Below are 58,535 nucleotides of genomic sequence, written 5' to 3'. Positions count from 1 at the left end.
TTCACTGAGCACTTACTGTGTGCAGAGAACTTTACTAAGTACTTGGAAGAGTTCAAGGTAACAGAGTTGGTAGACCTGTTCCCTAACTACAGTCTAGAGATACACATTACTATAAATAGATAAATTATGGATATGTTCATAAGTGCTGTGGGTCTGAGGGAAGGGTGAATAAAGGGTACAAATCCAAGTGTAAGGGTGATGCAGTAGGGAGTGAGAAAAAAGGAATGGAGGGCCTAGTCGGGGAAAACCCCTTGGAGGAGATGTGCCTTCAATATGGCTTTGAAGGTGGGGAGAGTTATCGGCTGTCAGATATAAAAAGGGAGACTTCTAGACTGTAAGCCCACTGTTGGGTAGGGACTTTATATGTTGCCAACTTGTACTTCCCAAGCACTTAGTACAGTGTTCTGCACACAGTAAGCGCTCAATAAACATGATTGATTGATTGATTGAGAGCATTCCAGGCCCGAGGCAGGACATGGGTGAGAGGTCGGTGTTGAGATAGATTATATCGAGGTACATTGAGTAGGTTGACATAAGAGGAGTGAAGTGTGCAGGTTGGGGTCGTGTGAATAAGATAGATGACTCTATATCTCTCTCACTGCTTCTGAAGAACGAACAGTTGAAGGTGGCAGTCTGGGAGGGAGGGAAGGGAGTGCTTTGTTCAGGTGAGATGGGATGCGGTCAGAGGCATAGGTGAAGGGGGTGGATTTTGAGAGAAGCCAGATCTACTCTTGCGATACTGCTGGGAAAGTTGGGAAAGTTGAAGAAAGGGCAGGAGGGAGGGATCGGAGAAGAGCAAGGGAGATTGTTAGGGAGATCATGTTAGTGATTCCATTTTTCTCGGTGAAGTATGTGGCCAGCTCATTAGGGGCAAGAGTTGGGGGTGGCAGAGAGGCTGGGTGTTTGAGGATGGAGTTTACCAACTGAAACAACTGGCAAGAGCAATGGGCACAGGACTCAATACAAATGGAGAAATAGTGTTGCTGGGCAGAGGAGACAGCAGAGTTAAAGCATGCAAAGTTGAACTGGAAGTAGATGAGGTCAGCTTGATATCTGGATTTCCACCAGCAGCACTCTGTGGCTCATTCATAGGCGTGAAGGAAGCAGATTGTGATTTTGGTTTGTTGTCTGTCTCCCCCTTTTAGACTGTGAGCTCGTTGCTGGATAGGAACCGTCTCTATATGTTGCTGATTTGTACTTCCCAAGTGCTCAGCACAGTGCTTTGCACACAGTAAGAGCTCAATAAATACAATAGAATGAATGAATGAGTGAATCCAGGACTGTGGCTTACTGGTACATGATTCATGAGGGAATAAGGGATTGAGTGAGTTGAGTTCAGTGGAGAGGTTGGTGTTGAGGGTGTCAATTTGATACTTACCAAGTGCTTAGTACAGTGCTCTGCATACAGTGTGTGCTCAATAAATACAATTGAATGAATGAATGAATAAATCAAAGAAAGGCAGTTTGCGTATGGAGGCTAAATGGTTCACGCTAACTTGAGAAAATTGGATAGGGTCAAAAGATCAGAGGCCTCTGTTGGGGAACAGGACAGATTTGTTGAGTGGGAGTGTGTGGGAGAGAAGGTAGGAGAGGACGTTGTGGTCAGATAGAGGCATTTCAGAGTTGGTGCGGGAAGAGATTGTACAGTGACTAGAGATTTTGAGGACTAGGGTGTGTTCACGTTGGTGAATGGGCAAGGTGGGATGGAGCAGGAGGTCAGTGGAGTTGAGAAGTAATAGCAAGTTTGTAGCAGAAGGGTCATCAGGAACATCTATTTGGATAGTGAAGTCCCCAAGGATCAGTGTAGAGATGGAGATAGAAGGAACATGAGAAAGGGATCAAAATGGTTCAAATGTCTGGAGGTTGGTCCTGGTGGGTGGTAGATGATTGTGTCTAGTATCTGAAGTGGGTTGTAAAGGCAGATGATATGGGCTTCAAAGACAGGGAACGAGAGGGATGGGGGAAGTGGAACTGTGTGAAAACGGCATTGGGAAGTGAGAAGAAAGCTGATTCCTCCCCTTCAGAGGAGGGAGGTAATTTGGAAGGAGGGTCACAGTGGACTGAACTAAACCAGAGCTGCAGAGTTGGCTGGTCAACAGTAATGTGGCTTTACACAGAATCCACCCCTGCCCCCATGATTTCTGATTATAATTGGAAAGGAGCTATGATTTATAGTACCAAATTCAAGATTAAATTATTTATTTTTGCATTTGAAGTTGTACTAAAAGTTGCTTTTTTTTCTATTTTTTCCAGATAATCCAGGAAGGGAATCACATAACCATCTCCAGCCAGAATAAACTCTGATCTGTATCTTTCAAACAGTAGACATATCTCACCCACCAATTGGCTGGCAAGAGACCGCAACATCTTTTATTGCCTCTTACCTTCTTTCTTTACAGGTTTGGCTTGCCACTCACCCCAATATCTGGGAAAACCTGAATTTCCCCAGCAGTGTGTCATTTTGGGGGCATGGAAATTTGATTTAACATCTTCCAGATACACAAGAAAATCAGAAAGATAGAGAGGCATGTGAGCAATTATTGTTCCAAAAATCAGAATGGGGCCCCTGATAGAGGGGAAGTAGAAGTGTTGGGTAATAGAAGGATAGTAACTTCAGGCACTTCCTGCCAGATGCCTGTGCATCCCAAAAGGATGTTTATGTCCACCAGCACCACCAATGGCTCCATCCTCCAGGTAACTGAGTTCATCCTAATGGGTTTCCCAGGCATTCACAGCTGGCAGCACTGGCTCTCCCTGCCCCTGGCCCTGCTCTACCTCTCGGCCCTCTTGGCCAATGCAATGATCTTGCTCACCATCTGGCAAGAAACGGCTCTGTGCCAGCCAATGTTCTATTTCCTGGCTGTCCTGGCCGTAATGGACATGGATCTGAGCACCACCACCATGCCCAGGATCCTGGCCATGCTTTGGTTCAATGCCCGCACCATCAGCCTCTCAGAATGCTTCTTTCAGATTAATGCTATTCACGTCTTCGTGGGGCTGGAGTCCACCATCTTCCTTTGCATGGCGATGGTAGGTAGGATATGGACCAGGGGTTGACGGTGGGACAGGAGAGAACGAGGCATAGTGAGGAGGTTAGCGGCAGAGGAGAGGCATGTGTGGGCTGGGCTGGAGAAGGAGAGAAGGGAGGTGAGGTAGGAGGGGGCAAGGTGATGGAGAGCTTTGAAGGCAGTAGTCTGGAGCCTTTCCTTCATAAGACGTTGATAGGCTTTTGAGGAGGGGGGGGGTGACATGCCCAGAGCATTTCTGTAGAGAGATAATCCAGGCAGCAGAGTGAAGTATAGACTAAAGTGGGAAGAGACAGGAGGTTGGAAGATCAGAAAGGATGTTGATGTAGTAATCCAGTCAGGATATGATGAGTGATTGTACTAACTTGGTAGGGGTTTGGATGGAGAGGAAAGAGTGGATATTGGTGATGCTGTGAGGGTGAGACCAGCAGGTTTTGGTGATGAATTGGATGTGTGGGGTGAATGAAAGAGCACCCACCTCCATCTGCAATCATTCTGGTACTATAACCATAGAGTTTCTTGGTAAAAATTTGGAAGTGGTTTACCATTGCCTTCCTCCATGCAGTAAACTTGAGCCTCTGCCCTCAACTCTCTCCCATGCTGCTGCTGCCCAGCACAGGTGAGTTTTGACTTGTAGCAGATTGCCTTCCATTCACTAGCACAGCCCAAGCTAGGAATGGAATGAGTATGCCTCTACTTGATTCTCCCTCCCATAGTCGAGGCTGGTAGAGTACTGGAAACTCTCCAGATGCGACCCTGTGAGGGGGATATCATGTATATCACCTGTGATATCACAATGACCATCTGAAATACCACAACGTTCACCTATCAAATACCACTTATGTGTTACCCAGAAATCATCCACAATATTCATTCAATCGTTTTTATTGAGCGCTTACTGTGTGCAGAGCATTGTACTAAGCGCTTGCAATATGGCACACATCCCCTGGGATATACAGTGGTCACCTGCAATCTTAAATACAACCCCTGTGTTATTACATTCATAATCTGCAGTATCACACATGCCCCTGTGATATCACAATAATGATCTGCAATATCACCTAAAACACCTGTGCAATTACATCCATCACCTGAGATAGATATCACATATGTACCCTGCAATATCATATCTTTCAGCCACCTATTTGGATTCAATGTCAACACAGAAACATGATGCCCAGTCTCAGGGAGCTCATTGTCACATGGTCTAGACAGAGTTCGAAGTTCAGAGAGTCTGTTCCTTCTCCATTCCATTACCTTCCTTCTCATCCACCCCCAATTCAGTCCCCCTGCCCACCTCATAGACACCTGTGGGGTTCTTTGTAATGATCATTTGCCCAGCAGCCTACCCAGTGATCTCTAGAAAGGAGCCTGTATTCAGACATTTAACAAGGAACATTGAACAAGGATCTGACAGTGCCCAACTGAGCAGCACCTCACTACCTAGCTGGCTCCTTCAGGGAAACAACAGCTCCCATCGACCAGATCACTGGTCGAAAGCCAGTTGATAGCCCCACTGTGTGGCTCAGGGTCCGGGTGGTTGAGTGAGGCAGCTTAAGGGGGACAGTATCTGATGATTCTGCAAAGGGCCAATACACAGAAAAAGTTGCCACCAGGCTGCCAATTCTGCTCCATTACCAGTCAGGACAACTGCAGCAGGAGGGATTTCAGCGGGAGGGGGCTGCTTGACTGGGACCATGTTAGCGAGGGATGTTGTGGAGTCTCCTTGTGGAATCTTCTACAGGAAACTCCCATCTGGTTTGGCTTGTTGTGCTGCTAGTTGTTGAAGGGAGGAGATGGATGAGGCAACCATAGGAAACACCAGCCTGGCCCAGAGATCAGTGATGAGGGTGGTGAAATTCCCCAGGGGACGTACACCTGTTATTCATTGGCCCCGTCTCCACTGCCCCTTGTCTACGCCTCCCCAGGGCTAAGCACTTCTCTCTGAGTGCCCTGTGGGATGAGAGACCTGGCCAGAGCCCTGGAAGCGTTGGTCTCAAAGGAGCTGCCTACATTATAAAGATCCTTCGCACCAGCTATTTAGTGAGCATTTACTATGTACAGAGCACATAGTGCAGAGTGCTTTGGAGAATACAAGACAATAGAGTGAGTAGACACAATCTCTGTCCTCAAGAAATGGCATAGTATAAGGTTATGTGCATATGAGTTGTAGGGCTGGTGGTGAGTAAAAAAGTGTTTAAGGAGCACAGACCAAAGTGTATAAATGATCCATGTTGAGGAGGACAAATAGGGTAGGGAGATGAGAGGTCAGTCAGAGAAAGATTCTGAGAGGAGATGTGATTTTAGTAGCACTTTAAAGATGGGGAGGGGAATGATCTGGTGAGTATGAAGAGGGAAGGTGTTCCAGCCAGAATGGAAGGTGTGAACCTCGGGAAAGTGGTGAGACAGAGGAGATCCAGGTACAGTGCACAGTGTGGTAACTGGTAAAGTGAAGGGTGTGTGCTAGGTTGCATTGAGATCTGGGGGAAGCTAAGGAGAAAGGGGAGAGCTTATTGAATGCTTCAAGTCCAACGGTGTGGAATTTGTGTTTTGAGGCAGAGTTGCATAATTAACCATTGGAGGTTTAGAGTAGTGGAATGATATGTGCAGAATTATTTTTTATAAAAATGATACTGACAGTAAACTGAAAGATAGCATGGAGTGGGAAGAGACTAGAGGCAGAGGAGTTAGCTAGGAGGCTGATGTAGTGGTCAAGGAGTAGTGCTTAGATTAGCATAGTAGCAGGTTGGATGGAGAGCCAGAGGTGGATTTTAGAGATACAGTGAAGGCAGAAGCAATTTGGTCATATACTGAATATTTGTGTTGAATGAGAGAGATGAGTTGAGGATGATGCCAAGGTTATGGCTTTGTGAGAGAGGGAGGATTGTGGTCTTGGCTACACTGATGGGAAACCCTGGCAAGGGGATGGTTGGGGCTGGAAGATGAAGAGTTTTGTTTTGGACATGTCAAGGTTTAGGCATCTGTGGGACAACAAATACTATCATCATAACCATAAAAGTAGAGATGTTCCGAAGCCAGTAGGAAATGTGAGAATGTATAGAAGGAGAGAAGTTTGGGCTGGACAGATAGATTGGGGAATCATCTCCATAAAGATGATAGTTGAAGCCATGAGAGTGAATTAGTTCTCCAAGGGGGTGGGTGAAAATGGAGAATAGAAGGGGACCCAGCACTGAGCTTAGAGGGATACCTATGGTAAGGGAGCCAGAGGCAGAGCGTGAACCGGTAAAAGAGAATGAGGGAGGGATCAGGGAGATAGAGAGATCCGAGATAGTACACTCTCAGCGAGGCCAAGATTAGATAGTGTTTCCGGTTGAAGAGGGTGGGCCATAATGTTGAAAGCAGCTGAGAGATCTAAGAGGATTAGGATGGGGTAGGGACCAATGGATGTGACAAGAAGGAGGTCACTGGTGACTTTAGAGAAGGCTGTTTCTGTGGAGTGGAGGATACAGAAGTCACATTACAGGGTATCATTTAGAGCATTGAAGGAGGGAAAGTGGAGGCAGCAGGTCTGAGAAACTTGCTAGAGGAGTTTGGAAAGGAATACTAGGAGGGAGATGGGGTGACAACTGCAGGGTGCCATAGGGACAAGGGAGGGATTATTTCGGATAGGGGATGCATGAGCATTTTAAAGGGGAAGGCACCGTTGGAGAATAAGCGAGGAGTTGGAGATTGCAGTCCTGGACAGAATAAGGGAGGTGGCAAGTGTTTTAAAAAGGTGTGAGAGGATGGGATAATAACAAAGAAATAATAATGGCATTTATTAAGCACTTAGTATGTGCTAAACACTGTTTTAAACAGTGAACAATAATGATGGAATTTGTTAAGTGCTTACTATGTGCCAAGCGCTGTTCTAAGTGCTGGGGGGGATACAAGGTAATCAGGTTGTCTCACATGAAGCTCACAGTCTTAACCCCCATTTCACAGATGAGGTAACTGAGGCACAGAGAAGTGAAGTGACTTGCCCAAAGCCACACAACTGACAAGTGGCAGAGCAGGGATTAGAACCCATGACCTCTGACTCCCAAGCCCAGGCTCTTTCCACTGAGCCACACTGCTTCTCTGCTTCTCTATGTGGTCTGCTCTGTCCAGTCATCTCTGTGAACCTTAGGACTGGATTTGAGGGCCAAGAGCCTGCACGAGGGAAGGGATTAAAGGGAATAATTTACAGAATCAGCAAATTGATCAGAATGCCAGAGGAGCAAGTGAGAGTGCAGAACATTGGAAACAGGTGTCAAGTATTTTTGAGTTTTCCAGTAACTGTCTGGAACCATTCCCAGGGTATCAGAAGAAGCCTGGTAGTCTTGACTATTTATCCCATCAGTCACTATCTTTCCAATAGCAGGGAAATCTAAGAGTCTATCCCTGGAGTTGCCAAGGAAAACTGTGTTTCATCTGTCCTTTATCAACTCTGACTGCGTATGACTTGTTAAGCAGCAAATGTTAGGTGGGCAGGGAACATGTCTACCAACTCTGTTATATTATATTCTCCCAAGCTCTGAGTGCAGGACTCTGCACCCATTATGCCATTAATAAATGTGATTGGTTGATTGACTGATGTAGGGCTAAACAGTATTTAAAATGGTCCATATCTCTCCCCAGTCCTCAAGGCTACTGACAGACCACCCAACAGCCCTAACATTTCCCCTATGTATTTCAAACTTTCCCTCTAAAAACCTATCCATGGATCACTCACCCAAGACTTTAACCATTTTTTCTGCAAATGGCTGGAATTTTCAACCTGCTCAACTTCATATGGGCATGAATTTCACTCTCTTAGTGAAGTGTGTGCCTTTGGTTGTTGTTAGATGGTGCTCCCTAACAGGGCTGGGGTGAATCTGCTAGCCACTGCCCAGAGGCAGCAGTACAGTGACTGTAGCCATAAGAGCCTTTTGCTGTGAATATAGTTTGGATGTACCGGAACAGAGATGGGAAAGCTGATTTTCTCTGGAAATCCCACTGACCCCATTCTGTTATATTATTCCAGCCCCTGGCTAAAGACCTGTGGGCAGGGAATATGTCTACCAACTCTGTTATATTCTTCCAAGCTCTTACTGCAGGACTCTGCACCCATTATGCAATTAATAAATGTGATTGGTTGATTGACTGATGTAGGGCTAAACAGTATTTAAAATGGTCCAGATCTATCTCCTAATGGCTAATGCCTTTACCTTTTCTTCTGTTGCCTTACACAGGGTAGGATCCAGTTGTATGTTCTGAAGCTGAGGTCAAGGAGACAGTACATGGCCAACAACATCACAGGACAGCCCCTTTCCTCCTTTTTCCTCATTGGCATTCCTGGGCTGGAAAAGTTTCACCCCTGGCTCAGCATCCCTGTCTTCCTCTTGTACAGCCTGTCGTTGCTGGGGAACTGCCTCATCATCCTCATCATCAGGATGGAGTCAAGCCTCCACCAGCCTATGTACTTCTTCCTCTGTATGCTGGCTCTCAATGACTTGGCTCTCTCCTCTTCCCCAGCTCCCAAGATGCTCAGCATCTTCTGGCTGGATGACCATGACACTGGCTTTGACACCTGCCTGGTCCAGCTGTACTTCATTCACACCTTCTCCATCATTGAGTCGGCCCTCCTAGTGGCCATGGCCTTTGACCGTTATGTGGCCATCTGCCAACCACTGCGCTACACCACCATTTTGACTAACAAGGTGGTGGTACTGATGGGGTTGGTGTCGTCTTTCCGGGCAGCCATCATGGTGTTCCCATGTATTGTCCTTATCAAGCGTCTGACCTTCTGCAACAAGAACATTATTCACCACACATACTGTGAGAACATGGCTGTGGTGAAGCTGGCCTGCTCCAATGCAATCATCAACCGGATCTATGGCATCTGTGTAGCTTTTTCGGTAGTGATGCTAGACGTGGGTCTCATCACCGTGTCCTATGTCAAGATCCTCCAGGCCGTGTTCCGACTCTCCTCCAACAAAGCCCGGACCAAGGCATTGGGAACTTGTGCCGCCCATGTCTGTGCCATCCTAATATCTTATGTGCCTGCCCTCTTCAGCTTCCTGACCCACCGCATTGGCAAAAAGGTGTCCCCATCCATCCACATCATCTTTGCCAGCATCTACCTCCTGGTGCCCCCTGCTGTGAACCCTCTGGTTTACGGGGCCAAGACAAAGCTGATCCGGGACCAGGTGATTTTCATCTTTTTTTCTAACAAGCAGACAGTCTCCAAACAGTAGATCTCAGGCTTTATTTTTCCAGGGCTCCCGGAATTCCTTGATTCGAAACACTATAATTAAACATGCGTGCATATATTTACATGGATAGATATTGGCAAGGTCTTCATGTGCATATTGAGCCTCACCTGTGCATTGCTGCTTGTGAACTGTTTCAATGTTCCATTCAGGTTTTACTGATATCTTCGTGAAGGTTGTATTTTCAGGGCTGCTGCCTCCCTGGTTTTGCTCAGGCTGAATCTAATGAAGAAGGGGCAAATTCAGGTTGCAGAGTGTGGGGAAAGGAAAGCCACAAGCTCCATGGCAACCAGGGACTGAAAGAGCTCGGTTTGCAATAGCAGGTGAGGATATTTCCCTGATGAATTTGCACAAGTGAAAGGACAACTTTCCATCACTCTGGGAGGAAGTGATTTTGACCAGGCTGATGTGGAACCTTTCTGCTAGACCCTGGGACCAGCCATTAAAAACAAAGTAGATGTCCAAATGGCAGAGGGAAGGCCATTTGCACCTACTCACAGCCTCCAGACCAATCAATCAATCACCCACTCTGGGGAGCACTTATGTGCATCAATCAATTAATTAATCAGTGGTATTTATTGAGTACTTAATGTGTGCAGGACTGTACGTAGCATTTTGGTAACTACAAGTATACAAGAAACTGAGAGTCTAAAGGGCTGTAAGTGATCGTCACTTGTCTCCAAAGGGAATGAAACCAAAGAAGAGGAAGGATTCCTGATGATGTCACTAGGGATAAATGAACCCCAGTTTAAGAGTTCATACAGTAGGCACAGGGCAGGTGAAGGTGTAGAAAATCTCAGGAAGGGAAGCATGCCATTAGGGTCATGGTCACCTGCCAAGGATGTTGGAAGAACTGTGGGAAGGTATGTGGAAGGAGAAATATGCAGATGAAAACATGAAGACCCAGCAGAAGCCCAGAAATGGACATAATTGGAAGGTTTATGAAGCAGTCTCTTGCTCATGTAGCCTTTTAGAATGAGAAAGACACTTCCATTTTGATGCTAGATTTAGTTTTCTGCTCTTTTGTACTGATTCAACCTGGTTATCCGATGCAGGTTTTTTGATAGTAATTTAGTTTAGACGTTATTGCTTGAATTACTTTCCTTTAGCTTATGAAAATATGTTTCCTTTCTTTTAAATTACGAGTTCTGGGCACTGTGGCATTTTCAGTCAGTTTTTGAGGTCAAATGACCAGTTTCTAATACCAATTTAGGGGTAATTTACAGCCAGGGTAGGGCCTCTCTTGGGGCCCCACACTAGTGCACTTCGAGATTGCCCCTGAAGTTTGCTGCTTCCATTCTGTGACTACTGGACTTGGAATGCCCTAAAGCCTCAGGAAGCATCTGGTCTTCAGGCAGTCCAGTCCTGTTCCCTAAGGGCTGACTGTAACCTTTCCCTGGGATAACGAGCATCTGAATTTGCAGGTTGTACCCACACAGCTCACTCCAGCACACCCTTCAGTTTTGAACAGATAACCACTATCCTCTTGAACGTTTCAACAGCAGTAGCTAATGGTATTGACACATGTCTACTTGTTTTCTTTTGTTGTCTGTCTCCCTCTTCTAGACTTTGAGCCCATTGTTGGGTAGGGACCATCTCTATATGCTGCCAATTTGTACTTCCCAAGTACTTAGTAGAGTGCTTTGCACACAGTAGGCACTCAATAAATACAACTGAATAAATGAATGAATGAATTGCACTTGTGCCATCCACGGCACTGTGAAGCACCAGTGGAGAGCAGAATAGTTAGTTGGTAAAAACAGCATCGTAGAGTAGATCTAGGAGTAACATCTACTACTTGTTCCTATGTGTCTTAGTGGATAGATCAAGGGTCTGGGAGTCAGAAGGACCTGGCATCTAATCCTGGCTTAACCACATGTCAGCTGTGTGACCTTGGGCAAGTCACATAACTTCTCTGGGCATCAGAGGGATTAAGACTATGAGTCTCAGGTGGGACAGGGACTGTATGTAACCTGATTAACTTGTATCTCCCCCAGGACTTAGAACAGTACTTGGCACATAGTAAGAGCTTAACAAGTACAATAATAATAATAATAATTAAAGCAAGGGTTGTTGGCTCCCCATCTCCTACTAAAATTTCCTCAGGGGCACCTCTATGGACACACTATCATCAGGTCACTCAATCAATCGTACTTATTGAACACTTATTTGTGCAGAGCACTGTACTAAGCACTCGGGAGAGTACAATATAACAGAGTTGGTAGACATGTTCCCAGCCCACAATGAGCTTCTTTGTTGTCCTTCCCTGGAAGGTCACCTATTGATCTTCAGGCTTCCTCACTAACTTCCATTTCCTAGTGGTATTCTCCTCCAGAGCCTGGAAGGAATTCACTCTCCTCCTGGCTCCAGGGTTTCTTACCTTTTTTCCAGGCCTTTATTTCTTGTCTAGCCTCTGTGATTGGCTAAGCTCCAGCTCATATCACCAGGCAAGAGATTGACATCCCTTGAGAAAGAGCTTTCCTTCTGACAGGAATTTTTTTTCATGGTATTTTAATGGCATGTTAAGTGCCAGGCACTGTACTAATCACTGTACTGTGTGCCAGGCACTGTACTAAGCATGAGGGTAGATGTGAGATCGGGACACAATCCGTATCCTAAGTGGGACTCACAGACAATTCCAGTTTTACAGCTGAGGTAACTGAGGCACAGATAAGTTCTGGGACTTGTCCAGGATCACAGAGCCGACAAGAGGCAGAGCTGGGATTAGAAGCCATGTCCTTTTGGATCCCAGGCCTGTGTGCTTTCCACTAGGCCTCCCTATGGAGTGAGCTGTTTCTCTATTCTAGAAGCTTCTGGTACTTTCCTCCTGATTTCTATGGATTCAGCCTGCTGGGCTGCCACAGCCACCTTCCCATATTAGAATTACCCATCTGTGGGGCTGATTAGGATTCAAAAAACTGATTTACTGCCCGCTGCAAAGAGTTTGTTAGCAGAACCCAACCTTATTCCAGAAAGAGGCTGGAAGTTAACTCATGAGATGATGGTAGTAATTTACCTGAGTAATCTTGGGAAACATTCCTTTTTTTAAATGGTATTTGTTAAGTTGCTTACTATGTGCCAGTCACTGTCCTAAGTGCTGGGTTAGATACAAGCTAATCAAGTTGGATACAGTCCATATCCTACATAGGGCTCACAGTAGTGCTTTGCACAAAGTAAGTGGTCAATAAAGGCCATCATTATTATTATTAATCCCCATTTACAGATGAGGTGACCGAGGCACAGTGAGGTTAAATGACTTGCCCAAGGGGACACAGCAGACAAGTGGCAGAGGCAGGATTAGAGCCCAGAGTCTTCTGACTCCGAGGCCCATGCCCTATTCACTAGGCCACATTGGCTTTAAAGGTCTCCATCACCATGTCCTCTCCTATCTCATCTTGCTTCTCTCCTTCTACAACCCAGCCCACATACTTTGCTCCTCTGGTGCTGACCTTCTCACTGTGCCTCGATCTCACCTGTCTTGCTGCCAACCCCTGACCCACATCCTGACTCTGGCCTGGAATGCCCTCCCTCCACAAATCTGCCAGACGATTACTCTCTCCCTCTTCAAAGCTTTATTAAAGACACATCTCACCCAAGAGGCCTTACCAGCCCCACTTTTCCTCATCTTCCACTCCCTTCTGTGTTGCCCTGACTTGCTTCCTTTGCTCTTTCCCCACACAGCGCCCTTGTGCTTATGTATATATCTGTCATTTTATTTATTTGCATTGAAATCTGTTTGTACTGATGTCTGTCTCCACCCCTCTAGACTGTGAGCTCATTCTGTGGGCAGGGATTATCACTGTTCACTGTTGTACTTTCCCAAACAGTACAGTGTCCTGCACACAGTAAGCACTTAATAAATATGATTGAATGAATGCATCCTATAGGAGTGAGAAAAGCTGAGAATCTCAAGATGCTGATAAATAGAATATTTGAGTTGGAGAAAATTTTTGACTGTTCCAAGAGGTCGAAACCTGAAACAAGTGAGCACTTTGAGGAATTTAGCAAGAGGATTTCCAGTGTACAGTCCACCGTCATCAATCAATCAATCAGTTGTAGCAGAAGTGTTGGAATCCTCTTTCCTACCTAACTTTCTCAACAAAACCTAACTTTCTCATCTTCCCCATTCCTCAAAATGTAATCTTGGCTTTATCCTTAACTCCTCCCTTTCTTCTGACCCCTCTCCCCTTCCCGCTCCTGCCATTTAGTTGGTTAACAATTCCTTTTGATTCTTCTTCCCCAACTTTTCTAGAATCCCACCTGTTCCTTTCTACCCATTACCCATATTAAATGCCACTATAATAATAATAATAATAATTATTATTATTATTATTATTATTATCATTATTATTACCCAATCTGCCACTATTGTTGTCCAGGAACTTATCCTATCCTGGTTTGATGATGATGATGATGATAATGATGGTATTTGTTAAGCACTTACTATGTGCCAAACACTGTTCTAAGGTCTGGGGTAGATACAAGGTAATCAAGTTGCCCCATGTGGGGTTGACAGTCTTAATCCCCCTTTTACAGATGAGGTAACTGAGGCATAGAGAAATTAACTGACTTGCCCAAAGTCACACAGCTGACAAGTAGTGGGGCTGGGAGAAGAACCCATGATCTCTGACTCTCAAGCCTGCGCTCTTTCCACTAAGACATGCTGCTTCTTCTGGTTTGACTACAGCATCAGCCTCCTCACCGATCTCCCTGTCTCCTGTCTCTCCCCACTACAGGCCACATTTCTCTCTACTACCCTGATCATTTCTCTCAAAGATCTGTTCTGACTTCCATGAGGAGTGTAGCATAGGAAACACCTCAACGAGCAGCTCACTACAGTCCAAAAGCCTTTATTACCACTCTCTCCCAAGAGGTGACAGCATATTTATACAGGCCCAGGTACTGCCAGTCACTCAGTCAGTCAGCCAGTCAATCGCATTTATTGAGCACTTACTGTGTTCAGAGCCCTCTACTAAGTGCTTGGGAGAGTACAATATAACAGATACATTCCCTGCTCACAACGAGCTTACAGTCTAGGGAGGGAGACAGACATTATATAAATAAATTACAGAGCACATGTTGACTACAAATTTGGGCTTTTATTTCTTTGACCACTGACATATTCCCCCAGATTCTCATGGTGCAAATCTTCCATGGCCTTTGATGGCTGCTGGGTCATCAATCTGTTCCCAGTCAATCAGTACTGGCTGCCATTACAGTTCATACCTTCGGGTGAGGTGGATGGGACCTGCCATCCTTTGTTTGCTGGCTCCATGTGGCCGGGTCACAGGGCTCGAATGCTGGGTGAAGGAAGGCGAGGTAACAGGGTTGGACCTCTGCCAGGGTCCAGAGAACAGGGGGTTGGAGTGCAGGTCCCCACCACCATGGGGCTGACCGCTGGGGAGCCGGAGGGGACCACGGGGAAGGGTTGGGTCAAGCTCCACCTTCTGCTTAACTACAGAATGTCTGGGGCAGGGAAGAAGAATAATAGTAATTATGGTATTTCCTTAGCACGGACTACATGCCAAACACTCTACTAAGCACTGGGGTGGAAACAAACAAATAGGGTTAGACACAGTCCCTGTCCTAAGTAGGGCTCACAGACACAATCTCCATTTTAGACTGTGAGCCCAATGTTGGGTAGGGACTGTCTCTATATGTTGCCAATTTGTACTTCCCAAGCGCTTAGTACAGTGCTCTGCACATTGTAAGCACTCAATAAATATGATTGATTGATTGATTTTACAGATGAGGCAACTGAGGCACAGCAAAGTGTAATGACTTGCCCGAGGTCACACAGCAGACAAGTGGTGGAACTGGAATGAGAACCCATGACCTTCTGACTCCCACTCCTGTGCTCTAGCCTCTATGCAACACTGGTTCTCATAAAGTGGGAGAAGTGGGTGAAGGAGAGCTGGAAACAGGGGTCTGATCTTTAAGTAGAGCAGGGAGAGATATCAACTCAGCAGCAGAAGCAGCAGCAACCCAAACTTTCCGCATGATATGTGCCCCCACCATCACTCCCACCCATGTCCCAGAACCAGCACCATCCACCCGTACACCACTGTCTGCATCCTGGCACTTGCAGGAAACAAGTCATCATCTGCCCTCTCACTCCCTTAGCTGATGCCCCTCACCTGCATCCCAGGAAAGCTGAAATTCTCTGCTCCACCCCCTCACCCCCAGGATGCTATAGGGATGCTCCCATTGGGATCTATCTTCCTGGCTACAGGCTAGACCCAGAATTACCACTATCTTAAGACATGATTTGGCAATGGGAATGGTCTCTACCTCAAGTTTGGGGGTGAGGGGTAGGAGCCAGATTAGGGAAATGGGAAATGAGGAGAGGGAGAGGGAAAAGAGAAAACAGGGAGGGTAAGAGAGGTATAGCATAGGCATGGCAGAAGGGGTAACTAACTGCCTGCCTATCGTGAGCAGCCCAGGGCCTAAAAGAAATGAAACCAGCCCAGTGGAAATCAGTGAGGAATGGTAGTGAAAGAAGTCCAACGATCTGCCCAGCTGCCTGCTGTGGGGTGGGATCTCCGGAGAGTGGAGGCAAAGTCCGAAGAGACAGTAGACTGAGAACTGAGACTCACATTGCAGCCTCCACCTGCAGCTGTTCCAGCCTCTCAGTTCAGGGGTGGGAAAATAGGGAGGAATGAGTAGGGGTATGGGAAGGAGGATTTAGGGGACTGTGAGGCTTGAAGAAGTTGTCAGGGTGCTCAAATCAGGCAGAGACAATGTGCCCCAGTGTGACCTGGGAGGCAGCCACAGGAAGCAGAATGGGAGGGGGAAGTCCTGGTCTTTCTTCTATGCCCCATCCTTCTTTCAACCTAGCTATGCCTAATGAATTTTAGTGTCTGTCACCCCCCTATAGACTGCAAGCTCCTTGTGGGCAGGGAATGTGATTACCAACTCTGTTGTATTCACCCAAGCTCTTACTTCAGTGTTCTGCACCCAGTAGTGCTTAATCATTACCACTGATTGATTAATTGCTGATGTTCATAACAGCAACTGTGGTGAATAATGATTGACTGGTCTGGAGGCTGTGAGGGTGCAAATGGCCTTCCCTCTGCCATTTGGTCATTTTGTTTTTAACGGGCTGGTCCCAGGCCTTTGCAGAAAGGTTCCACATCAGCCAGGTCAAAATCAATTTCTCCTACATTGATGAAAGCTTGTCCCTTCACTAGTGCAAATTCATCAGGAAAATATCCTCACCTTCTCCTGCAAACCCAGCTTCCGCAGTCCCTGGTTCCCATGGAATTTCTGCCCTTCCTGACCTGCACTCTTCATCCTGAATTTGTCCCTTCTTCATTAGATTCAACCCCGAGTAATAACCAGAGAGGCAGCATCTCTGACCATACAACCCCCACAAAAGTGTCAGTAAAATCTGAACAATTCACAAGTAGCAATGTACAGGTGAGGCTCAATATAAACATGAAGCCCTTACCAATATCTACCCATGCATACATATGCATGCATGTTTAGTTATAGTGTTTGGAGACAAGCAATGCTGGGTGCCCTGGAAAAACAAAGACCGAGATCTACTGTTTGGAGACTGTCGCCTTGTTAGAAAAAAAGACAAAAATCACCCGGTCCCTGATCTGCTTTGTCTTGGCCCCGTAGACCAGAGGGTTCACTGCAAGGGGAACCAGGACGTAGATGCTGGAAAAGACGATGTGGATGGATGGCGACACCTTTGTGCTAATGCGGTGGGTCAGGAAGCTGAAAAGGGCAGGCACATAAATTGTTAGGAAGGCACAGACATGGGCAGCACAAGTTCTCAATGCTTTGGACTGGGCTTTGTTCGAGGAGAGCCGGAAAACAGCCTGAAGGATCCAGACATAGGTCATGGTGATGAGACCCACCTCTAGTGCCACTACAAAAAGAGCTATACTGATGCCATAGATCCGGTTGATGATTGCTTTGGAGCAGGCCAGCTTCACCACAGCCATGTGCTCACAGTACACATGGTGGATAACATTATGGGTGCCGAAGGTCAGATGCCTGATAAGGACAATACATGGGAACACCATGATGGCTGCCCGGACAGATACCACCAACCCCATCAATACCACCACCTTGTTAGTCAAAATGGTGGTGTTGCGCAGTGGTTGGCAGATGGCCACATAATGGTCAAAGGCCATGGCCACTAGGAGGGCCGACTCAATGATGGAGAAGGTGTGAATGAAGTACAGCTGAACCAGGCAGGTATCAAAACCAATGTCATGGTTATCCAGCCAGAAGATGCTGAGCATCTTGGGAGCTGGGGAAGAGGAGAGAGCCAAGTCATTGAGAGCCAGCATACAGAGGAAGAAGTACATAGGCTGGTGGAGGCTTGACTCCATCCTGATGATGAGGATGATGAGGCAGTTCCCCAACAATGACAGGCTGTACAAGAGGAAGACAGGGATGCTGAGCCAGGGGTGAAACTTTTCCAGCCCAGGAATGCCAATGAGGAAGAAGGATGATAGGGGCTGTCCTGTGGTGTTGCCAGCCATAGTGATGTGTCCCGGACCTCAGTTTCAGATCATATTACCTGATCCTGGCCTATGTATGACAACAGAAGAGAAGGTAAAGCCATTATGTGCCAGGCATTGTACTTAGCTCTGGGGTAGGAATAAAGCTGTCAGGTTGGGCACAGTCCCTGTCTCCCATGGGGCTTACAGTCTTAATCCCCATTCTACAGAAGAGACAACTGAGGCACAGAGAAGTTAAGTAATAATAATAATTGTGGTATTTGTTAAGCACTTACTATGGGCCAATCAATCAATCAATCATATTTATTGAGTGTTTACTGTGTGTACAGCATTGTACTAAGTACTTTGGAGAGTAAACTATAACAACAAACACACATTCCTACCCACAACAAGCTCAATGTCAAGAGAGGGAGACATAAATAAATAGATAGATAATTAAATAAATAAATAAATAAATACTCTCTCTCTCTCTCTCTCTCTCTCTATATATATATACTATAATATATATTATATATATATGGATAAATACATATGTACTGTGGGGATGGGAGGGAGGATGAATGAAGGAGCAAGGAAGAGTGCACAGAAAGGGGTGGGAGAAAAGGAGAGGAGGGCTTAGTCAGAGAAAGAATCTTGGAGGAGATGTGTCTTCAATAGGTTTTGAAGTGGGGGAGAGCAATTATCTGTCTGATATGAGAAGGGAGGGCATTCCAGGCCAGAGGTTGGATATGGGCGAGAGGTAGGAGGTGAGGTAGATGAGATTGAGGTACAGTGAGAAGGTTAGAATTAGAGGAACAAAGTGTGAGGGCTGGGTTGTAGTAGGAGAGTAGCGAGGTGAGGTAGGAGAGGACAAAGGGCTTAAGTGTTTTAAAGCCAATGGTGAGCAGTTTTTGTTTGATGTGGAGGTGGATGGGCAATCACTGGCGTTTCTTGAGGAGGGCGAAAACATGGTCCGAACGTTTTGAAGGAAAAAGATTCCGGCAGCAGCTGGAGTGGGGAGAGACAGGAGGCAGGGAGGTCAGCAGTTAGGCTGATACAATAGTCAAGGTGGACTAGGATAAGTGCTTGTATTATCGTGGTGGCAGTTTGGATGAAGAGGAAGAGGAGGATTTTGGTGATGTGGGTGGATTTTGGCGATGTACTACAAGCACTACTAGACTTGGATACAAGCAAATCGGGTTGGACAATCCCCGTCCCACGTGGGGCTCACAGTCTTAATCCTCATTTTACAGATGAGCTAACTGAGGCACAGAGAAGTTAAGTGATTTGCCCAACGTCACACAGCAGACAAGTGGCAGAGCTGGGATTAGAACCCAGGTCTCCCTGACTCACAGGCTTGTGCTTGATCCACTTGGCCATGCTGCTTCTCTGCTTGCAAAATGGGGTGGCCCTATGGTGAATTGAAGGTGTGATAGGATGGAATGATGGGTGGAGAAAGGCTGGGGAGGAGTATTTAATAATTATTTTCTTCTCCCATTTTCAATTATATGGAAATTAATTTATAGAAGCTGCCCTCCTTTAAATTATGTCTATCATCTTTTTCTGGGAGCCAACTCTCAGTCCTCCTCCCAGGCAACACAGGCAAGGAACAGACAAGACTCCCAAGAAGCCACAGAAGCTGTGCTTTGGTTTTCCTTCCTGCTTCCTCCTAACCTCTTAGCTGCCTTTAACACTGTGGACCATCCTCCTTTCCTTGAAACTATATCCAACCTTGGCTTCACTGACACTGTCCTTTCCTGGTTCTCCTCCTTTCTCTCTGACCGCTTCTTCTCGGTCTCTTTTGCAGGATCCTCCTCTGCTTCCCCCCCTCTGATAGTGAGAGTCCTTCAAGGCTCAATTCTGGGTCCCCATCTATTCTCCATCCCCACCCACTCCCTCGGAGAACTCATTCACAACCACAGTTTCAATTACCATCTCTATGTGGATGATTCCCTCTAGACTGTAAGCTTGTTGTGGGCAGGGAATGTATCTGTTATATTGTGCTGTCCCAAGAACTTATTAAAGTGCTCTGCACACAGTAAGTGCTCAATAAATACAATTGATTCCCAAATCTACATCACTAACCCGGGTCTTTCTCCTTTTCTGCAGTCTCATATTTCCTTCTGCCTTTGGGACATCACCACCTGGATGTCCCACCCAGACCTCAAACTAAAGATGTCCAAAACAGAACAACTTATCTTCCCACCCAAGCACTGCCCTCCTCTTGTCTTTCCCATTACTATAGATATCACTATCCTCCCTACCTCACAAGCCCATAACCTTGGTGTTGTTGACTCATCTCTCTCATCCAACTCATATATTCAATCTGACACCAAATCCTATTGATTCTACCTTCACACCATCACCAAAATCCACCTTTTCCTCCTCACCTAAACTGCCTTTATGTTAATCCAAACATTTATCCTATCCTGCCTTGACTACTGCATCTGCCCCCTCACTGACCTTCTTGCCTCCCGTCTCTCCCACTTCCTGTCCAACTTCACTCTGCTGCATGAATCATTTTACTAAAAAATTCAGTCCATGTCCATGTCACCCCCTCAAGAACCTCCAGTGGCTGCCCATCCACCTCCACATGAAACAGAAACTCCTTACCATAAGCTTTAAAGGACTCATTTAGCTCAGCCCCTCCTATATTACCTCACTGATTTCCTACTACAGCCCTGCCCACACATGTCACTCCTCTAGTGCTAGTTTCCTCAATCTCGTGTATCTCAATATCTACCCTTTTTCCATGTTCTCCTTCTAGCTTGGAACTCCCTCCCCCTCACATTCGACCATAACTCTTCCCACCTTCAAAGCCTTATTGAGGTTACAGCATGGCATAGTGGATAAAGCATGGGCCTAGGTGTCAGAAGGTCATGGATCCTAATCCCAGATCTGCCAATTGTCTGCTGTGTGGCCATGGGTGAGCCACTTCACTTCTCTGTGCCTCAGTTACCTCATCTGTAAAGATTGCGAACCCCATGTGGGACAAGGACTGTACCTAACTTGATTTCCTTGTATCCACTTCAGTGATTAGTACAGTGCCTGGCACATAGTAAGCACTTAACAAATGCCACAATTACTATTATTATCTCTTCCAAATCCTTTCCTGATTAAGCCCTCTTTCCCTGGCTCCCTCTCCCTTCTCCATCACTTGTATCTATGCACTTGTATCTATATGACCTTTGGACATTTGGTACTTGCCCCCCACCTCAGCCCCACAAGAACTATGTACATATTTATCAATTATATATATATTATTTATTTATTCATTTATTTATTTATTTAGTTAGTTAGTTATATCATTGTCTCTCTCTTTTTCTCCCTCTAGACTGTGAACTTATTGTGGGCAGAGAACATGTCTACCAACTCTGTAGACAGAGAAGCAGCGTGGATCAGTGGAAAAAGCACGGGCTTTGGAGTCAGAGGTCATGGGTTCAAATCCCACTCTGCCACATGTCTGCTGTGTGACCTTGGGCAACTCACTTCACTTCTCTGAGCCTCAGTTACCTCATCTGTAAAATGGGGATGAAGACTGTGAACCCCTCATGGGACAACCTGATCACTTTGTATTCCCCCCAGCGCTTAGAACAGTGCTTTGCACATAGTAAGCACTTAACAAATGCCAACATCATTATTATTATCATTATTATTATTATTATTATTATATTGTAGTAATAATAATAATAATAATGGAACTTGTTGAGCACTTACTATGTGCCAGGCACTGTACTAAGCACTAGGGTAGATACAAGCAAATTAGATTAGACACAGTCCCTGTCCCACATGAGGCTCACAGTCTCAATCCCCATTTTACAGATGAGGTAACTGGTCACACAGCAGACAAGTGGTGGAGCCAGGATTAGAACTCCCAGGCCTGTTCTCTAATCACCATGCCATGCTTCTTCTCCCAAGTACTCTCCCAAGTGCTCAGTACAGTGCTCAGTACACAATAAGTGCTCAATCTATCTATCTATCCCAAACAGAGAGTAGCATAGATGTCATAAATGTTAAATATGGCAACCTGAGGGGTGCTTACCAAGCTAGAAGAAAAATTGCCCAGCAGTGGGAGGCTTTAAAACTTATCTCATATCACCTGAAAAGACTTGGAGGTAAGGTGGGTGGAGGAAGAGTGGGGAAGAGTATTTAAGAATACTTAAATAATTCTCTTTTTCCAGTTCCAATTGTATAGAAATTAATTAATAGAAGACCACCCTTCTTTTGGCCATTTTTCAATATCTCTCTGACATGCGTCAGTCAATTATCAATTTTAATTTAATTCCCACTATGTGCTGAGTACTGTAGGAGGCTCTGAAGAGGATAGCTGCAAAATTCATTCTTTCATTCAATTGTATTTATTGAGTGCTTACTGTGTGCAGAGCACTGTACTAAGCTCTTGGGAGAGTACAATATAACAATAAACAGACACAAACCCTGCCCTCATTAAGCTTACAGTCTATCACCCCACCTAATCAATATGAATTGAAGCAGTGTTGTCTAGTGGAAAGTGCCACGGGCATGGTAGTCAGAGGATGTGGTTTCTAATCCCGGCTCCACCACATGTCTGCTGTGTGACCTTGGGCAAATCACTACATTTCTTTGTGCCTAATTTACCTCATCTGTAAAATGGGGATTAAGACTGTGAGCCCCAACTGGGACAGGAACTGTGTCCAACCTGATTACCCGCCTGCTGTTGGGTAGGGACAGTCTCTATATGTTGCCAACTTGCACTTCCCAAGTGCTTAGTACAGTGCTCTGCACACAGTAAGTGCTCAGTAAATATGATTGAATGAATGAATTACCTTGTATCTACCTGAGTGCTTAGAGCAGTGCTTGGCACACGGTAGGTGCTTAACAAATATCATAATTATTATTATTATTAGCCCATATTTTCAGATCTGTTCTTTATTTTGACCATCCACTCTCATGCCTGATTTCTCTTTTAAAACCAACTTGGGCATCTACAAATAGAGCTGTTCCTACATTGTGATAAAGTGGGAGAAAAAGGAACATTACCGTCCTTTCATTTTACCAGGAAAAGATGTCTTTGATAAACCCTTGTTTTAATCATAAATGTTGAGGATATAGGGTAGTGAATAGGAAACAAAATTGACAAGCCCTGGGCCATCAGTTGACAAGCTCTGCCCGGTATTGTATTGGGAAGTGAAGGTGCTTTTCTCCCAGGGCCAAAGGGCAACAACAGGCAAGCCACACCCAACTTTGGGCCCCTCCTGGTTGCCAACATCCTACTCCACAGTCCATTCCCACTCTGGGCCACTGGAGATTTAGGGTGAAGATGGGGGGCCTGAGACCCAGGAACCTCCCCAAACTGTTCTCTTCCCAGATCCAAAACACCAACCATGCCCTCCGTCATTCCCTATTCCAACCATCCCACTCAGGTTGCTGTGGATAGGGTAAACATGGAATCAGTTTCTACCACATCCCATGCACCAGGGAAAAGATTCATCCACTTCAATGCTTGAGGGCCAGATTTCAAGAGCGATGTTACCCAGGACCCTCTCCCTTGGGCGTGTGGTTGTGCTGGGCAGGAAGGCCCTGTTTACAAGGCACATTATCATTGGCCAGCTCCTTGGAGGCTCCCAGCAGCCCCAAGGCCCAGCCTGCCCTCCCCCTGCAGCTACACAGTGACTCCCTCCTGCCCTTCCTCACAACAAATGCACAGAGCACTACAGCTTCAGCCCTGATGGAGCCCAAAGGATGAGCTGGATTCCAGTTGTAGCCCCCTGTCAGAGAGAAGCCCCAGCCCATCTGCACTCCACTGGTGAGTACGTCAGTGCAGGCAGTCTTGGCCTGGGGAGGACTTCTAAGAAATTGAAGATCCGCAGAGGAATGGCCCGTCCCAGTTCAAGTATGGCAGATTTCCGAGAAGCTTTTGCAAAGGCAAAGCACGTGGCTATTATTACAGGGGCTGGGGTCAGTGCCGTGAGTGGAGTTCCAACTTTCAGGGGAGCTGGCGGATTCTGGAGGAAATGGCAAGCCCAGGACCTGGCCACCCCCTTGGCCTTCGCCAAAAACGCCTCCCGGGTGTGGGAGTTCTACCACTACCGGCGGGAGGTGATGCTGAGCAAGCACCCGAACCCGGCGCACCTGGCCATCGCGGAGTGCGAGGCCTGGCTCGGCAAGCAGGGGCGGCGCGTCGTGGTCATCACCCAGAACATCGACGAGCTGCACCGCAGGGCGGGCACCGAGAACCTCCTGGAAATTCACGGGAGCTTATTCAAAACCCGATGCACCAGCTGCGGGAACGTGGCCGAGAATTACAAAAGTCCAATATGCCCGGCTTTAGCAGGAAAAGGATGAGGAAACTGAGGCCCAGAGAAGTGAAGTGACTTGCCCAAAGTCACACAGCTGTCAAGTGGCGGAGCCGGGATTTGAACCCATGACCTCTCCCCCTCGTCCCCCTCTCCATCCCCCCATCTTACCTCCTTCCCTTCCCCACAGCACCTGTATATATGTTTGTACATATTTATTCCTCTATTTATTTTATTTGTACATATCTATTCTATTTATTTTATTTTGTCAGTATGTTTGGTTTGTTCTCTGTCTCCCCCTTTTAGACTGTGAGCCCACTGTTGGGTAGGGACTGTCTCTATATGTTGCCAATTTGTACTTCCCAAGCGCTTAGTACAGTGCTCTGCACATAGTAAGCGCTCAATAAATACGATTGATGATGATGATGATGACTGGTTGTGAGAAGCAGAATTTCATTCATTCATTGATTCATTCAATCGTATTTCTTGAGCGCTTACTGTGTGCAGAGCACTGTACTAAGCGCTTGGGAAGCACAGGTTGGCAATATATAGAGACGGTCCCTACCCAACAGTGGGCTCACAGTCTAGAAGGGGGAGACAGAGAACAAAACTAAACATATTAACAAAATAAAATAAATAGAATATGTACAAGTAAAATGAATAAATAGAGTAATAAATGCGTACAAACATATATATATATATGCAGGTGCTGTGGGGAAGGGAAGGAGGTAAGGCAAGGGGGATGGAGAGGGGAAGGAGGGGGAGAGGAAGGAGGGGGCTCAGTCTGGGAAGGTCTCTTGGAGGAGGTGAGCGCTCAGTAGGGCCTTGAAGGGAGGAAGAGAGCTAGCTTGGCAGAAGCGCTTAGTACAGTGCTCTGCACACAGTAAGCACTCAATAAATACGATTGATGATGATGATGTGGGGAGTGAGGGCATTCCAGGCCAGGGGAATTATGTGGGCCGCGGGTCGACGGTGGGACAGGTGAGAACGAGGCACAGTGAGGAGATTAGCGGCAGAGGAGTGGAGGGTGCAGGCTGGGCTGTAGAAGGAGAGAAGGGAGGTGAGGTAGGAGGGGGCGAGGTGATGGAGAGCCTTGAAGCCAAGGGTGAGGAGTTTCTGCCTGATGCGCAGGTTGATTGGTAAGCACTGGAGATTTTTGAGGAGGGGAGTAACATGCCCAGAGCTTTTCTGGACAAAGACAATCTGGGCAGCGGCGTGAAGTATGGATTGAAGTGGGGAGAGACAGGAGGATGGGAGATCGGAGAGGAGGCTGATACCGTAGTCCAGACAGGGTAGGATGAGAGCTTGAACGAGCAGGGTAGCAGTTTATATGGAGAGGAAAGGGCGGATTTTGGCAATGTTGCGGAGGGGACCAGCAAGGAGAATCAGATTCCTCCTGAAAGGGCTTGTGGAGACAGCTCAATCCATCAATCAACAGTATTCGCTGAGCACTTACTGTGTGCAGAGAACTTTACTAAGTACTTGGAAGAGTTCAAGGTAACAGAGTTGGTAGACCCGTTCCCTACCTACAGTCTAGAGATACACATTACTATAAATAGATAAATTATGGATATGTTCACAAGTGCTGTGGGTCTGAGGGAAGGGTGAATAAAGGGTACAAATCCAAGTGTAAGGGTGATGCAGTAGGGAGTGAGAAAAAAGGAATGGAGGGCCTAGTTGGGGAAAACCCCTTGGAGGAGATGTGCCTTCAATATGGCTTTGAAGGTGGGGAGAGTTATCGGCTGTCAGATATAAAAAGGGAGACTTCTAGACTGTAAGCCCACTGTTGGGTAGGGACTTTATATGTTGCCAACTTGTACTTCCCAAGCACTTAGTACAGTGTTCTGCACACAGTAAGCGCTCAATAAACATGACTGATTGATTGATTGATTGATTGAGAGCATTCCAGGCCCGAGGCAGGACATGGGCGAGAGGTCGACGTTGAGATAGATTATATCGAGGTCCATTGAGTAGGTTGACATAAGAGGACTGAAGTGTGCAGGTTGGGGTCGTGTGAATAAGATAGATGACTCTATATCTCGCTCACTGCTTCTGAAGAACAAACAGTTGAAGGTGGCAGTCTGGGAGGGAGGGAAGGGAGTGCTTTGTTCAGGTGAGATGGGATGGGGTCAGAGGCATAGGTGAAGGGGGTGGATTTTGAGAGAAGGCAGATCTACTCTTAAGATACTGCTGGGAAAGATGGGACAGTTGAAGAAAGGGCAGGAGGGAGGGATTGGAGAAGAGCAGGGGAGATTTTTAGGGCGATCATGTTAGTGATTCCAATTTTCTCAGTGAAGTATGTGACCAGCTCATTAAGGGCCAGAGTTGGGGGTGGCAGAGAGGCTGGGTGTTTGAGGATGGAGTTTACCAACTGAAACAACTGGCAAGAGCAATGGGCACAGGACTCAAGACGAATGGAGAAATAGTGTTGCCGGGCAGAGGAGACAGCAGAGTTAAAGCATGCAAAGTTGAACTGGAAGTAGATGAGGTCAGCTTGATATCTGGATTTCCACCAGCAGCACTCTGTGGCTCATTCATAGGCGTGAAGGAAGCAGATTGTGATTTTGGTTTGTTGTCTGTCTCCCCCTTTTAGACTGTGAGCTCGTTGCTGGATAGGAACTGTCTCTATATGTTGCTGATTTGTACTTCCCAAGTGCTCAGCACAGTGCTTTGAACACAGTAAGAGCTCAATAAATACAATAGAATGAATGAATGAGTGAATCCAGGGCTGTGGGTTACTGGTGCATGATTCATGAGGGAATAAGGGATTGAGTGAGTTGAGTTCAGTGGAGAGGTGGGTGTTGAGGGTGTCAATTTGATACTTACCAAGTGCTTAGTACAGTGCTCTGCATACAGTAAGTGCTCAATAAATACAATTGAATGAATGAATGAATGAATCAAAGAAAGGCAGTTTGTGTATGGATGCTAAATGGTTCACGCTAACTTGAGAAAATTTAATAGGGTCAAAAGATCAGAGGCCTCTGTTTGGGAACAGGACAGATTTGTTGAGTGGGAGTGTGTGGGAGAGAAGGTAGGAGAGGACGTTGTGGTCAGATAGAGGCATTTCAGAGTTGGTGCGGGAAGAGATTGTACAGTGACTAGAGATTATGAGGACTAGGGTGTGTTCAAGGTGGTGAATGGGCAAGGTGGGATGGAGCAGGAGGTCAGTGGAGTTGGGAAGTAATAGCAAGTTTGTACCAGAAGGGTGATCAGGAACATCTATTTGGATAGTGAAGTCCCCAAGGATCATTGTAGAGATGGAGATAGAAGGAACGTGAGAAAGGGATCAAAATGGTTCAAAAGTCTGGAGGTTGGTCCTGGTGGGTGGTAGATGATTGTGTCTAGTATCTGAAGTGGGTTGTAAAGGCAGATGATATGGGCTTCAAAGACAGGGAACGAGAGGGATGGAGGAAGTGGAACTGTGTGAAAACGGCATTGGGAAGTGAGAAGAAAGCTGATTTCTCCCCTACAGAGGGAGGAAACTTGGAAGGAGGGTCACAGTGGACTGAACTAAACCAGAGCTGCAGAGTTGGCTGGTCAACAGTAATGCGGCTTTGCACAGGTTCCACCACTGCCCCATGATTTCTGATTATAACTGGAAAGGAGCTACGATTTATAGTACCAAATTCAAGATTAAATTATTTATTTTTGCATTTGAAGTTGTACTAAAAGTTGCTTTTTTTTCTATTTTTTCCAGATAATCCAGGAAGGGAATCACATAACCATCTCCAGCCGGAATAAACTTTGATCTGTATCTTTCAAACAGTAGACATATCTCACCCACCAATTGGCTGGCAAGAGGGCACAGCATATTTTATTGCCTCTTACCTTCTTTCTTTACAGGTTTGGCTTGCCACTCACCCCAATATCTGGGAAAACCTGAATTTCCCCAGCAGTGTGTCATTTTGGGGGCATGGAAATTTGATTTAACATCTTCCAGATACACAAGAAAATCAGAAAGATAGAGAGGCATGTGAGCAATTATTGTTCCAAAAATCAGAATGAGGCCCCTGATAGAGGGGAAGTAGAAGTGTTGGGTAATAGAACGATAGTAACTTCAGGCACTTCCTGCCAGATGCCTGTGCATCCCAAAAGGATGTTTATGTCCACCAGCACCACCAATGGCTCCATCCTCCAGGTAACTGAGTTCATCCTAATGGGTTTCCCAGGCATTCACAGCTGGCAGCACTGGCTCTCCCTGCCCCTGGCCCTGCTCTACCTCTCGGCCCTCTTGGCCAATGCAATGATCCTGCTCACCATCTGGCAAGAAACGGCTCTGCGCCAGCCGATGTTCTATTTCCTGGCTGTCCTGGCCCTAGTGGACATGGGTCTGAGCACCACCATCATGCCCAGGATCCTAGCCATGCTTTGTTTCAACGCCCGCACCATCAGTCTCTCAGAATGCTTCTTTCAGATTTATGCTATTCACGTCTTCGTGGGGCTGGAGTCCAGCATCTTCCTTTGCATGGCAATTGACAGGTATATGGCCATCTGTCACCCCCTCCACTACCCCTTTGTCATCACAGAAGGCTTTGTCCTCAAGGCCACCTTGTTCATGGTGTTCAGAAATGACCTCCTAGCCATTCCATTGCCTGTCCTGGCTGCAAGGTGTCATTACAGCTCCAGGAACGAGATTGACCACTGTCTGTGCCTAGTTCCCAGCTGGCACTGCGACACATTGAGCAGACAGTGTGGCTCAGTGGAAAGAGCACGGGCTTTGGGGTCAGAGGTCATGGGTTCAAATTCCAGCTCCACCAACTGTCAGCTGTGTGACTTTGGGCAAGTCACTTAACTTCTCTGTGCCTCAGTTACCTCATCTGTAAAATGGAGATTAAAACTGTGAGCCCCCTGTGGGACAACCTGTTCACCTTGTAACCTCCCTAGCACTTAGAAGAGTGCTTTGCACATAGTAAGCACGTAACAAATACCATTATTATTATTATTGCTATTGTTATTCAGAACGATGAGATCTAATCCTCTCTAACCCTAGAGTTTCCTCCAAAACCTACCTCCTACAGCTGAAATTCAGGGCAGCAAACTCCATGAGGTCAAAGCTCTTCAAACCTTTCCAACCTAGAAAGTCACCTCCGCAGATGTTGTTTATACTTTCCCAAGGACTTCAGGAAGTGCTCTTCACCTAGTAGGAGCTCCATAAATTCTTTTGATTTACTTGGGGCTGAATGAGATGTAGGGTAAGTGCTTCAGTAGGGTAAGTGCTTCAGTAGGGTAAGTGCTTCACCTCCCTTCTCTCCTTCTACTGCCCAGCTCGCAACCTCCGCTCCTCCACCGCTAATCTCCTCACTGTACCTCGTTCTCGCCTGTCCCGCCGTCGACCCCCGGCCCACGTCATCCCCCGGGCCTGGAATGCCCTCCCTCTGCCCCTCCGCCAAGCTAGCTCTCTTCCTCCCTTCAAGGCCCTGCTGAGAGCTCACCTCCTCCAGGAGGCCTTCCCAGACTGAGCCCCTTCCTTCCTCTTCCCCCTCGTCCCTCTCTCCCATCCCCCATCTTACCTCCTTCCCTTCCCCACAGCACCTGTATATATGTATATATGGTTGTACATCTTTATTACTCTATTTATTTATTTATTTTACTTGTACATTTCTATCCTATTTATTTTATTTTGTTGGTATGTTTGGTTCTGTTCTCTGTCTCCCCCTTTTAGACTGTGAGCCCACTGTTGGGTAGGGACTGTCTCTATGTGTTGCCAATTTGTACTTCCCAAGCGCTTAGTACAGTGCTCTGCACATAGTAAGCGCTCAATAAATACGATTGATTGATTGATTGATTGATTGATTCAGTAATTTAGTACAGTGCTCTGCACACAGTAAGTGCTCAATAAATATGATTGAATGAATAATTATGCTATATCTTTTTGAAGTGGCTCTAAGCAGCGTGGCTCAGTGGAAAGAGTCCGGGCTTGGGAGTCAGAGGTCGTGGGTTCTAATCCTGGCTCCGCCACTTGTCTGCTTTGTGACCTTGGGCAAGTCACTTAACTTCCCAGTGACCTCATCTGTAAAATAGGGATTAAGACTGTGAGCCCCACATGGGACAACCTGATCACCTTGTATCCCCCCCAGCACTTAGAACAGTGCTTCACACATAGTAAGCACTTAACAAATACCATCATTATTATTATTATTCTGTGTTTTTCCCTTCATTGCATATAGAAGTTAACATGCACTATCTATTCAATGTCACGTTTATTAAGCACTTAGTATCTGCAGAACACTGTACTATGCTCTCGGGAGAGTATAATATAACAGAATTGGTAGGTATTTTCCCTGCCTACAAGGAGCTTTCAGTCGGGAAGGTGAGACAGATATCAAAATAAATTATGAACATATACATAATTGCTAAGGGACCAAGTGTTGGGGACAAAGGGTGGGGTGAATACAGGGTTCAAGTCCAAGTGCCAGGGTGTTGCAGAGGGGAGACAGAGTAGGGGAAATGAGAGCTTAGCCAGGAAAGGACTCGTGGAGGAGATGTGATTTTAATGTGGCTTTGAAGGTGGAGAAAGCAATCCTCTGTTGGATATGAATTGGGAGGGATTTCCTGGCCAGTGGCAGGAGGTTGGCAAGAGGTCAGCAGTGAGATAAAAAGGATTGAGGTGAGTGAGTAGGATGTTGTTAGAAGAGCAAAGGGAGAGTGCTGGGTTGTGGTATGAAAACAGTGAGGTAACATAGGCAGGGGCAAAGTGATTGAGTGCTTTAAAGTCAATGGTAAGGAGTTTCTGTTTGATGTGGAGGTGGATGGGCAACTACTGGAGGTTCTTGAGGAGTGGGGAAACATATTTTGTACATCATCCGAGCAGCAGAGTGAAATATGGACTGGAGTGGGCAGAAGCAGGAGGCAGGGAGGTTAGCCGGAAGAGGTTGATGCAGTAATCAAGGAGGGATAGGATAAATGCTTGGATCAACATAGTAGAAGTTTGGACGGAGTGGAAAGGGTGGATTTTAGCAATATTGTGAAGGTACATCTGACAGATTTAGTGACAGATTGAAAATGTGGGTTGAATGAGAGATATGAGTCAAAGGACAATGCTCAGGATATGAGCGTGTGAGACAGGAAGGACAGTGGTGCTGTCATTCAGGTCCATCAGATTCTCCTTGAGGGCCAGGAACATGTCTACCCACTGTACTGTATTGTACTCTCCCAAGCACTTAGTACAGTGCTCTGCCCATAGTAAAATATGATAAATACGATTCATTGATTGACTAATAATAATAATGATGGTATTTGTTAAGTGCTTGCTGTTGCACCAACTCTGTTATAAGCACTGGGTTCATACAAGATATTCATTTGGACACAGTCCCTGTCCCACTTGGGATTCACAGTTTTAATTCCCATTTTACAAATGAAGTGACTGAGGCACAGAGAAGTTAAGTGCCTTACTTAAGAACAGTCAGCAAACAAGTAGCCGGTATTAGAAGCCAGGTCCTCTGACTCCCAGGCCCATGCTTCTTTGGTTGATTGACTGACTGATATTTCTGAGAGAGTAAGAAGTACCCAGCCCCTTACTGGACTCTAACGGAGTTTCAACAAACATACGTTGATGGTCATCACACTGATCATGCTTTCATATAATGCATTTACTGGCTCAGTCCAGGAGTAAGGAAGAACTTATGTTTTTCCTAATTCCTGGGCAGATTTGGCATTGAACATCTGATTCTCTAATCCAGTCTAAAGCTGTGGGAAAGGCTGCTAGGATCCAAGGCTGAATGGTCAGCTGTAAGCAAACTAGACTACTGATGCTCTTCGCCTGTCCCACTGTAGACCCCCAGCCCACATCCTTCCCCTGGCCTAGACTGTGAGCCCACTGTTGGGTAGGGACTGTCGCTATATGTTGCCAACTTGTACTTCCCAAGCGCTTAGTACAGTGCTCTGCACACAGTAAGCGCTCAATAAATACCATTGAATGAATGAATGAAATGGAATGCCTTCCCTCCACGCATCTGCCACACTAGCTCTCTTTCTCCCTTCAAAGCCCTCCTGAGAGCTCACCTCTTCCAGGAGGCCTTCCCAGACTGAGCCCCCTTTTTCCTCTCCTCCTCCCCATCCCCTCCTTCCCTACCTCTTTCCCCTCCCCACAGCACTTGTATATATTTGTACAGATTTATTACTCTATTTTACTTGTACATATTTACTACTCTATTTGGTTAATGATGTGCATATAGCTAAATAATTCTATTTATTCTGACAATTTTGACACCTGTCTACATGTTTTGTTTTGTTGTCTGTCTCCGCCTTCTGTACTGTGAGCCCGTTGTTGGGTAGGGACCGTGTCTATATGTTACCAACTTGCACTTCCCAAGAGCTTAGAACAGTGCTCTTCATACAGTAAATGTTCAATAAATATGATTGAATAAATGAATGAATGCTCTTTCCATATCTGAAATTCCTTTGACCAAATGCTCAAATTGCTTTGGACATTTGCTGCAGATCTGGGGTCCTGGAGGGAGCAGACTCAACTTGAACTAATAATAATAATCCAGTTTGGAGAAATAATGTCAATTTGGATATTGAATTAACTATTATTAGGGCATGAGCTAGTGGAAAGGCACTGACCTGAGAATCAGAAGGACCTGGGTTTTAATCCCAGCTTTGCCACTTGTTCGTTGGGTGACCTTGGCTTCAGACAGGTCACTTAATTTCTCTGTGATCCATAAAACAGGGATTAAAATGGTAATCCCCATGTGGGACATGGGCTGTGTCCAACTTGATTAGCTTGTACCTACCTTAGTGCTTAGTACAGTGCCTAACATATAATAAGAGCTTAACAAATGTCATTAAAAATGGCTCAGCTACTCGTCAACTCTATGACCTTGGTAAATTTCTTAACTTCACTGTGCCACTGTTTCCTCATCTGGAAAATGGGGATTAAATATTATTACTATTAAATCCTACTCCCTCTTAGACTGTGAGCTCCATGTGAGATGGGGACTGTGTTCAACCTGATTATCTTGTACCTACACCAGCACTTAGTTCAATGCTTGGCATAAAGTAAGCGCTTAACAAATAAACAGAATTAATGACATTATTGTTTTTTTCCTAGCATTAGATGGTTCATTCATTCATTCATTCAGTCGTATTTATTGAGCGCTTACTGTGTGCAGAGCACTGTACTAAGTGCTTGGGAAGTACAAGTTGGTTCTGTGGTCTCCTGTGCCAGTTTAGCTAGACTAGTCTGGAGAAATTTCTGGTTGTGTCCTACTGACCTGTGCCTAACAACACGGGTGCTTTGGCCTGTGCTCTCTGGAGACCCCTCAGTTCCCATTGGGAGCTCTGTCCCCCTAAACATGACAGCCCTCACCCATTTAAAACCTCTTATCCTTCTTTAACGACTTTGACCCCTTCCTCACATTCCTTCTCTCCTTCTCCATGTCCACTCTGATCCTCGGAGACTTCAATATCCACATGGATATCCCTAACGACTCCTCAGCCGCCCGCCTTCTATCTCTCCTTGACGCTGCCAACCTCTTCCTCCACCCCACCTCACCCACTCACCAACTTGGTCATACCCTCGACCTCATCATCTCCTACCGCTGCACTGTGTCCACCCTCACCAACTCTGTGATCCCTCTCTCTGATCATAATCTTCTCACCTGCCTCCTCACTCACACTCCTTTCCCCTGTAAATCTGTATTACTCCCTCACAGAGATCTCCGCTCTCTGGACCCCACCCATCTTTCGGAGCGCCTCACACCCCACCTCGCCGCCCTCTCCTCTCTACCCAGTCTTGATGATCAGATTACTGCTCTCAACTCTACCCTTTCTACTCAGCTAGACTCGCTCACTCCCCTTTCCCTTCGCCGCTCTTGCACCACTAACCCACAGCCCTGGATCACTGCCACTGTCCGCCTCCTTCGCTCTTATGCTCGAGCTGCCGAACACTGCTGGCGAAAGTCTAAACACCATGCCAACCTCGTTCACTTCAAGTTTATCCTTTCCTGCCTTAACTCAGCCCTCTCTTCTGCCAGACAAAACTATTTCTCCTCCCTTATTGACTACCCATGCCCCTATCACCCCCGCCAGCTCTTCCATACATTCAACTCCCTTCTCAGGCCCCCGGTTCCTCACCCTCCTCCTTCCCTCACCCCCCCAACGATCTGGCCTCCTACTTCATTAACAAAATTAAATCATCAGGTCCGACCTCCCCAAAGTCTCTTCCCCCCTTTCTCCAACCCCCCCGGCTCTCAACACTCTCTGCTACTCTCCCATCCTTCCCGGCGGTATCCCTCAGAGGAACTCTCCTCCCTCCCTCTCAAGTGCTACTCCCGGCCACCTGTGCTTCTGACCCCATTCCCTCTCATCTTATGAAATCTCTCGCTCCATCCCTTCTCCCCTCCTTAACTTCCCATCTTCAACCGTTCACCTCTCCACTGGTTCCTTCCCCTCTGCCTTTCAAACATGCCCATGTCTCTCCCATCCTAAAAAAACCCTCTCTTGACCCCCACCTCACCCTTCTAGTTATCGTCCCATATCCCTCCTACCATTCCTTTCCAAACTCCTTGAACGAGTTGTCTACACGCGCTGCCTAGAATTCCTCAACAACAACTCTCTCCTCGACCCCCTCCAGTCTGGCTTCCGTCCCCTTCATTCCACGGAAACTGCGCTCTCAAAGGTCACCAATGACCTCCTGCTTGCCAAATCCAATGGCTCATACTCTGTCTTAATCCTCCTCGACCTCTCAGCTGCCTTTGACACTGTGGACCACCCCCTTCTCCTCAACACGTTATCTGACCTTGGCTTCACAGACTCCGTCTTCTCCTGGTTCTCCTCTTACCTCTCTGGTCATTCTTTCTCAGTCTCTTTTGCAGGCTCCTCCTCCCCCTCCCATCCTCTTACTGTGGGGGTTCCCCAAGGTTCAGTGCTTGGTCCCCTTCTGTTCTCATTCTACACTCACTCCCTTGGTGACCTCATTCGCTCCCACGGCTTCAACTATCATCTCTATGCTGATGACACCCAGATCTACATCTCTGCCCTGCTCTCTCCCCCCTCCTCCAGGCTCGCATCTCCTCCTGCCTTCAGGACATCTCCATCTGGATGTCCGCCCGCCACCTAAAGCTCAACATGTCGAAGACTGAGCTCCTTGTCTTCCCTCCCAAACCTTGTCCTCTCCCTGACTTTCCCATCTCTGTTGACGGCACTACCATCCCTCCCGTCTCACAAGCCCGCAACCTTGGTGTCATCCTCGACTCCGCTCTCTCATTCACCCCTCACATCCAAGCCGTCACCAAAACCTGCCGGTCTCAGCTCCGCAACATTGCCAAGATCCGCCCTTTCCTCTCCATCCAAACCGCTACCCTGCTAATTCAAGCTCTCATCCTATCCCGTCTGGACTACTGCACTAGCCTTCTCTCTGATCTCCCATCCTCGTGTCTCTCTCCACTTCAATCCATACTTCATGCTGCTGCCCCGGATTATCTTTGTCCAGAAACGCTCTGGACATATTACTCCCCTCCCTCAAAAACCTCCAGTGGCTACCGATCAATCTGCGCATCAGGCAGAAACTCCTCACCCTGGGCTTCAAGGCTCTCCCATCACCTCGCCCCCTCCTACCTCACCTCCCTTCTCTCCTTCTACTGCCCAGCACCGCACCCTCCCGCTCCTCCACCACTAATCTCCTCACTGTACCTCGCTCTCGCCTGTCCCGCCATCGACCCCCAGCCCACGTCATCCCCCGGGCCTGGAATGCCCCTCCCTCTGCCCATCCGCCAAGCTAGCTCTCTTCCTCCCTTCAAGGCCCTGCTGAGAGCTCACCTCCCTCCAGAGGCCTTCCCAGACTGAGCCCCTTCTTTCCTCTCCCCCTCGTCCCCCTCTCCATCCCCCCGTCTTACTCCTTCCCCTTCCCCACAGCACCTGTATATTTGTATATATGGTTGTACATATTTATTACTCTATTTATTTATTCATTTATTTATTTTACTTGTACATTTCTATCCTACTTATTTTATTTTGTTGGTATGTTTGGTTCTGTTCTCTGTCTCCCCCTTTTAGACTGTGAGCCCACTGTTGGGTAGGGACTGTCTCTATGTGATGCCAATTTGTACTTCCCAAGCACTTAGTACAGTGCTCTGCACATAGTAAGCACTCAATAAATACGATTGATTGATTGATTGATTGATTATCCACAACTCCCCAACCCACAGTCTTTCCCAATTAAGTCATGTCTTGCCCCTTTTCCACAACTCCCTCTCCCTTCTGTGTTGCTATGAACTCAGATCTGTTCCCTTTAAGCACTGGATATTCATACCACCCTCAGCCCCACAGCACTTATGTACATATTCCTCATTAGCATTGTCCTCTCCTGGCTGCTCCTTTCCAGCCCCTTTTTAGGCTCCTCCTCTGCCAACACCTTCTGACTGTGGGGGCCCCTCAAAGCTCAGTTCTAGGTCTCCTATTCTCCAGGCTAACCCCCACTCCCTTGGAGATTGCATTCACTCCCATGGCTTCAAATACATCTTTACACAGATGATTCACAAATTTACCTTTCCAGCCCCGACGTCTCTGCTTCTCGCAGGCTTGCATTTCCTCCTGCCTTCAATACATCTGTAACCCAATGACCCACCAACGTTTCAAACTAAACATGCGCAAAACAGTACTCCATATCTTCCCACCCAAACCTCATTCTTCCCCATCACTGTAGACAATACCGCTATCCTCCCTATCCCACAATCCTGTAGCATGGCATAAAGGAAAGAGCATGGGCCTGGGAGTTAGAGGACCTGGCTTCTAATTCTGGCTCTGCCATGTACCTGTTGAGTGACCTTGTAGAGTCATTTAACTTCTCTGCATCTCAGTTCCCTCATTTGCAAAATGGGGATTCAATACCTTTTCCGCCTCCCACTTTACTGTGTGTTGTATGTGAGACCCGATTATCTTGTATATACCCCAGCACTTAATACATTGTTTGGTGCATAGTAGCATTGTAATCTCATTATGGGCAGGGAATGTGCCTGCTAATTCTGTTCTATCGTATTCTCACAAGCACTTAATACAGTGCTCTGCACATAGTAAGCATTCAATAAATGAGAAGCAGCGTGGCTCAGTGGAAAGAGCATAGGCTTGAGAGTTAGAGGTCATGGGTTCTAATCCTGGCTGCACCACTTGTCAGCTGTGTGACTTTAGGTATCACAACTTCTCTGTGCCTCAGTTACCTCATCTGTAAAATGGGGATTAAGCCTGTGAGCCCCACAAGGGACAACCTGATTGCCTTGTATCTCCCCCAGTACTTAAAACAGTGCTTGGCACATAGTAAGCACTTAACAAACACCACCATTATTATTACCATTTTTATTAATGTGGCATTGATCTATGGATTAATTTACTGATAAATACCAGTTATTATTATCCTCAACCCATTTCTCCCATACAACCCACATATTCAATCTGTCAACAAATCTTGCTGTTTCTACCTTCCCAATGTCGCTACAATCTGCCTTTCCTCAGCAACCAAACTGCTACTAGACTAACACAAGCACATATTCTAACCTGCCTTGGCTCCTTGCCTCTTGATTCTCCATTACTGGACAGACTTTGTTCTACTGCCTGGATCATTTTTCTAAAAAAAAAGGTTAGTCCAAATCAATCCCACCCTCCAAACTGCAGTGGTTATCCATCCACCTCCGTATCAAAAAGAAAATCCTCACCATTAGCTTTAAAGCATTCAATCAGCTTGCCTCCTTTCATTCATACATTCTTTCATTCAGTCAGTCATACACATTCTTATTGTGTGCAAAGGTCTGTACTAAGCACTTGGGAGAGTATAACAGTAAACAGACACATTCCCTACTCACAACAAGCTAATAGTCTAGAGAGGGAGACAGACATTAAACACATCCCATACACTAGGTAAAAGGGATACATATTTGAATGCTTGAGGGACAGATTTCAAAACTGATGTCACTAAAGACCCTCTCCCTTTTTCTCTGGGGACCAGGTGCTACTCTGGAGTTCCAAGCAGGTCCAAGGCCCAGCCTGCCCTCCCCCTGCAACTGTGAAGAGGCTCTTCCCTGCTCCTTCTCGCTGGCCACTTCTGTTGTATCATACTTTCCCAAGCACCTAGTACAGTGCTCTGCACAAAGTAAGTGGTCAGTAAATTCCAGTGGTTGATCCACTCCTCTATGACCTTATCTTCATGGTAATTTTCTTCAAAATAATCCTCCTGTGATCTCTCATCTAAACTTCTTTCTTAAAAATAACATTATTAATGATAATTTTATAGCCAATAATAAAAAGGATAATAATAACCATTATTATTATGATTATTATGATATTTGTTAAGTGCTTACTTTTTGCCAAGCACTGCATTAAGGGCTGAGGAAGATACAAGTTAACAAGGTGAAACACTGTCCTTTTCCCATATGGGGCTCCCAATCTACGTAGCAGGGGAAAACAGTGTATTGAATTCCCCATTTTTGCAGATGAGGAAAATGAGGCACAGAGAAATTAAGTAACCTTCCCACAGTCAAGCAGCAGACAAGTGTCAGAGCAGGGATGAGAATCCAAATCTTCTGACTCCCAGGCCAGTGTCCTTTCCAAGAGACCATCCTGCTTCTCCAGAACCACCTGCACACCTTGTGACAAATTCCATGTACTTTCCACCAGTTGGGTGAAAGTCTGTTTCCTTTTATGGTATTTGAATGTGAAAACACAGCAATTTCACCCTTATTTCCAGAGAGGGGCAGCATGAATATACAAGAGTATGTCATCCATTCATTCATTCAATCGTATTTATTCAGCGCATACTGTGTGCAGAGCATTGCACTAAGCACCTGGGAAGTACAAATCGGATGTCATAAAGAAGAGGAAGCCAAGCCCAAGGTTAAGTATAGCTGGGGTGCCTTAGAAATATTGTGGTGACCAGCCTTGCTTCTGCGGATGGTGTTTCTGCGAATATGGCATTTTGACTACAGTACCTACGGTGGTCTTGATGGCTTATTGCCTCGCAGTACAGAAAATCTGTCCAACAAGATTTTGCTGATTTACAGTTCTCATGCATGTATGAAGGGACCCTGGGCCTTTGGTATTTACACATGTGCCTGGCAGGAGCGCCAAGGCATTATTTGACGTACTCTTCGTGGGTCAGTGGAAAGAGCACGGGCTTTGGAGTCGGAGGTCATGGGTTCAAATCCCAGCTACGCCACATGTCTGCTGTGTGACCTTGGGCAAGTCACTTAACTTCTCTGAGCCTCAATTATCTCATCTGTAAAATGGGGATTGAGACTGTGAGCCCCACGTGAGACAACTTGATCACCTTGTATTCCTCCCCAGCGCTTAGAACAGTGCTCTGCACATAGTAAGCACTTAACAAATGCCATAGAGGAAAGCAGCGTGGCTCAGTGGAAAGAGCATGGGCTTTGTAGTCAGAGGTAATGGGTTCGAATCCCGACTCCACCACATGTCTGCTGTGTGACCTTGGGCAAGTCACTTAACTTCTCTGAGCCTCAGTTACCTCATCTGTAAAATGGGGATTAAGACTGAGCCCCACGTAGGGCAGCTTGATCACCTTCTTTCCCCCCCAGCGCCTAGAACAGTGCTCTGCACATAGTAAGTGCTTAATAAATGCCGTTATTATATTATACTCTTTCTTGGTCTTCTGTGAGGAGGTGAAAGTGTTTTATTCTTAGGTTGGAAGTTGAAACAACAGCCAAACAAACCCACATTAGGGTCCTACCTGACTCTCAACACTCAATACCTCAGGCCACTCCCAACCTGGGCACTGGAGATTTAGGGAGAAGATGGGGGCCTGTGACCAAAAAACCTTGCCGACTGTTCTCTTATTAAACCACAGTCATTTATCAAACCCTACTCCTTTCCCTCTTCTAGCCATCCCAACCTGAATGGTGTGAACAGGGTGAACATGAGACTGGTGTCCACTACATCCCATGCACTAGGTAAAAGGGACACATATGGGAATGCTTGAGGGCCAGATTTCAAAAATGATATCACTAGAGACCCTCCCTCATGTGAGTAGCTCTTCTGGGCCAGAATCGCTCTGGGGACCAGGTGCTACTCTGGGGTTCCCAGCAGCCCCAAGGCCCACACTGCCCTCCCCCTGCAACTGTAAGGTCATTCTTCCCTCCTCCCTCTCACTATAGAGCCCCAGAACATGACAGTCTCAGCCCTGATGGAACCTGAAGAATGATCAGAGTCCCACTGCAACCCCTGTCAGAAAGGGGAAGTCCTGGCCCCTCTGCAAATCACTGGTGAGTACCCCAGACCAGGCGGGATCAGTTTGGAGAGGACTGATCCAGAGAAGAAAAATCAGACTCCTCCTCACAGTGCAGAGTTAGCAGAGTCAACTCGGGGGGAGGTTCACAGGGAGACAAAAGGAACCACTCATTAATTCATTCAATCGTATTTATTGAGCACTTACTGTGTGCAGAGCACTGTACTTGAGCATTGGCAACATATAGAGACAGTCCCTACCCAACAACTGGCTCACAGTCTAGAAGGGGGAGACAACAAAAGAAAACATGTGGACAGGTGTAAAGTCATCACAATAAATAGAAATGAAGCTGGATGCACATCATTAACAAAATAAATAGAATAGTAAATATGTACAAGTAAAATAAATAGAGTAATAAATCTGAACAAACATATTTACAGGTGCTGTGGGGAGGGGAAGGAGGTAGGGCAAGGGGGATGAGGAGGAGGAGAGGAAAAAGGGGGCTCAGTCTGGGAAGGCCTCCTGGAGGAGGTGAGCTCTCAGTAGGTCTTTGAATGTAGGTATGTGATGCCAATTTGTACTTCCCGAGCGCTTTAGTAACAGTGCTCTGCACATAGTAAGGCGCTCAATAAATACGATTGATGATTGATTGATTGATTGATTTGAAGGGGAGGACGAGAGCTACCTTGGCGGATATGTGGAGGGAGGGCAATTCCAGGCCAGGAGGAGGATGTGGGCCAGGGGGGTCGATGTGGGACAGGCAAGAATGAGGTACAGTGAGTAGTGTCAGCAGCAGAGGGAGCGGAGGATCCAGGCTTGGGCTGGTAGAAGGAGAGAAGGGGAGGTGAGGTAGGAGGGGGAGAGGTGATGTAGAGCCTTGAAGCTGAGGAGTGAGGAGTTTTTGCTTGATAATGTAGGTAGACCTGATAGCCACTGGAGATTTTTGAGGAGGGGAGTAACATGCCCAGAGCATTTCTGCACAAAGATGATCCGGGCAGCAGCGTGAAATGTAGACTGAAGTGGGGAGAGACAGGAGGATGGGAGATCAGAGAGGAGGCTGATGCAGTAATCCAGTCAGGATAGGATGAGAGATTGAACCAGCAAGGTAGCGGTTCAGATGGAGAGGAAAGGGCGGATCTTGGAGATATTGCAGAGGTGAGACCGTCAGGTTTTGGTGACAGATTGGATGTGATGGGTGAACGAGAGAGTGGAGTCGAGGATGACACCAAGGTTGCGGGCTTGTGAGACAGGAAGGATGGTAGTGTCATCTACAGTGACAGGAACGTCAGGGAGAGGGCAGGGGTTTTGGACGGGAAGATAAGGAGTTCAGTTTTGGGACATACTGAGTTTTAGATGGTGGGTAGACATCCAAATGGAGAGGTCCTGAAGGCAGGAGGAGAACCGAGCCTGAAGGGAAGGAGAGAGAGCAGGGGCAGACACACAAAGTTTGCTGGTCAATTGCCTGAGATGCCTTATCCCAGGATTCCTCCCCTGCCCCCAAGACGTGCATTTATATGTTGAAAAGAGCTATTATTTTCAGCACTAGATTCTCTGTGGGGAGAGGAGATTGCACCCAACCTTGCCTTCTGCTACCCAGGAAGAAAGGGACAACAGCACCTGCAGCATGAGGTCTCTACAAACCCCAGGAAGACTGGTGGCCACTCTGGCAGCCACTGTAGTGATGGATAAGACTATGAGCCACACGGAGCCTGAAATATAAATTCACTAGCCACAGCACCTTGCCAATTATTGTATTCATTCCATCATTTTGGCTTTATGTTTTACAGTTTTGGCATTTAGTGTTTTATCACTCCTAATCGTTTCTGTCTCCTGGCTCCTCTCCCCCATTTGGGTTCTCAGATTTTTAACCCGCCTGAGGAAAAGGACAGAGTTGTATTCCACATCTGCATAATTTTCCCAGAACTGTGTACAATGCTCTCCATACAGTAAGTGCTTAATAAGTATTGTTTTTACAATGGTTTCATGGGTAAAATGCTTTGATTTTTGTCCATTTGAAATTGCACCAAAAATTTCCTTTCTATTTTTTTCCAGAGCATTTCTGCGACCTTTGGGGTCAGCCAAGAAAGGACTCTCATAACCATCTTTGGCAAGGCTAAACTCTGTTCAGCTATCTACCAGGCATTGAAAATATTTGCTAGGCAGCGGGTACTCCTGATACTCCTCTGATGCCTCTTGCTTTCGTCTTCCCCTGTTTAGTTTCCCACTGACTCCAAGATCTGGGAAGATCTGCATTTTCCCAGAAGTGAACCCTTTTAAGTTAAATCTTCCAAATCCGCAAGGCATCCAGATAGTCAGAGAGGCATCAAAATAGTTGTTTTTTTTTTCCCCAGAGATCTCAATGGGGACCCTGGTGCAAAGGAATTAGGAGGGTTGGGTAATACAAAGACAGTTTCTTAAGATACATCCTGAGATAGGCCTGTGTATCCCAAAAGGATGTTTGTGTCCATCGGGGCCACCAATGGCTCTAGCCCCCAGGTCACTCAGTTCATTCTAATGGGTTTCCCGAGCATTCATAGCTGGCAGCACTGGCTCTCCCTGCCCCTGGCCCTGCTCTACTTCTCGGCCCTCTTGGCCAATGCGATGATCCTGCTCACCATCTGGCAAGAAACAGTTCTACGCCAGCCGATGTTCTATTTCCTGGCTGTTCTGGCCCTAGTGGACATGGGTCTGAGCACCACCATCATGCCCAGGATCCTGGCCATTCTCTGGTTCAATGCCCGCACCATCAGCCTCCCAGAATGCTTCTTCCAGATTTATGCTATTCACACCTTCATGGGGCTGGAGTCTGGCATCTTCCTGTGCATGGCAACTGACAGGTATGTGGCCATCTGTCACCCCCTCCGCTACCCCTCTGTCATCACAGAAGGCTTTGTTCTCAAGGCCACCCTGTTCATGGTGTTCAGAAATGGTCTCCTATTTGTCCCGGTGCCTGTCTTGGCCTCAGAGCATCTTTACTGTTCCAGGTACGAGATTGACCACTGTCTGTGCTCCAACCTGGCTGTCACCAGCCTGGCGTGTGATGACAGGAAGGCCAACAGCGTTTTCCAGTTGATCATGGCTTGGCTCTTGGTCGGCAGTGACGTGTGTCTCATCATTGTCTCCTACGCCCTGATCCTGAGGGCGGTACTCAAGTTACACTCAGCCGAAGCCGCCTCTAAAGCCTTGAGCACCTGCAGCTCCCACATCATCCTCATCCTCTTCTTCTACACAGCACTTGTCGTCTTGCCCATTACCCACACTGCAAAACAGAAGGTGCCCTTCATCCCTGTCCTCCTTAATGTACTGCACTGTGTCATCCCCCCGGCTCTTAACCCCGTAGTGTATGCCCTGAGGACCCAGGATATCAAAGTGGGGATCCTGAAGCTGATCGGGATGGCCGGTGAGAGAAAGTGACCCAGGGCTACCATGGCAGCAAAAGGCTTTCTTACTCAATCACCCAATGTCAGTGCAAGTTCAAGGAGAGCACAAGCTGGTTCCCGGCTGCTCTTGAAGGGGAAGTCAGGTGGATAGCTTTGCAGTGGTGGCCCAGTTCCCAGCTGGCACCAGGATATGTTGAACAGACCTCCTGATGGTCAAGATCTAATCCCTTCCAACCCTAACTTGCTGTCCTGAGCTGAGATTCAATGCAGCGATTTCCATCAGGTCAAGGCTCCAGGCAGCTTCCCAGTCCAGAAAGTCATTTATATTTTTACCTTCTTCAGGGATGAAGTCATGGTAAGTTTTTTCCATTAATGTGTCATAGCTTAGAAAAAACTGGCTTTAGTCTCTTCTTTTTTCCCTTTCATTCTATATTGCCACAAACATGCCCTAGAATGATTTAGTTTCTTTGTGTGCTCCTTGATAGCAGAGAACACATTTACCAACTCTATTGTATTGCAGTCTCCCAAGCACAGTACAGTGCTCTACACATCCTACACACTCAGCAAATATCATCAATTCATTGATTAGTTGATTGGGAACTTTTCGAGAGGAGAGTAAGGTAGCATGGCAGCCCCATACAAATGTTGATGATCATTACATTTTTCTGAATATCCATGTGGCTATCCGCATCAGGCCAGGAAGTATGGAAGAAATTCCTATCTTTCCTAAAGCCTGGGCAGATTTGTCTTTTGGATGGGGCCGGATATAGGAGGGAGCCCACAACAATCTGCCTTGTAAGTGACTGTTTTGTGATCCCCGTGAACAACAACAAGGAAAGAGACTTTGCAGAGGCACTGGATGAGGCTTTTTACTCGAGGCATGAGATAGCAGGGCCTGGGGGGGGGCAGATCATGGAGGGAAGTGAGCTTTTCTCTCCCTGTTCTAACCCGGTAACGGGCGCCTGGGACCACTCAGTGACTGCCAGTTAAAGCCCCAGCTGTGATGTCTAAGGCAGAGGAAAAGGTGGTTTGCTTTGAAATTGCCAAGGGGGGCATGTCGAAAGTGGGGCAGCTGGAAAAGCAGCAGGGGGACACCAGAGCAGAATCATACAGACAGAGGTATGCTGAAATGCAGATAGAAACAACATTGAAGAAACAGGAGACCAGTACTTGAAAGCAGCAGAAGGCCACAGCACTTGGAAGCAGAAAGAAGAAGCATTGACAGAATGGGCTCCTTTGATCACAGACTGGTATTGGACCTTTGGGTGGTGGAGTGAGTGAGTGTGTGTATTTGCCACTTCCTTGTACATTGGTAAAACTAAGTAAAAAACTTTTCACAATAATCTTGGTGATCAGCAGTGTGGTTTGACTTCTACATGTCACTGAGGCTCCCCTGGTCCAGGAAGGTCTGGTTGGCACAAGCCCGGGGCTTGCGACCCTATCTTCCCTGATGCTTGGGTGGATTTGTCTTTGAGCATCTGGATCCCTAATCCAATCTATGCGAGAGGGTGGCAGGGTCCAGAATTGAATGGCCAGCTGTGGGCAGACATGCCTCGATCTCACCTGTCCTGCTGCCAACCCCTAGACCACATCCTGCCTCTGGTCTGGAACTTCCTCCCCCCTCTAATATGACAGATAACCACTCTTCCCTGGTTCAAAGCCTTATTGAAAGCACATCTCCTCCAAAAGGCCTTTCCCAACTAAAACCCACTTTTCCTTATCTCCCACTCCCTTCTGCATTGCCCTGACTTACTCCCTTTGCTCTCCCCGCTACCTCCTCTGCCCCAAAGCACTTATGTACATAGTTGTAATTTTTTATCCCTTTGCTCTTCCCTCCTCCCAGCCCCCAAACGTTTATGTTTTATTATTATCAAGTGCTGTCGAGTTGTTTCCGATTCATAGCAACTATAAGGATATGTTTTCTCCAGAATGTCCTATCTTCTGCTATAATCCGTAACCTTCCTAACAGTTATTCCATTATCGTTATTATGGTATCTAGCCATCTAGTTGCTGGTCTGCCTCTTCCACGTTTTCCCTGGACTTTTCCTAACATTTGTGTCTTGTCCAGAGAATTAGTCCTCCTGATTATGTATCTAAAATATACTAATCTAAGTAAAATCATTTGGCCTTCTAAAGACCACTTTGGCTTAATTTACTCCAAAATTCATTTGTTTGTTTTTTGGGCAGTCCATGGTATTTGCAATAGCCTTCTCCAAAACCACATTTCAAAAGAACCTATGTTCTTTCTATCCTGTTTTTTCACTGTCCAGCTTTTGATCCATACATTGTCACTGGATACACCATAGAATTGACAATTTGTATTTTTGTGGCACTTATGTACATAACTAATTTTTATTAATTTGTATTGATGTCTGTCTCCCCCACTCTAGACTGTGAGCTCATTATTGGCAAGGAATGTCACAGTTTATTGTTGTATCTTACTTTTCCAAGCACTTAGTACAGTGCTCTGCACACAGTAAGCGCTCAATATATATGATTGAATAATTGAATCTCCCTCTTGTTTCCGAGACTCCTTTACTTAACCTACTTTGAACATTTGCTGAGAAGAATGGACTCAACTTGGACTCAGAGTATTACTCCAACTAGGAGAAAAAATGTCAATCTGGACATTATATTTGATGGATAGAGAGATCTCCGGTCAGGGATGCTCTCTGCCAGCACACTGGTCAGACCCCTGGTCCAGTCAAGAGTTGGTCTAACTCTGAAAGGTAATTTGAGTAGGTTTCAGGGTGCAACTGGTTAGTAAGCTAGCACAAGAGCAAACTCTGGGTTTCAAGCTGGGAACCAGCTCATTACTTTTATTCAAGAATGTAGTAGTACTTAGTACAAATGACACAACCTGCAGAAATGCCAAACAGTGAAAGTACACATGCATGGAGGAGCCAAAGATCCCTGCTTATAATCCACAGTGATCTTCTAGACTGTGAGCCTGTTGTTGGGTAGGGACCATCTCTATATGTCGTCAACTTGTACTCCCCAAGCGCTTAGTACAGTGCTCTGCACACAGTAAGTGCTCAATAAATATGATTGAATGAATGAATTACAAAGGATATAGGCTACAGTGTTCAGCACACAGTGACCACTTGATAAATATGATTGATCAATTGATGCAGAGCAGGCGCATAACAAGAACAGACAGCCATCTCAGCTCTTCAGACAGGTTGTGCTGAGTCCTGGATGTTGAATTCTTGATATGTTTTTTAATGCTATTTGTTAAGCACTTATGATGTGACAAGCTAATCAGGTTGGACATAATCCATGTCCCACGAGAGGCTCATGGTCTTCATCTCCATTTTACAGATGAGGTAACCGAGGCACAGAAAAGTTAATTGACATGCCCAAAGTCACATAGCAAAATCCCCATTATCTGGGGTCTTGAGTGATGATTACATCCCTAGTACAGTTGGCCGATAGAGGTGACAGTATGACCTAGTTGACAGAACATGGTCCTGGAAGTCAGAAGGACCTGGATTCTAATTTCAGCTCCACCATTTGTCTGCTGTGTTAGCTAGGGCAAATCACTTAACTTCTCAGTGCCTCAGTTACCTCATCCGTAAAATGGGGATTAAGATTGTGAGCCCCACGCGGGACATGGACTGTGACCAACTTGATTACCTTAGCCCGCTGGGTGTTGGGTAGGGACCGTATCTATATGTTGCCAACTTGTACTTCCCAAGCGCTTAGTATAGTGCTCTACACACAGTAAGCACTCGATAAATGCGATTGAATGAATGAATGAATGAACAAAGGTATGGCATAACAAATACTATAAAAGATTGGTCAAGGGAGGTAATGGTAGATCACACCTAGTACCTCATGCTGGGGACTCATTAACAGTCTCTGTGCTGGTTGTTATACTGAGGATTTGGCAGGTTGGTGGGCAGCTTCAGGGTTGTCAGCTGTGTGATAGGGGCAAACAACTTCTCTGTGCCTCAGTTACCTCATCTGTAAAATGGAGATTAAGACAATGAACCCCACGTGGGACAGCCCTGATCACCTTATATCCTCCCCAGCACTTAGAACAGTGCTTTGCACATAGTAAGCGCTTAACAAATTATATTATTATTATTATTATTATTATTATTATTATTAGGGTCAGATAGTTCAAAAAATGTTTTTCTGTTTTGGCCATTGTGGAAATCAACTTTTAACCAACATAAGTCTATTTTGTTTTCAGTCTCCATGTGTCCCTAAGACATGCTTCAATCACGTCCTTTCCCTGTAGTCAATTTCAGCCACACCCTGCCATCCCTTTAGGAAAGAGCCATATTTAAATTAATTCTGTTGGTGTAAAGAAATACCATGCCCAACACGGACTATAAAGAGCTACCTCTCCCACCTCTCGGTGGTGAGGTTGAGTCAGCTTTTAGGGCAACAGACTATGTCTGTTCTCACCCTTACAGATATGTATTAAATATTGCAATATACAAAATGATAATAATTATGGTAATCGTTAAACGCTTGCTATGTGCCAAGGATTGCTCTGAGTGCTGGGGCAGATACAAGGTATTCGGGTTGTCCCACGTGGGTCTCACAGTCTTAATCACCATTTTACAGCTAAGGTAACTGAGGCACAGAGAAATTAAGTGTCTTGCCCAAGGTCACACAGCAGACAAGTGGCGGGGCAGGGATTAGAACCCACGACCTGTGACTCCCAAGCCCGTGCTCTTTCTACTAATCCACGCTGCTTTTCATAACCCTTGTGCTGTGTTGCTGTGATTTTATTTTTCGGGGGGGCGGGGGGGGCTTGACACCATGATGTTGCTCTCTGGAACTGGGAAATTTGGAGATATTTAGCAGTTTCAGCAATAATGAGCCACAATGTTCTTGTCAACCCTCACTATTCTGGAGCAGCCATTTCATTTCTTATGTCCACAACACCTATATTTTCTTGAAATGTGTTTCAGAAGGGTTTTTTTTTTCTAATATTAGATGGGTCAGTGCTAGTTCAGCTAGCCCAGCCTGGAGAAATATCTGGTTCGGTACTACTGATCTTGCTTAACACCCCTGGAATTCTTCTTGGCTTTGTCTTGTGGAGACCCTCAGATCCCATAAAAGGTAAGCTACCACCCTTGTCTCCCATGGGGCTCCCAGTCTGCATAGGTGGGAAAACAGGTATTGAGAATCCATTTTATAGATAAGGAGCCTGAGGCACAGAGCCCTCCTTTCTCAGTTCCTTCTGCCTTACCTGACTTCCTCCCTTTGTTCACCTCCCTTCACAGCCCCACAGCACCTATATACATATGTGTAATTTATTTATTTATATTAATGTTTGTCACCACCTCCAGACTGTGAGCTCATTGTGGGCAGGGAATGTATCTGTTTATTGTTATATTGTAGTCCCCCAAGTGTTTAGTACAGTTCTTTGCACACAGTAGGAGCTCAGTAAATATGATTGAATGAATGAATGAATGAACAGTGAAATTAACTGACCTTCCCAAAGACATGCAGCAGACAAGTGTCAGACCAGGGATAAGAACAAAAATCCTCTGATTTCCAGTCTCATGTCTTTCCAATAGACCATCCTGCTTCTCCAGATCCACCTGCACCTGGTAACAAATTTCACTTTCTCCCCAACGGGTACAACAAGAACTGTTGTTTTGGGGTATTTTATGGCATTTGTTAAGCGCTTAGTATGTGCCAGGCACTGTTCTAAGCACTGGGGTACATAAAAGGTAATTAGGTTGGAGACAGTCCATGTCTCACATGGGGCTCACAGTCATAATCTCCATTTTACAGGTGAAGCAACTGAGGCACAGAGAAGGAACATGACTTGCCCAAGGCCAAACAGCAGACAAGTGGTGGAGCCAGGACTAGAGACCTCGGTCCTGCTGATTCCCAGGCCCGTGCTCCAAAAACTGTTTTTTTTTACAGTTTTTGACAGGGAAGAGACACACTTGGGCCCCACCTGGTTCCCACCACCACACTCCTCAGGACATCCCCACTCTGGGTACTGGAGATTTAGGGAAAAGATAGGAACCTGAGACCCAGGAACCTTCCCACCTGTTATCTTTCCAGATCCCAATCATCTGTAATCCCTTGCTCCCTTCCCACTTCTAGCCATTTCAAACTGTACAGTGTAAACAGGGTGAATGAAGAATTGGTGTCCACTACATCCCCTACACTAAGAAAAGGGGACACATATTCAATGCTCGAGGGCCAGATTTCAAAAGTGATGCCATCTGGGGCCCTCTCCCTTGTGTGAGGGGCTCTGCTGGCCCAGAATGTCTCTGAGGACCAGTTGCTATGCTGGGGATCCCTGCAGCCTGAAGGCCCAGCCCACCCTAGCCCCGCAGGGGGAGGCTCTTCCCAAGTGGCTCTTCCCTGTCCCTTCTCGCTACAAATACCCAGAGCACCACGACCTCAGCCCTGATGGAGCCTGAGGAATGAGCAAGGGTCCCCTGCAGTCCCTGTCAGAGAAGAGAAGACCGGGCCTCTCTGCAGATCACGGGTTAGTACCCCAGACCAGGTGGGATCAGTTTAGAGAGGACTGATCCAGAGAAGAAGAATCAGATTGCTTCTCAAAGTGCAGGAGTTAGCAGGGTTAACTTGGAGGGAGGTTCACAGTGAACCAAAAGGATCCAGACACACACAGTTTATAGGTCAAGGCCCGAGTGCCTTTCCCAAGATTCCTCCACTGCCCCCAAAACTAGTATTTTTATTTTGAAAAAAGCCCTGATTTTTCAGCAATAGATTCTCTAGGGGAGGGGAGAATGCACCTCATCCTGCCTTCCACTATCCCAGAAGAAAGGACAACAGCACCTGTAGCATAAGATCTCCACAAAACCCCAGGAGGACTGGTGACTGGTCTGGCAGCCACTGTGACTGTGGGTGAGGCTTGGACTCTGAGCCACATGGAACCTGAAATATTGTTCCTTTAGCCACAGAAACTTGCCAATTATTGTGTTTGTTACATTCCTTTGGCTTAATGTTTTACCCTCTTTTGGTGTTTATTGTTTTATCACTCCTAATATGTTTGTCTCCCAGCTCTTCTCCCCCTTTTGTATTCTCAGATTGTTAACCTGTCCAAGGGGCAAGGATGGACCATCATTCCCACCTCTGTATACTTTGCCAGGGCTTAGTAAGTATTTAATAAGTGTTATCATTACTACTCTTACATGGGTAAAACAATTTGTTTTTTGTCCATTCAAATTTGCACCAAAGGTTTCCCTTCTGTTTTTTTTCCAGATCACTTCTGCGACCTCTGGGGTCAGCCACTAAACTCTGTTCAGCTATCAGGCACTGAAAATATTTCTGTGCACCATTTTGCCGGTAATGGAGCATAGCCTGATACTCCACTGTTGCCTCTTGGTTTCTTCTTCTTCCCCTACTTAGTTTCCCACTCATCCCAAATTCAGGAAGACCTGTACTATCCCAGTAGTGAAGCCTTCCAGGTTAAATCTCCCATATCCACAAGACAAGTAGATTGTCAGAGAGACCATCAAACCGTTTTTCATTTTGTTTTTTTTCCCAGAGATCTCAATGTGAATGCTGGTGCAAAGGAATTAGAAGGGTTGGGTAATACAAAGACAGTTTCTTCAGAGACAACCTGCGATTGGCCAGTGCATCCCAAAAGGATGCTTGTGACCATCAGGGCCATCAATGGCTCTAGCCCCCAAGTCACCGAGTTCATCCTAATGGGTTTCCCGGGTATTCACAGCTGGCAGCACTGGCTCTCCCTCCCACTGGTCCTTCTCTATCTCTCAGCCCTTTTGGCCAATGCCATGATACTGCTCACTATTTGGCAGGAAACGGTTCTGCACCAGTCGATGTTCTATTTCCTGGCTGTCCTGGCCCTGGTGGACATGGGTCTGAGCACCACCATCATGCCTAGGATCCTGGCCATGCTCTGGTTCAATGCCCGCACCATCAGCCTCCCAGAATGTTTCATTCAGATTTATGCTATTCACACCTTCATGGGGCTGGAGTCCGGCATCTTCCTGTGCATGGCAATTGACAGGTATGTGGCCATCTGTCACCCCCTCCGCTACCCCTCTGTCATCACGGAAGGATTTGTCCTCAAGGCCACCCTGTTCATGGTGCTCAGAATTGGTGTCCTAGCCATTCCAGTTCCTATCCTGGCTGCACGACGTAATTACTGCTCCAGAAAAGAAATTGACCACTGTCTATGCTCCAACCTTGCTGTCACCAGTCTGGCGTGTGATGACAGGAAGGCCAACAGCATTTTCCAGATGTCTGTAGCTTGGTTCTTGTTGGGCATCGATGTGGGTCTCATCATTGTCTCCTACGCCCTGATCCTGAGGGCAGTACTGAAGTTACACTCGGCCGAAGCCGCCTCCAAAGCCCTGAGCACCTGCAGCTCCCACATCATCCTCATCCTCTTCTTCTACACAGCAATCGTCGTCTTGCCCATTACCCACACTGCAAAGGAGAAGGTGCCCTTCATCCCTGTCCTCCTTAACGTACTGCACTGTGTCATCCCCCCGGCTCTTAACCCCATAGTGTATGCCCTGAGGACTCAGGAGATCAAAGTGGGGATCCTGAAGCTGATCAGGATGGCCTGTGAGAGAAAGTGACCCTGGCAGCAACAGACTTTCTTACTCAATCACCTAATGTCAGTGCAAGGTCCAGGAGAGCACAAGCTGGTTCCTGGCTGCTCTTGAAGGGGAAGTCAGGTGGATAGCTTTGAAGTCGTGGCCCAGTTCCCAGCTGGCACCAGGATATGTTGAGCAAACAGTCAAGATCTAATCCCTTCCAACTCTAACTTGCTGTCTCGAGCTGAGATTCAATGCAACAATTTCCATGAGTTCAAGGCTCCAGGCAGATTCCCCGTCCAGAAAGTCATATCCATTTTTACTTTCTTCAGGGCTGAAGTCACGGTAAGCTTTTTCCATTAATGTGTCATAGCTTAGAAAAAACTGGCTTTAGTTTCTTTTTTCCCTCTTGTTCTATATTGAAGCAGACATGCCCTAGAATGATTTAGTTCCTTTGTGTGCTCCTTGAGAGCAGAGAATGTTTTTACCATCTCTATTGTATTGCAGTCTCCCAAGCACAGTACAGTGCCCTACACAACCTACACACTTGGCAAATATCGTCGATTCTTTGATTAGTTGATTGGGAACTTTTAAGAGATAAGTAGCATGGCAGCCCATATGAAGTCGATGAACATTACAATATTCTGAATATCCATGTGCTTCCGCAACAGACCAGAAGTAGGAAGGAACTCCTATCTTTCCTAAGGCCTGGACAGATTTGTCTTTGAGCATTTTGGGTAGGGATTGTCTCTATTTGTTGCCGAATTGTTCTTTCCAGGCACTTAGTACAGTGCTGTGCACACAGTAAGCGCTCAGTAAATACAACTGAATGAATGAATGAATGAATGTGGATCAGGCCAGATATAGGAAAGAACTCCTATCCCCTCTAATGCTTGGGCAGATTTGTCTTTGAGCATACAGATCCCTAATCCAATCTATGGGAGAGGCTGGCAGGGTCCAGGATTGAATTGTCAGCTGTGGTCAGACTGGATTACTGATCTCCCTCCTGTTTTCGAGGCTCCTTTGCTCAACTCACTTTGAACATTTTCAGTGGACTTCAAGTCTTGAAAAGAATAGATTCAACTTAGACTCAGAATTAATTCAATTTGGAGAACAAATATCAATCGGGACATTATATTTGATGGATAGAGAGATCTCTGGTCAGGGATGCTCTCTGCCAGCCCACGCAGGCCCCTGGTCCAATCGAGAGTTAGTCTTATCCGTAGAGGACACCTGAGTAGGTTTCAGGGTGCCACTGGTTAGTGAGGGAGCACAAGGACCACTAGACAAACTCTGACCACTAGACAAACTCTGGGCTTCAAGCTGGGAACCAGCTCTTTATTTCTGTTCATGAGAACAGTTGTGCTTAGCACAAATGGTACAACCTGCAGAAATGTCAAACAGTGACAGCACACATGCACAGAGGAGATGATTGCTTATAACCCACAGTGATTACAAAGGATATAGACTACAGGTATGTGTCTACCAACTCATATGGATAAATTGTACTCCCCCAAGCACTTAGAACAGAGCTTTGCACACAGCGCTCAATAAATACGATCGATTGATCATCTGATGAAGAGCAGGCACATATTGAGGACAGACAGCCATCTCAGATCTCCAGACAGGCCATGCTGAGTCTTGGATCTCGAATCCTTGATTTTTTTTTAATGCTATTTGTTAAACACTTATGATGTGACAAGCTAATCAGGTTGGACACAATCCATGTCCCACGGACTGAGGGACAGAGGGACAGTCCCTAACTGAAGCATAGAGAAGTTGTGACATACCCAAAGTCACACAGCAAACTCTCCATCATCCCCAGATGATGGGGATCTTGGTGTCTTGATTGACGACTGCATTAAGAAGCAGCGTGGTTTAGTGGATAGAGCACAGGCCTGGGAGTCAGGAAGTCATGGGTTCTAATCCCTGCTCCGCCATTTGTCTGCTGTGTGATCTTGGGCAGGCCACTTAACTTCTCTGTGCCTCAGTTCCTTATCTGTAAAATGGAGATTAAGACTGAGCTCCAGGTGGGACAATCTTGAATCTACCCTAGTTCTTAGGACAGTGCCTGGAACATAGTAAGTGCTTAACAAATACCATAATTATTATTATCCCCGGTACAGCTGGCAGATACAGGTGGGCAGCATGACCTACTGGATAGGACATGGTCCTGGAAGTCAGAAGGACCTGAGTTCTAATTCCAGCTCCACTATTTGTCTGCCATTCTGGAGTGATGATTTCATTTCTTATTTCCACAGCATCTATACTTTCATGAACTATGTTTCAAGTGTTTTTTTTCTGATATTATATGGGTCTTGGCTAAGTTTAGCTGCCCCAGCCAGGAGAAATGTCTGGTTGGGTCCTGCCAACCTGTGCTTATCATTCCTGGGGCTCTGGTCTGTGCTTTGTGGAGACCTTCAGTTCCCATTGAGATTCCTGTCCCACTAAATATGACAGAAAATTCTAGCAACTTAGGTTGTCTTTTGGCAGCTCACATGGGTGTAGTGGATAGAGCACAGGCTTTGGAGTCAGAAGGTCATGGGGTTCTAATACCGACTTTACCACTTGTCAGCTGTGTGACCTCAGTGACCTCATCCGTAAAATGGGGATTGAGATTGAGCACCCCATGTGTAACAGGGACTGCGTCCAACCTGGTTTGTTTGTATCTATCCCAGCGTTTAGTACACTGCCTGGCACATAGTAAGTGCTTAACAAATACACTCTTCATTATTTTTATTATCAGTAATATCCATTCCTCTTGGGCATATTTGCATTGTAAGGGAGAGACCATTCAACACCACTAACTTCCCATTGAGCAGTCCTCTATGGATCTCTCATCTAAACCTTATAAATAATAATGCAAAGAAGAACATGAACAAGAAAAGTGGTATTTGTTAAGGCCTTACCATGTGCCAAGCACATTAATAACTTATAGAGGGGATACAAGATATGCTCTTTGTCTCACATGGGGCTCCTAGTCTACAGAGGAGGCAGAATCGGGTACTGAATCCCCATTTTACAGATGAGGAGCCTGAGGCACAGGGCCCTCCCTTCCTATTCTCCCACTTCTTTCTGCCTTGCCCTGACTTGTTCCCTTCGTTCATCTCTTTTCACAGCCTCCTGGCACTTCTGTATATATCTGTAATTTATTTATTTATTTATTTTAATGTTTGTCTTCCCCACTAGACTGTGGGTTTGAAATATATTGTATACCAATATACAGTATTAGCATATTGTTCTGTCCTAAGTGCTTAGTACAGTGCTTTGCACACAGTAAGCCCTCAATAAATACAATTGAATAAATGATGGAATGAACAGAGAAATTAACTGACCTTCCCAAAGTCACACAGCATGCAAAAGTTGGAGCAGGGTTAAGAACCAAAATCCTCTGATTTCTAGGCTTGTGCAGTTTCCAATTAGACCACCCTGCTTCTCCAGAACCACCTTCACCTGGTGACAAATTCCATGTTCTTCCTACAGGCTGGATCAAGAACAGTTTCCTTCTAGGTTTTGTCCTTTTTTTAATGGAATTTCTTAAGCACTTACTATGTGCCAGGCACTGTTCTAAAGCACCTGGCTAGATAACAGGTAATTAGGTTGGACACAGTCCATGTCCCATAAGGGGCTCACAGTCATAATTTCCATTTTACAGATTAGATAACTGAGGCACAGAGAAGTAAAGTGACTTGCACAAGGTCACACAGCAGACAAGTGGCAGAGACAGGACTAGAACCTAGGTCCTTCTGATTTCCAGGCCCATGCTCTATCAACTACACCACACTGCTCCTTATTTACAGTTCTGAACTGTAAACACAGCAATTTCTCCCTTAATTCTGGGGAGAGTTGAGGTGACTTTACAAGTGTATGTCATGAAGAAGAGGAAACCCAGCCAAAGAATAAGAATGACTGGGAAGCCGATGTGGGACAAGGGCAGTCTTGTATGCCCTGAGGACCCAGGAGATGAACATGGGTATCCTGAAGCTGATCAGGCTGACTGGTGAGAGAAAGTGACTCTGGGTCCACCCTGGCTGCAATAGACTTTCTTTCTCAACCATCCAATGTCAGCACAAGAAGGGGCACTAGTGGCATTCCAAGCATGGCTCTTAGCTGCTCTTTGAGGGTAAATCAGATGTATATCTTCACAGTGGTGATTCAGTTCCGGTTGGCACTGGGACACATTGAACAGACATCCAGATAGACAAGATCCAATCTCTTCCAACCCCAACTTTTCTTCCCAAATCGCCTCCTGGTGCTAAGATTCAGGGCTGTGAAACCCATAAGGTTAAGGCTCCGGAAGCCCTCCCAGCCCAAAGTCATCTCCAATTCTTCAGGGTTGAAATAGAAGTTAGGGTAAGTGATTCCATAATTGTACCATAGCTTTCTAGTCTCTTCAGAATTTCATTTCATTATATATTGAAGATGGCATGTCCTAGGACAATTCAGGTTCTTTGTGTGTTCCTTGAGGGTAGGCAATATTGTAGCAACTGTATTTTACTGTATTCTCCAAAGGGCTAAATAGAGTGCTTTGCACATCTTAATTCTCAGTAACTATCATTGACTAATTGATTGACTGAGATTTCTGAGGGAATAACAAACAGGAAGCTCCATGCTATGCTCTGGCTGAATGGCAAGAAGCGTAAATTGATGGTCATCACTTTGCTCTGTATTTTCACATGCTTCCATATGCTGCTCATTTAACTTCTCTAAGCCTCAGTTACTTCGCCTGTAAAATTGTGCTTAAGATTGTGAGCCCTATGTGGGACAGAGACTAGTCTACCTGATCAGCTTCTATCTACCCCTTTGTTTAGTAGAGTGCCTGACACATAGTAAGCCCTCAACAAATACCATAAAAAAGGTTGTAAGGAACTCATATTTTCCTATTTGAATTCATATTTGAGAAGCTGCTTGACCTAGTGGAAAAAGTACTGGCCTGGGAGTCAGAGGACCTGGATTCTAATCCCGGCTCTGCCACTTGTCTGCTGTGAGACCTTGGGAAAACTTATTTGTGCCTCAATTCCCTCATCTGCAAAATAGGTATTCAGTATCTCTTCTCCCTTCTAATTATACTGTGACCTCCATGTGGGACCTGATTATTTTGTATGTACCCCAGTACTTTGTACAGTCCTTGGCACACAGTAAGTGCTTAACAAGTAGCTTAACAAATTATTACTTTCTAAAATGATAATTGTGGTATTTGTTAACTGCTTACTATATGTCAAGCACTGTACTAAGTGCTGGGGTGGATACAAACAAATCAGGTTGGACCCAATCTACATGAGGCTCAGAGTCTTAATCCTTATTTTACAGATGAGGGAACTGAGGAATAGAAAAGTGAAGTAACTTGCCCAGTGTTACAGACCACCAGACCATGCTGCTTCTCTGTAATGACTGGGAAGATTTGGCATTGAACAATTGGATCCCTAATCCAATCTTAGGCTGTGGGAGAGGATGCAGGGGTCCAGGACTGAATATTCAGCTGTGGGCAAACTGGATTACCGATCTCCCTCATGTACCTGAGGCTCCTTTGCCCAAACATTTGACTTGCTTTGGATGTTAACTGTAGATCAGGGTCTTGGAGGGACTCAACTAGGACACAGAATAATAATCCAACTGGGAGGAATAATGTCAATTTGGATTTTAGGGTGAACTAGCAGAAAGATCCAGGGTCATGGGAGTTAAAAGACCTGGGCTCTGATCTCAGTTTGGCCACTCGTCTGCTGTGTGATCTTGAGCAAGTCAAGTAACTTCTCTATGCCCAAATTTCCTTATCTGTAAAATGTGGATTAAATCCTACTTCCTTCTACTTAAACGGTGAGCCCATATGAGATAGAGACTGTGTCTGATCTGGTTAACCTTATATCTACCCCAGCACTTAGTACAATTCTACTACAACCCAGCCCGCAGACTTTGTACCTCTAATGATAACCCTCTCAATGTACCAGATCATCTCCCACTCCCTTCTGTGTCACCCCGACTTGCTCCCTTTATTCATCCCCACTCCCAGCCCCACAGCACTTATCTATATATCTGTCATTTATTTATTTTTATTATTGTCTGTCTCCCCCTCTAGACTGTAATTCCTTGGTTAGCAGGGAATTTGTTTGTATATTGTTACATTGTATGCTCCCAAGTGCTTTGTAGTTCTCCACACATAGTAAGCACTCAATAAATATGATTGAATTGAGTGAATGAATGAATGAATACAATGCTTGGAACATAGTAAGCACCACGTCCAAGTGTAAGAATGACTGGGATATGTTTGAAATATTCTGGAGACAAGTGCTGCTTTGTGGATAGTGATGATGATGATGATGATGGTATTTGTTAAGCACTTACTATGCACCAAGCACTGTTCTAAGCTCTGGGGTAAATACAAGGTTATCAGGTGTCTCACATGGGGTTCACAGTCTTAATCTCCATTTTACAGAGGAGGCAATTGAGGTACAGAGAATAATAATAATAATAATAATGG

The 58,535-nt window shown here is 46.1% G+C and overlaps 6 protein-coding genes and 1 non-coding gene across 7 annotated transcripts; 5 read left to right on the top strand and 2 right to left on the bottom strand.

Annotated features, from left to right (window-relative positions):
- Positions 1-2,652: 2,652 nt before the first annotated feature.
- On the top strand, positions 2,653-9,432 carry LOC119942815 (olfactory receptor 52J3-like). Its single transcript, XM_038763783.1, has 3 exons — positions 2,653-3,034; positions 8,637-9,196; positions 9,412-9,432. The coding sequence occupies exons 1-3, from the start codon at positions 2,653-2,655 to the stop codon at positions 9,430-9,432; spliced, it is 963 nt and encodes a 320-aa protein (XP_038619711.1).
- LOC119924926 lies at positions 3,656-3,792 on the bottom strand. Its single transcript, XR_005449604.1, has one exon. It is a non-coding gene; the product is annotated as a small nucleolar RNA SNORA7 (small nucleolar RNA).
- A 7,371-nt stretch (positions 9,433-16,803) lies between the features above and the next one.
- On the bottom strand, positions 16,804-17,760 carry LOC119942805 (olfactory receptor 52K1-like). The gene has a single exon (XM_038763772.1). The coding sequence runs from the start codon at positions 17,758-17,760 to the stop codon at positions 16,804-16,806; it is 957 nt and encodes a 318-aa protein (XP_038619700.1).
- Positions 17,761-23,548: 5,788 nt separating this feature from the next.
- On the top strand, positions 23,549-24,051 carry LOC119919941 (NAD-dependent protein deacylase sirtuin-5, mitochondrial-like). Its single transcript, XM_038740762.1, has one exon. The coding sequence runs from the start codon at positions 23,572-23,574 to the stop codon at positions 24,040-24,042; it is 471 nt and encodes a 156-aa protein (XP_038596690.1). The 5' UTR covers positions 23,549-23,571; the 3' UTR covers positions 24,043-24,051.
- A 4,038-nt stretch (positions 24,052-28,089) lies between these two features.
- Positions 28,090-42,441, top strand: LOC119942799 (olfactory receptor 56B1-like). Its single transcript, XM_038763761.1, has 5 exons — positions 28,090-28,682; positions 38,909-38,994; positions 39,970-40,058; positions 42,217-42,330; positions 42,382-42,441. Exons 1-5 carry the CDS (start codon positions 28,090-28,092, stop codon positions 42,439-42,441), a joined length of 942 nt encoding a protein of 313 aa, XP_038619689.1.
- Positions 42,442-42,618: 177 nt separating this feature from the next.
- On the top strand, positions 42,619-44,718 carry LOC119942792 (olfactory receptor 688-like). Its single transcript, XM_038763748.1, has 2 exons — positions 42,619-43,533; positions 44,593-44,718. The coding sequence occupies exons 1-2, from the start codon at positions 42,619-42,621 to the stop codon at positions 44,716-44,718; spliced, it is 1,041 nt and encodes a 346-aa protein (XP_038619676.1).
- A 6,424-nt stretch (positions 44,719-51,142) lies between these two features.
- LOC119942783 (olfactory receptor 688-like) lies at positions 51,143-52,102 on the top strand. The gene has a single exon (XM_038763736.1). The coding sequence runs from the start codon at positions 51,143-51,145 to the stop codon at positions 52,100-52,102; it is 960 nt and encodes a 319-aa protein (XP_038619664.1).
- The last annotated feature ends 6,433 nt before the right edge of the window (positions 52,103-58,535 follow it).

Source organism: Tachyglossus aculeatus, chromosome 2, assembly GCF_015852505.1.
Source record: "Tachyglossus aculeatus isolate mTacAcu1 chromosome 2, mTacAcu1.pri, whole genome shotgun sequence".
Taxonomy (NCBI): Eukaryota; Metazoa; Chordata; class Mammalia; order Monotremata; family Tachyglossidae; genus Tachyglossus; species Tachyglossus aculeatus.
This window is presented reverse-complemented; position numbering and strand designations above follow the sequence as displayed.

Coding starts and splice junctions, on each gene's coding strand:
- LOC119942815 (XM_038763783.1), top strand. CDS start 2,653: ATGTTTATGTCCACCAGCACCACCAATGGCTCCATCCTCCAGGTAACT. Junction 3,035..8,636: donor CCTTTGCATGGCGATGGTAG/GTAGGATATGGA, acceptor CGGCCCTCCTAG/TGGCCATGGCCTTTGACCGT. Junction 9,197..9,411: donor CAAAGCTGATCCGGGACCAG/GTGATTTTCATC, acceptor TGTTCCATTCAG/GTTTTACTGATATCTTCGTG.
- LOC119942792 (XM_038763748.1), top strand. CDS start 42,619: ATGTTTGTGTCCATCGGGGCCACCAATGGCTCTAGCCCCCAGGTCACT. Junction 43,534..44,592: donor TGAGGACCCAGGATATCAAA/GTGGGGATCCTG, acceptor GAAATTGCCAAG/GGGGGCATGTCGAAAGTGGG.
- LOC119942805 (XM_038763772.1), bottom strand. CDS start 17,760: ATGGCTGGCAACACCACAGGACAGCCCCTATCATCCTTCTTCCTCATT.
- LOC119919941 (XM_038740762.1), top strand. CDS start 23,572: ATGGCCCGTCCCAGTTCAAGTATGGCAGATTTCCGAGAAGCTTTTGCA.
- LOC119942799 (XM_038763761.1), top strand. CDS start 28,090: ATGTTTATGTCCACCAGCACCACCAATGGCTCCATCCTCCAGGTAACT. Junction 40,059..42,216: donor ACTGCCCTCCCCCTGCAACT/GTAAGGTCATTC, acceptor ATTTTTTTCCAG/AGCATTTCTGCGACCTTTGG. Junction 42,331..42,381: donor AAATATTTGCTAGGCAGCGG/GTACTCCTGATA, acceptor TCCCCTGTTTAG/TTTCCCACTGACTCCAAGAT.
- LOC119942783 (XM_038763736.1), top strand. CDS start 51,143: ATGCTTGTGACCATCAGGGCCATCAATGGCTCTAGCCCCCAAGTCACC.